We start from the raw sequence: 72,089 nt of genomic DNA on the forward strand, positions 1-72,089 counted from the left end.
GGCGACGCCTCAACGATCCATGGGCCCCAGAAGAGGGCCCCCCACAAGAGATCCCCCCAGCATCCAGCCGCAACGATGAACTGCACATGCCTTTCAAATATGGGTCAAAAACATTGAATGAAATGTGGGGGATTCAACTGGATCCAGGATTATGCAGCTATTATTGATCCAGGATAAGGGATCTGGGATCTGGGCCAGCCCCAGTAAAATATGCTGAATTTGTACTGGTGTAATTTACTCACACTGGGACACATTCAGCAACACCCACACTTTGTCTGCTTTCCCTTCTGCATAGCAGCCTGCAGCCTGCAGGCAGTAATGGGGCTTTCTTATTTATATTTCCAACTGGCCCAAAAAACCAAGGCCTAATTTCAAAGGCTATCAGCCCTTCATTCGTTCGAGTAACATCCGGGCTGGGAGCTACCTGGTGCCTATCACCTAGATGAGAATGCAATAGAGGGAAAGAAAGGCACAAAGACGCATAGCTTATTATCACAAGTACTTAAGAGAAAAGATGGTTGTTCAAACCCTGTATATAAGAGGCATCCATGCTCTGTAAGGATGTCAGATGTGACTGCCTTTAGGATTAATAACACAAATAATGGTTTAAATAGCACTTACTAATTTATCTTTTTATATCATTCTTTTACAGCACTACTCATCAGAATGTGGCATGTCAGCGATATTTACATTGCAGGCACACATTTTACAGAGATAATAATGAATGCAATTGTGTAAAACACTCTAGAAGAAATGTTACACGGTGGAGGCGTAGTTCTTAGTTATTTATTAAGACAGCATAGTCGGGAGAGTCACAAGTCAGTATTTAAAATGCAATACAGTGGTTGGGGTCTTCTGTGCTAATAATATGTTATTACTACCAAAGGAACCCTTTTTAGCAACGTTAGAATAACAGCAGATTGAGAAAGAAACAATCAGGTTGTAAACGCATGTTTTGCAATTTGCATGACGGTCATTGATGACGATAAATAGTGCACTGTGCCATATTAGAAAGATTGCAACTCATGAACTACATGTAACAAAATTATCTCTGTGTAAAAGCAGCTCAAGTCAAGTCAATACCACTTTATTCGATTAATTAAAATCATAAAAGTACACATATAAATCACATTCAATAAATACAATATTAAAACAATGGACAGAATTAAAATCATGGGAAAATCCTTATGAAGGGCATTTACTAATCTCTTAAGTATACAGGTACGGGGATATACAATAAAGACCATGGTTCGATTATACTCATGCCTCTTAATTTCTTTGATCTTACAGCTGCTACAAGATAACTAGCAATATTAAAGATATTCCATGTGTTATCCAGTAGTTGCAAATACATTAAAGCAGGTTTAACCTGTAGGAACCCCGAACCTCTTAAAAATGGGATTATAAACGTTTTCCTATTTTCAGAGTAATGTTTGCAAAAAAACATAAAGTGCGTAGTATCAAGAGTTGAGCAATTATCACAGTCACAGAATGCTGCCTTTTCGGGTATAGTCCATCCCTGAAATGTTCCCAATAAAAGGTGTATCTGATTGAACCGAAATCTAGTTAACAACCAACGGTGGTATGGTCTTGTAACTACCTTTAAGTACGGTTCAATGGATGGAGAGGTAACTAATAGGAAATGGGCTCTCACCGTGGGCTTTTGTAGTTCCTCAGCCTCTCGTTCCTGAGACCTTAGGGACAGAAAATGCTTTTTAACCCATTTTATATCTCCTTTAACAATGCCTTCAGGGGTTTCATAGATTTCTGGTCGCCCCAGCTTCGAACACATTACCTTAACATACGAAAGCCACTGTATTTCATTTGCCCCATCTAAGTTAATACAGTCTTTTAAAATACGGCGATTTAGCGTTAACGCAGGATTAAGCCAAGTTTTTAACCCGCAAATAAGAGGAGCCATGCTAATCAAATCACAAACAAACCCCATTCCTAGCTCCTGGTGAACAGCAAATGTTGGAGTGGATTGAGGAATAGATAAAAGGCAACAAAACAATTTATTTTCGGCCCTTTGCACATCTTCCACGGGTCTATATCCCCAGATTGCAGCACCGTATAATGTTAGTGCAAGACATTTTGCTTTATAAATTGCAAGTATTGCCTCAAATGGCCTTCCCCCTAAACGCTGTGTGAAGCTTAGCAGGGCTGATCCCGCTCGCACTAGGGCATTCCTTTTTGCTAACCTCTGGGGCGTCCATGTACAGCTGTCATCAAACAAAACCCCTAGGTACGTAAAGGCCTTCACTCTTTGGATCTCAACCCCTTTGGAATAAAAGGTTTTCACTTTGTTCTTGCGGGACCCCATAGACATAACATGAGATTTGGTAGTATTAACTACCAAATCCAGTGAGGTCATAAATTCCCCAAAAGAGTGCAATAGCCTCTGTAAACCTATCGGGGTACGTGCTAATAGGACGGCGTCGGCCGCGTATAGGAGAACTGGGATGGTACTGCTCCCTATACGCAGAACGTCCAAAGTAGCAATTTCCAGGGATTTCTCTAAAGCATTAATATATAATGTAAAGAGTAGAGGGGGCAGGATGCACCCTTGTCTTACCCCTCTCCCCGATTTAAAGTGCCTTGTGCAAGTTCCTTCCCGTGTCATCCTAACGGTCCCGAATAGATCCCGATGGAGATCTGCCATAAAAAATACCAAGCTGGGGTCAATCCCCATGTCCAGTAAAATGGTCCACAGCTTCGATCTGTTAACCAGATCGAAAGCTGTGGACAGGTCTATATAACCCAAGTAAATAGACCCCTTAGTGTCTACTGTATATTTATTTATTAGTAAATACAGGTTAAGGCACTGGTCCACCGTGCTTCTACCCGGTCTGAAACCATATTGGGATTCTGCTAGGATCCTTTTTTCTGTGACCCACTCAGACATCTTGGTTAAAATGACTTTTCCTAGGATTTTGACAGAGGAATCTATAGGGGAAATAGGTCTGTGGCATTTCGGGTCCCCTCGCTGTCCTTTTTTGAAGACAGGAATGATGATAGAGTAGGACCATGAGGCAGGAAACCCATGAGAAACAGTGGAATTAAAAACATTCGTTAAAATTGTAGCCCAGGGGGGGCGTGGCTGGCAGCCTAAGATGGTGGCAGCTTAGAGGGCGAGCTCCGCGGTTGAAGCGGCCTCCAGATCTATCCGAGCACTAATCCGGAGCAGAATTGCAATTTGCGGGCAGGGACCGAAGTCCGGGACCGGGCGGCACACCCGACAGCAAACAGAAGGAAAATCCGACTGCGGGAAGTCAAGATATCCGACTTGCCCGCTCTGGCCTTGGGTGGACGCAGGAGCCGGGGACCCGCCTGGCGAGACGGGGCCGACAGGAAGTGCCGCGGAATCGGTGTGGAGGGGCCGGAAGTGGGCGCCCACAGCGGAACACTAAGACCGCGAATGGTGAGCAGCTCGGAGTGACCGGAGACACATCGGTGGCCACGGGAGGAAGAGAGCCACGCATTGATTGAGGCCCGGTGAGTGAACGGGCGACTTAGGTGTCGGTCCGGACCCGTCCCGGCAGAACCCAGGGCAGCCATCTCACCTCCCGAGCATCGGAGGATCCAAGCAGCGGCTCCGCTGGGGGTCGGACTCGCGGACCCGACGTTACAGACGACAGGCAGCCAACCGGGGACCTGGCAAGTGGGACGCCAGGAGCCTAAGAGGGAATACGAGGGCGGCCATTAAAGAACTGGGAAACACGGTCACACGGCTAAGGCGGTACTCACCCGGACGGGCTGCGCCGACCACCCGGGGCGCGCATACCATCAGGCATCCAGCTGGGACTGAGAGCGGCGGGCCCACGGACAACACGAAAGAGGCTCCTGATTTTTTGCCGGTCCGCTCAGTGACGCAGCCTGCGATAGAGAGGCATCAGGGACTAAAAAGGACCGAGGGCCAGCTGGGCACGCATACCACCCAGTCTCGGAGCGAAAGACACTCCCTCAGGGACGCAGATCTGCGTCGGACCATACGATAGAGCAACCCCAACAGCTGACCTCACCGAGGGACCCGGGAGCAGGGTCGCTGTCCATAGCTCCGTTGGCCGGCCGCACCTCAAGGCCGCGGCCACGACAATTGACACACGCCGGGGCTCCATCTGGGGACATATATCTTTCGGACTGCTCTGCTCACAGAAACCGCCTGGGGGTGACTACGGTAGAAATGGCGGGCAAAGGTACGAAGGGAGGCAATGCACAGTCGCGTCTTGAGCGGTATGCGTTTGAAAAACCGACCGCCTCCCCACCAGATGCCAAAGCACAGACGAGCAAACCGACCGACCAAAAGGGGGACAAAAAAGCAACCCTTGATGACGTTATGCGAGCCCTGACGCAAGTTCAGGCTACGGTGGGATCAATCTCAACGGAAATAACCCTGATAAGAGCTGACTTCCACAAGATGTCAGAAAAAGTTTCATCAATGGAGGTGGTGACCAAATCCTTGGTAGAGGACGTCTCGGAACTCCAGATCAGCGTGGAGCGAATCTCGAACGAAAACCGGGACCTACGTGCGCAGCTGGACGAGCAGGAAGGGCGCTCAAGGCGTAACAACATCCGCATTATAGGGGTTCCGGAATCGGAGGACACAAGAGCAATGGACCTCTACGTGGAAACCCTGATTGAGCGAGAACTCAAACCCAAGGGCCTATCCGCTTTCTTCTCTGTGGAAAGAGCACACCGGATCCCAGGAGGCAGACCAAAGCAAGGCGCAGCTCCACGGCCGATCATTGCCCGTCTCTTCAATTTCAGGGACAGGGACGCGATCCTACAAGCGGCTAGAAACTCACCTCCAGTTAAGATCCAAAACTCAACGCTGGCGTTCTTTCCTGATTACACGGCGGAGGTCGCACGTCGAAGAAGGACATTCTTTGAAGTAAAAAAGGAACTGAGGGCAAGAGAACTCCCTTATGCCATGTTGTTCCCAGCCAAGTTGAGAGTGGTGGCAGACAACAAAACTTGGTTCTTCGACACGTCTGAGGCAGCGCACGACTGGTTAGAAGGATGGAGACAGGTGGACCCACCTCGCCGCTCCTCACGCCCAAATAGATACCGTGCAAATGGACCCCGTGCGGGCTCCCAAGCATCAGGGGGAGACCTGGATCCGCACTCACCACTGAGTGAGGCACACGACACTGAGAATAACGAAGAACAATGAAATCCCGGACCTAGTAGCGTAGGCCAATTGTTCTGCTGATTGGACTGGTCGTCATGGACACCGGGCGGAGGTCCTCCGCGGACATGGAGGGAGGCCGCCGACTCCGGAGAGTCCCTCACCCCGACGAGCAAGTACTTTGTTTGGGTTTCGGGTCAGGCACTCTGCTAAGTTGGGGGGGCGGGCAGTTCTGGGTCCGTCAAGCAGGGGGGCAGGGAGGGGGGATGTTGGGGATGGGGGGGGTTCGGTTCTTTTGAATTGTTTTACAGGTGAAGATTGGTACCACGAGTTACACACATTGCACAAGGCATGCGCGGGCCAGGGCCCTGCACCTCACTCCATACGAAACATGGATTTTCTCTACCACGGAAACAATGACGCACAACACACGGTCAGACATAGGGAGGGGGGACCTTGAGACGGGACATGTGGAGCCACTACAGCTTATGTCCTGGAACGTCCGAGGCCTGGGAGACAAGATCAAGCGAGGGCTGGTGTTACACAGTATAAAGAGGTTAGGCCCGGCTCTGGTCCTACTGCAAGAAACACACCTCACAGGCACAGCCACACATGCCTTAGATAGGAAGGGATACCGGATGATCGCCCACTCGGAGTTCACGAAGGGGTCCCGGGGGACGGGAATACTAATGCATCGATCCTCCAAATTTATACTCCAGTCCACGAAGGTAGACACACAGGGGCGCTTCGCAGCGGCACTGGGGCAGTGGGAGGGGAGGCGGCTGAATGTGGTCTCAGTATACATTCCACCGGCGCTGCACACGTTAGCTCTCCCAGAATTGGGTACATTTCTGTTGGAACTCCCAGAAGGGGACCTCATAATAGGGGGGGATTTCAATGCAGTGACACACAACACGCTAGATAGGGTCCCATCACGAACACAGACACCAGGGCCCTCCCGGCTGCATGATTTCCTGGAAGCACAGGGCCTGATAGACCTTTGGAGGCACATACACCCAACAGACCGTCAATACACGTATCACTCGGCGGTCCACGACAGTCTGTCACGGATCGATTATTTTCTTACCCCGGGGCAGGGGCTCCTCACTGTAGACGATGTACAGATCAGACCAAGGGGCGTCTCGGATCACTCCCCGTTGACGCTGACCCTCTCCAACCCAGAGCGGACACAAAAGCGCATATACCCGATATTCCCAGGCTACCTCAGGGTCCCAAAGGTGACCAAAGCTCTTAAAACAGCGACAAGATGTTACCTCGCAGAAAACACTGGCTCGGTCTCCTCCCCGTCGATCCTCTGGGAAGCCTATAAAACGGTACTCCGAGGTCAGGCAATATCCACTATAACGAATTACAAACACACCCAGGAAGTGGAACTGCTGGTCCTAGAGGACAGACTGGCCGAGGCAAACGAGCTACATATGGCGGACCCGACCGGGGAAGCGCTCCATACACTTCAGCTGTGTCAGAGGCGCCATGCGGATCTCCTGAGACGTAGAGTGACTGACACCATAGCAGCCACTACGAATAGGATATATGAGGTGGGGGATAAGGCAAGTAAGCTCCTAGCGTGGCTAGAAAAAAAAAGAGAGGGGCAGAGGAACATCTTACAGCTGAAGGATGGAAAAGGGGCGCTACACACCCGCCCTGCCCAGATAGTCGAAATCCTGGCCGACCATTTCCAGACGGTGTATACCTCTGAGATAGAGGTTACACGAGAGATGGCGGAAATGGCGCTTGTGGGGGTGCCCACCCGAACCCTGCTCCCGGACAATGTTGAGGACCTGGAGGCAGACCTGACGGCTGAGGAGGTACAGGCAGCTATAGCGGCACTACGTCCAGGGAAAGCTGTGGGACCTAACGGAATCCCGATTGAGTGGTATAAAACCATGTCGGAATCGCTTTCGACCCCCTTGCTAAACATGTATATAGATAGCTTGGAACGAGGGCACCTGCCGCCGGATCAGTGCATGGCCACTATTGTGGCGATCCCGAAACCTGGCAAGCCCCCTGAGGATTGCAGTTCTTATAGACCGATCTCCCTCCTCAATGCTGAAAGCAAGATCCTGGCAAAATTATTGGCCAACAGGCTGTTGCCTCACCTGAGTCACCTTATCCATCCAGACCAATCGGGATTTATGCCGCACAGAAATACGGCGCTGAATCTCAGGCGCCTGCACGGTGTTATGGCAAGGGCCCCGTTGTTAAAAACCGATGCAGCAATCCTCTCGTTGGACGCTAAGATGGCGTTCGACTTGGTGGAATGGAGGTACCTTTTTGCAGTCCTACAACATATGGGCTTCGGCCCAAACTTCATAGCATGGATCAGGCTCCTGTATAGTGCTCCCACGGCGCGAGTGACGGCTAACGGCCATCTCTCGAGAATCATTACACTGACACGGGGCACGAGACAAGGCTGCCCGCTCTCCCCGCTACTGTTTGCCCTGGTGCTTGAGCCACTGGCCACGATTATTAGGACCACGTCGCTGCTGCGTGGCATTACCTGGGGTGAAGGCTGGGAGGACAGAGTGTCCTTATACGCGGACGACATGCTAATCTACCTTGAGAACCCGGCAGAGGGAATTCCAGTGCTGTTGGCATTGTGTGAACGACAGGGCATAGCCTCAGGGTACAAGATTAACTGGATGAAGTCGGTGATCTATATGCTACATGGGCCCCCACCGTGTTTGGAGGTAGACTGCCCCTTGGTGGTGGAAACAATCTCCTTTCGATATCTAGGGATTCGGATCACCCGAGATCAGATGACTTTTCAGGATCTTAACCTCAGGCCCCTGCTCGAAAGGCTGAAGGCGGACGTACGCCACTGGCGGACACTCCCACTGACATTACTGGGCAGAGCCGCGCTTTTCAAAATGATGGCTCTACCCAGGTTCCTATATGTTTTGGAAAACACGCCGGCACTGGTCCCACCTTCCTTTTTTAAACAGATAGCGGGGCAACTGTCAGGCCTCTTGTGGGGAGATAAACCGGCGAGGGTAGCACAGGCGAAGCTGATTAGGGACTGGTACAGTGGAGGGATTGCACTCCCGAATCTGGAATTATATTACTGGGCAGCGCACCTCAAGGTGATCAACCAATGGATACATGCGCCGCAGGAGGACCCGGCATACCTAGCGGACAGACGTCAGCTCGGCACTAACACACTACTTGCCCCGCTCTACAACAAGGGCCTGACAGCGAAACTAATAGGCCCGACTAAACACACTGTAACTTTATGGCATAAAGCCCAATGTCGTCTGAAATGGGGGGGGGTGCTTACACAGCTTACACCCTTGTGGGACTCTAAGGCACTGGGCAACTTGAGACGAAGTAAAGGATTTGATCGGTGGGACACTATAGGGATCTCCGCGGTGGGGGATCTATGGACACGGGAGGGGGTGGTCCCATTCGACACCCTGAGAGAACAGTATGAGCTGAACATCACGGAGACATACCGCTACATTCAGATTAGGCACGCATTATTAGCAGTATTAACACCGGGAACTGACGTCCCGGAATCTGCCCCCTTGGAAGACCGACTACTCACTGATTACATGGAAGCCAGCGCCACCTCCCATATCGCAAGTTGATCAATAACTTGCCTGACCCCCTACAACAATTGAAAGAGAAATGGGAGGATGATGTTGGGGACCTAGATGAGACAAATTGGAATGCCGCAATGGCATCACCTAGAGAGGCGGGAATCTCAGCAAGATTCCGTCTGGTACAATTCAAGATACTACACAGAGCATACTACACGCGCACCACACTCCACAAATTCCAGAGGGCAGACCACCCATATTGCTTACGAAACTGTGGGGAGGAGGGCACATTGTTTCACACCCTGTGGTCCTGTCCGTGTATAGCAAACTACTGGAAGCGAGTGGCACGTACGGTCGCCCAGACTTTGCAACTCCCGTTCACTCCAGACCCTAGAATTTGTTTGCTGAATGTGTGGGGCCCGACAGACCTTTCGCCACAAGGGCGACTATGGGTGGTCATAGGGATGATGCTAGCAAAACGGGATATAGCACAGAAATGGGGAGTGGCAGAGACACCGACCTTGGCACAGTGGAGTAAAAATATGGACATGATCATGTTGACGGAACGGGCGATATACCAACAGAGGGGGAATCCACGTAAATGGAACAAAATATGGTTACCGTGGAATACATATAGAGGGGAGCTGTGTGACCCATTGCCGGAAGAGGAGGAGGGGGATAGCTCAGAGGAAGATGAGGATGTAGAAGGAGACCGGGCATGAGGGGGGAACAAGAAGGGATGGACACGGGCATACTGGATCTCCAAAGTCCCTTAGGCATAAGAGATTAGGCGACTATTTGTGGGGGGAGGAATGAGGGGGCAGACATGCACTGCATAGATGGTAATGTGTACAAAATACGTTTCTGAAAAACCATGGTACACACCTGGATGTTATCGTTGTTAGTTGCAATAAATGAAAATGTTGCGAGCCGAATGACAGTTGGCGGAATGTTGACGCCACTCGTCGTACTGATTGTGAGACTGAATTTGAGATTGTGATGCAACAATAAAAACAAATTTAAAAAAAAAAAAAAAATTGTAGCCCAAAGTTTGACATTTCCCTTATATAGATCGACAGGGACACCATCAGGACCTGGCACCTTGTTAATAGCGGAGTCTTTTATTGCTCTTTCCACATCCGCCTCTATAAACACTAAATTAGATTCAGGTGAAATGCCAACAGGTGGTATAAAAGGGTCGAACACCTCATTGCTCGCATATATAGTTTCAAAGTGTTTCACCCATTCTTCCTCTGGGATATTAGTTTTGAGCTTTTCATTATCCTCACCTGTTAATAGTGGACTGTTAACAATAGCCCAGAACTTAGAGCTACCATTTAAAACTATGTTTGACATCAAACTGTCCCATGCATCTGATTTAATTTCATTTTTACGCAGTTGTATACTTAATTGGTATTCCTTTCTATATCTAGCTATAAGGACGTTATCCCTCTGTAAAACCTTCAGCGATTTCATTAGATTTCGATGTGCTCTGGAGCATACCGTGTCGAACCATCTTTCCCTTGTTTACGTGTAGGTCTAGCAGTAACAGTTAGATCAATAGCAACCTGATTACAGATTGCTTCAGCTAAGATGGTTGCCCCCACCGGAGTGGTACCGTCAACACATTTCCCAATATCTTCCCTCATCTTTGCGCAAAGATTGTCTAAAAACTGCTCTGGGACAATTTTTGCCCATTTCAACCTCCTCCCTTGGTCACTAGTGATCACGCTTATTGGACCCCTGGCGTTGTTTACGGGATCAGCACGGGAAAATCCTGCATCCAACACCAGGTTGACAGGATTATGGTCACTAAATGGGGAACTAACTGCATTGTAAAAGATTACATGTCCTAGCAGGGCATTGGATAGGAAGATATAATCGAGAATCGATTCACTTTCCCTATATTTAAAAGTTACTACCCTCTCGCTTCTATCAAAGAAACTTGGCTCGTAAAGATCTGCACGTGATAAAAGGTCCTCAAGAGCCACTCCCTTCTGTGCATGTTCAAAATGTGGAGATGACGCAAAAGAAGGGCCATGAATTTCATTAATTTGGCAGTTGAAATTGCAAGGATGAATATTAAAATCTCCCAGGAGAATAATATCGATGAAAGTGGTATGTTGAGCTTTATAATTTTCAATAAACTGAGTTAAAAAACACAAGTGTTCATTGCAATACTCACTCTCCCCGGAATTATGGAAATTAATTAACAAAGTTTTCCCATTAGTCTCGGAGGTAATCTCAACTATTAGACAGTTAGGAGAGACAGAATCTAGAGTCTTTACTACCCCTTAAGACTCACTGAAAGGAGGAACAGCAATCCTCCCTTAGCTCTCCCCGAAGCGGATGGACGTGGTGGCTGGAAGTAAGATTTAAAACCATCCACCCAAATGTTTTATACTGGTCCCAAGTCTCTTGCAATGCTATAACATCATTAGCACTAATGAGTTTAAGCCAATTTTGGTCTCCCCTTTTTGACCTTAGCCCTGCAATATTCCAACTCAGTAGCCTAAAGTTGGGATCTGCCTTTATGATGGTATCTGGCTCATAGGGGTGTTGTCGTGGGGTTGTGTGAAATGTCCCTAGTCAATCGTTCTCATTTAGACGGGATAATGGGGAAAACCTATTTGCTAAAACGAGGGAGTCCTCCATCGAGGTGACCTGGCTGGGTGTTATGTGGTTTATTTAAGGGAATTGCTCCTGGACTGCCCCCCGTCACTAGGGGAACCCTTTTTATAGAGTTGGATGGCTGCCAACCTCGTCTTCCCTTTGAATACTGCGGGTAGGGTTTTGTCTCTGTGGTTCGCCAACTAGGGCAAGGATAGAAAAATCCCAAAGGGACTGCCCTAATGTTGCCTTCCTCTTTCTTCATATCCGACCCATTCCATAACATTAGGGGGTCATCAAGAGGGTTGTTGAAGTTGACAATAACACAATCCCCTTTGGCCCTCTTTTCAGTTCTCCCAAGCCAACCAACGCGGCTTACCATTATGATGTTTGGGGAAATATTACTGTCACCTGAGCAATTATGATCACACCATTTCTTTGTGACAGCGAGAAGGCCATCAGGAGATTCAGCCTCTCCCTCTTTTAGTGGGGGAACCCCAACCAAAAAAATCACCAATGGGGCTGCTTCTGTTGGAAGGTTAATGTTAGGTTGGGGTACAGTTTTGCCTCCGGGGTGATCGCCAGTTACTAAACCCCTTTGATCGTTAAGGGCCAAAATACTTGGGGTCTCAGGATTACTTACTATGCTAGAGTATGGTTCCCCACCCCCGTTAAGATCTCTCCGGTCCCTAGGTATAACAGACTTAAATATAGGAACTTTAACCAGTTGGGGAGCTTCTAGTAATAACCTGTTGCCTTGTACTACATTTTCCTTTGTACACACTACAGGATGCTTAGTTGATTGAATAAATTGTTGAGCCTGTCTAGGGGTACACTCGTGCTGACTTAAAAACGTGTTAATTCGCTCACATTTCCCTAGTAGATCAGAAACACAGGTATTCAAAGTGTCAATAATGTCCTTAGCAATATTAGATAGCGCCTGCTCCAGTCGAGTAGAGAATATTTCTTCTACCATGTCCCATACATTGAACTCTGTTAAATTAGATAAATTAGAACCAGTGTTTGATGCATTATTTTTGGTGTCTTTATCCCGTTTGTTTGTTTTCTTCGGGGGGTTCTTAAGCACGGGACTTGGTTTTTTAGGCTGCCCTTTAATGTTCAGGGACAAGCTTGGGAGATTACTTGTAGTTTGTTGTGCGCTATCCTCATGTCTAACAGGTTTTGTTACCTGTGCACCGTTTGGGCGATTAATAATTACACTGGGTTCCAGGGGAACGTGGTTTTTCTGAACATCATCTGGACAGTCGGGTTCAACATCACGCTCACTATTTGATGCCAGCCCAAGTTCTCTCTCAGCAGATTCAATTTCTGAAGACAGGACCTCCACTGCTGAAGTCAAATAAGAAATAATAGAAGCAGACTTCATTGGGACTTTCGCCTCGCCTCCCCCCTGCTCTTGGAAAGTGTGTAATTTCCACTTAGGCTTATCGTTTGTCCCAACCACAAAACTTGACAAATTCAAGTTACACGTGGAATTGGCCCAATTCTTTAGGAAACTCAAATTAAAATCCTTTTTTGAGAAACCAACGCCGGAAACAGAGCAATTCAATGATAACCCTAATGTCACTGGCCTCCGACCGAAATCCACATTTGTGCCACCCCCCTCTACCATCCCACCTGAAATCACGACATTTGAACAGGCTGTGTACAATGATGTAGAGCGACTCAACCCAACCAACCATTTCAATAACCTGTCCTGGGAAGACAGGAAGACGATACAACGCCTACAAAACATCCCCACGCTTGTCATCAAACCAGCGGACAAAGGGGGAGGCATTGTCTTACAAGACAAACAAGACTACGACACTGAATGTTGTTGATTACTGAGCGACAACAGGAATTACCGCAGACTGGAACATGACCCAACGGAAGAATTACGGACTAAGATCCACGCTCTAGTCAAAAGGGCAGCAGATGCTGAACACATTTCCAAGCAGGAGGCAGATTACCTATGCCCCCAACATACCAGGATCCCATACTTTTATACAGTACCGAAAGTACATAAGGGCGTCCACCCCCCTCCTGGTAGACCCATCGTATCGGGCATAAACTCTTTACTAGAACCACTGTCACGGTACTGTGACTTCTTCCTTAACCCCCTAGTGCAAAAAACACCCACGTATATAAAAGATACCAAACACCTGTTACAGGTCATAAACAATAAGGAGTTCAACCCAAATACACAACTACTAGTGGGATTGGACGTGGAGAGCCTGTACACGAGCCTCCCCCAAGATGCAACCCTGTCTGTACTCCAAGACATCCTCGCGGCAGCCCCTTGGCCACACCATACTTCAAGAGACTTTGTGATGGCGTGTGCAACCCTAGCCCTTAAAGAGAATTATTTTGAATACGAGGGCACCCTTTACCTACAAACAAATGGGACGTCTATGGGCAGTGTTTTCGCCCCAAGCATAGCGGGTCTGTATGTTCACCACTTTGAGGAGTCCTACATTGCCACAGATACCAATCCCTTCATCCATCATATCCTGACCTGGCGCAGGTATATAGATCTCAAAAAGTGGGTCTAGAGATGCTCTAGAACCATCCCTTCATGGGCACTCGAATAGTTGTCTCCGTTTATAAGAAGACTTCCACTCTGAAGTTCAATTCAAATGTTAAATGTTTAATTTCAGTCACATTCAATAGAGTTCATTAGTTTTCTTCGATTGCTTTCAACATTTACATGATTATTGTCGACTTATTAAGTTTCAGACATTGTCATCATGACAATGTGACTGAAATTAAACATTTAACATTTGAATTGAACTTCAGAGTGGAAGTCTTCTTATAAACGGAGACAACTATACGAGTGCCCATGAAGGGATGGTTCTAGAGCATCTCTAGACCCACTTTTTGAGTTGTATTTTGAATGTCGTTGGACTCTCGACGTTGCCTTCTGGTGCACCGACAAACTTGGCAAACAATCGAATAAATTACAATCAGAAATAAGCAGTGCATTTATCCCGTAATCAATTTATGCAGGTATATAGATGACATTCTGGTGGTCTGGCAGGGATCGCAGACTGACCTAGACAGATTCATGACCTGGCTTAACAATAAGGACCCATACCTCAAATTCACCTGCACGGCCAGCAACAACCAACTACCCTTCCTAGATCTGGACATCACAGCCAAGGACGGGACCCTGGCCACGACAACCTATTACAAACCTACTGCGAGGAACTCACTGCTTGACTTCACAAGCTTTCACCCACGTTCACTTCGAGAGAACCTGCCCTACGGACAGTTTTTACGCATACGCAGGAACTGTACCGACATTGCGGATTACAAGAGGCAATCCACGGAACTGGCCACTAAACTGGAACACCGAGGCTACCCCAAAGCCATTATCAAGAAAACACAGAAGAGAGCAAGGAACCAGAATCGCGAAGCCTTACTCGAGACTGTCGTCAAATACCAAGACAACCAACCCATCACCTGTGTTACCACCTACAACACGGCGTCCAACAAAGTCACTAAAATCATCAGAAAACATTGGAAAATAATCAACTCCGGACAAAGGAAATGGGATATTCCGAGATTCGCATACAAACGATGCAATAACCTGAAAGATCGCCTGGTCAACACCCGCCCAAGACAACCTCCGGAACAACCCACCAACACTATTCTGAACGCATGGGGCCTCCCCAAGGTCACTGGGCATTACCCCTGCAACGATTGTAGTGTATGTCACCTCACCATGCACACCAAAACCCTGGACTTGGAGCCGAACAAGGTCTGGACTCAACGGAGCCACACCAATTGTAACTCTCGCAACTTGATATACCTGGTGACTTGCACATGCGGTCTACGCTATGTCGGAATGACGACACGGAAAATCAAGACCAGAATAACAGAACACCGCAGCACTATAAGATGCAAGAAAAACATTAGCAAACTGACTAACCACTTCATTACCCACTGCCACACCCCCAATGATCTAACCTGGACGGTCATTGAGCAAGTTCCAGAAAGCACAATGGATAATGACAAACGACTACTGAACAAAGAACAACGATGGATATATCGCCTTTCAACAGCGAGTCAGGGCCTTAACGATGCCATTCCCTGGAACTCCTTGGCATATCAATGACCTACCATATTGCACAAACTGAACCAGTTACCTGTCCCCTGGTGACATACCTCCCTGAGGTAGAGCCCCCAGTTCTGAGTATAGCGAGTAACTGTTGCCCCCCTGACCGCTTGCCATGGTTAGGCATTATATTTTACCCTGTACCATGGCCACATGATGCACCATAATCGCATTCCCCTTTATGATGCACACGTACAACTTCGCCTAAATTGTAATGTTGGTCTACAAAAATCGTAATTCCGTGACTCTACGTATAGTGCATGCACACAAATTGATCAGACTGTCCCGTCTTGGTCAATAGTAAGTCACGCTCTATGACCTGCGCGACGCATGCGCGCATTTGGCACACTATCCCTCCGCGCATGGACCACATAGCCCAGTGGTCTCACGCCATTGCGCATGCGCGATCAAGACACTACCCGCGCATGCGTCCTCGAACACGCGAGCACTGCGCATGCGCTGACAGTACGCGAGGGCCCTCTCCGGTACCATGACTCGGCTATCCGAGTCTTTCTACTCTTACCTCCAACCTGCAGGTGCACATGGTTATCCAATTACCTATAGTATTTAAGACCCAGCACAAACGGCCATTACTTACCGGTATGCGAAGGAGGCACTACAGGTCCAGAGCAGGCTCTGCCCAGAAATGCTGTGAGTATGAGAAACAACCACCACTACCATGGGTAAGCGCTTTCTTTCTTCCCTACAGGTCTCCCTAATCATTGTGGTCCAACCTCTTCTATTCTTTATAGGGTCAACCCCCTGCCACCTCTCAACCTTGAGGCAAAAACTTGCTAAAACTAGCGTAAGAACGGTTTCTTGCGCCGCTGTACACATATGCACAGTTTATGTGATTTCCGTGTTTTAGCCACTTCACGCTCGATTTACATGTGCGATCCTCACTTAATGGTACCACCAATACCATTACACCCTAGCCTCCTATAGCCTACACCCCAACCGCTTTAGTGACGGCAATCGGATGTGTCTAATACCATACAACCGAGTGACTCTCTTTTTCCCTGTATGTTTTGTCTCTGTCCATACATGTTACATGTACAGGTGTTCTTGAGAAGGGAAGCCCCCCTCTCACACATAGATAAACACCTTAGGGCGTGTAGACACATAGTCTGAACCACACACCCACTAGTTTAACTGCACCCACTTTTTAATAGGTCCTGAAGAAAGCCAGCATATACATAAGGCACTGGCTGAAACATGTTGACCCACTGGATGTGGGAGGTCGTAACTCGCCTCTAACATCCAACAGCCTTATTTTTAACCGCTGACGGAGGCCCAGGTATTAAAGTTTAATTTACCCTCGGGTACTGGGACCCCCGCCTAGCCGTTTTAAACATCACTTTCATAACACTCTTCACTGCACACTCAGCAATATACCTGCTCCGCTGTAATCAGGCGTCGAAGCACACCCGGGACACGCTAGGTGTCACTGGGTGGGCCCGATGATGAAGCATGCCACCAACTAGGTTGGTGGGTGAGGGCTTTCTGAACACACTCACCAGGTGTTCTCACCCCATGACGAAACATACTTGAGTCTCTTTATTTAATTTCTAAACTATGAGCTAGTCTTATTTTGATTAAAACCATAATTTCCACTTACCCATGACTCAGAATCACGTTGTTAAGGAGGTGGCCCGACCCGGCCTCTTCTGGCCCCTGATGGCCACAGATGGCCCGCCCTTTGCCCGGACTTAGCTCGGCGTGCGTCCGCAAGCGTCCCGTGGGACAGGATTGAGGGGCTAATTAAATACGCCCACTGCGGTCAGGGCGTGGCGGTGGTGCAGCGCTCGCCCTAATGTCTCCTGGGGAGCGTAGTTCTTCCCCTGACGTGTGCCCCACTGTTGCCTGCCACAGGATCCGGTTTTGAAGCTGCAAGCGTCTCCCGCAAAGCGGGAAACGCGAGAGGTGGTCTGCAGGTGAGGTCAGGGCGTGGCAGTGGTGCGGCGCTTGCCCCAATGTCTCTCTGGGGAGCGTAGTTCTTCCCCTGACATGTGCCCCGCTGTTGCCTGCCACAGGATCCGGTTTTGAAGCTGCGAGCGTCTCCCGCTAAGCGGGAGACGCGAGAGGTGGTCTGCAGGTGAGGTCAGGGCGTGGCGGTGGTGCAGCGCTCACCCCAATGTCTCCTGTGGAGCGTAGTTCTTCCCCTGACGTGTGCCCCGCTGTTGCCTGCCACAGGATCCGGTTTTGAAGCTGCGAGCGTCTCCCGCGAAGTGGGAGACGCGAGAGGTGGTCTGCAGGTGATGTCAGGTGGTGCAGCGCTCGCTCCAATGTCTCCTGGGGAGCGTAGTTCTTTCCCTGACGAGTGCCCCGCTGTTGCCTGCCACAGGATCCGGTTTTGAAGCTGCGAGCGTCTCCCGCGAAGCGGGAGACGCGAGAGGTGGTCTGCAGTTGAGGTCAGGGCGTGGCGGTGGTGCAGCGCTCACCCCAATGTCTCCTGGGGAGCGTAGTTCTTCCCCTAACGTGTGCCCTCACTTACCTTCTTACATAAAATACAAATCTGTGCTGTGGATGTTACGTGATGAGATTTGCAGAGGCACATCAAAACCCCTTTATGCCACTTTATTAAGTCAAAACTGTGAATAGACAAAACACAGATCTCTCCAGCAAATATATTAACCACCAGTGTTATGTTACTATTACTGTTACCCCCTGAAAATTGCTGAATTCACAAAGATGTCTGCAGCAGGTGTCTTACTCCTGTAAGACATTTTAAAATGCAGCCTGTTGTGACCAATTAAGTAAGCAAGAACAGATTGACTCTCACATTATGTGCTTGTTGCCAATTGATTTGTGGCAGAGATTAAAATAAATAAATGTATAAGTTGACTGTCAGACTCTGCTTTTCGTGAGTCGGGTACCTTGTGACCACCAATTTCCCTACCACACCTTGACCCCCAGTTTACGAGTTCTTGGAATAGGTTTTTTCCAATTCTAGCACATGTCATGACATCTCTTTTAAGCGGCTGTCATCCCCCTCACCATCACACCATCAAAATCACTGTCACCCTCACCATCACGCAGTCACAACCACTGTCACACCCTCACCACCACGCAGTCACAATCACTGTCACACCCTCACCACCACGCAGTCACAATCACTGTGTGGGGACATCTCAGTCTTTTTCTTCAAAGATTGCAGAGGTCCAACAGGCTATTAACTAGGAGACCGTCCATAGTGCTCCTATCGCACCAGCTCAGCTTTCTTCCTGACACTATAGAAGCTGACATCAGAACCCCAGCGCAAGCCAGATCCCTCGCTTCTCTGGAAGCCCACCTCAGGGCCAATTCTTATGGGTTGAGTGATTCCCTTTGTGGTGGAGAATTTCCAAAGCAGGTCCGCCTGGCAAAATCCTCCTCAAAAAACTCTTGCGCTGGTGGACGTCTATGTAGTCACCTTCAGCTTCTTGGCCTCTGTGCCGCGCATGTTCAGGTAGACCCCGTGTTTCTACTAATATACTTCCCTGGCACCCGCAGAACATGATGCAGCTGAGAATGGCTCACAATGTCCCCCATATCTTATGCCACTCGTGGCATATATGATGTTACAACGCATACAATTACAACGCATGCTTTTACAACACAGGGCCCGATTCACAGAACTAACTTAAGACAAAATCCTAAGCTTACTACTTTTGGTATTCACAGAAGTTAGGATTTTGTCTTAAGTCTGACGCGTAGGATTCAGATTCGGTTTTGTATTTGGCGATAAAAATCAATTGTTGACATATGTATCAGAACATGTATTATAAACTATTGTAATTAGGTGCATATTTATGTGTAGAATTTTTATGAATTATTGTTAAAAAAAAGTGTACGAATTGTCAAAAAAAAGAAATAAACAATATAATACTTGTGAGAAAAAGAAAAAAAGACAATTAAAAAGAAGTTTTATAAATCCACATATCACTGTTTTCTTCAATCTATTGAGTAACAATGTGTGATAATATTTAGGAAATATACACATAACCCGGTGTTTAGGCCAGTTTTCACAGAAATATTAAGACCAACTTAAGACAGACTTAAGACAGACTTAAGTTAGGATTTTGTCTTAAGTATATCTTAAGTCTGTCTTAAGTTTGTCTTAAGACAAACTTAAGACAAAATCCTAACTTCTGTGAATACCAAAAGTAGTAAGTTTAGGATTTTGTCTTAAGTTAGTTCTGTGAATCGGCCCCATTGTCTTTACATCGCAACTACCATTACATCGCATGATTTTACAATGCATGGCATTACAATATATTTATAAAAACTACCATTACAACGCATACCATTACAACCCATACCATTACAACGCATAATACTTTTAGGGCAATAGTAGGGTAGGCGTTGGACAGTGTAGGGATAAAAATTACTAAGTGTTGGATAGTGTAGGGGTAAAAATTACTATTCCCATGTACTCCAAAACCCCTTGGAATGTGTTGTAATGGCATGCGTTGTAATGGTATACGCTGTAATGGCATGAGTTGTAGTGACATGCGTTGTAATGGCATGCATTGGAATGGCATGTGATGTACAGGCAGCTACGTTTTAACAGCTGCGTTGTAAAGGTAGGTCGTTGTAATGACTGTGTTGCAATGGATGTTTCCCCTCTCGTGGGGTGTTTTTTGTGCTCAGGCTCTGACAAGTCTCATGGGAAGCACAATCGCGTGTACCGATCTGGCACTCACTCAATAGTTAGCCATCCGGTGAAACCTGGATGTCTGGGAATGGTACACTACCTGAATATGGAGTTTTAAATATCGAGCTACAATTATATTATAGCCAGAATTTTGAAGCAACAATATGGTGAAAATAAGTATGTATGGGTAAGTATAGATTCACAATACTAACTTTCGCCTACTTGTACTTTGACAAAATATACATCTTCAAGGTATGCAGCTGTGGAGTTAAGAATAGTAAAACTATACTTATCAATATACTTTTAATTTCAGGGGATTTTGGGAGCTGATATTCCAGCTACCGTGCATTTGAAGTACAATATCTTTGTGTGTGAAATTCTGACATACAACCCTTGTAGCTTCCTCATCTCAGAGATGCCACAACCTGGACTGTCAGGACCGAGACTCAAGTCACAGGAGTCACATGGTTCTCAGCCACTATCATTGGCAAAGAACCACAAAGTCACAGTGTCGTTCCTTCAAACTCTAGCAAGGTTATTGTCCACATTAGTACCCACCCATGACCAACCATTAGAGGATGGCCACCTCTCATGCACTGAGCAAGTGATGGTGCCACTCTGGGTGGCAGAGCAAGACAGTGAAACCACACAGTGATGGGGCACCACTTAGATAAGTTACAGAGGCCACATATTACTGAGCAAAACTGTATTCTTATTTTATTAACGACAACACAGTAGGTTACCTATTTAAATAAATACCATGTGTAACATGGTCCATCCATGCTTCTGCAGCACTAACAACCTCTACGAGGACAGCGTGTAGCTCTAGTGCCTGATGGCAATAACTTCCCCAACATCTTCCCAGTGACGTTGGGCTGTCACTCGGCATTTATTCCTCCATTTGTTAAGTTATGAAGCACATGCAGTCTCCAGAGGGAATCATGGTGTTAAGACAGTCACAATGGTCAAGAAAGAGACAAGGCTAGCAGATCACATTAACCCCTTCGAGTCTCATGACAAGCTCAGCTCGTCATCAGCCACGGTGCTAGTGTGCTCTTGACGAGCTGAGCTCGTCATGACCTTTAAAACGCTCGCATGCTGGGATAATTCCACTGCTGTGCGAGCGTTCTAAAGAAACGGGTGTGGTCATGGCGAGCTCAGCTCGTCATGAGCACACGAGCACTGTGCTGCATGACGAGCTGAGCTCGTCATGACCTTTAAAACGCTCGCATGCTGGGATAATTCCCCTGCTGTGCGAGCGTTCTAAAGAAACGGGTGTGGTCATGGCGAGCTCAGCTCGTCATGAGCACACGAGCACTGTGCTGCATGACGAGCTGAGCTCGTCATGACCTTTAAAACGCTTGCATGCTGGGATAATTCCCCTGCTGTGCGAGCGTTCTAAAGAAATGGGTGTGGTCATGACGAGCTCAGCTCGTCATGAGCACACGTGCACTGTGCTGCATGATGAGCTGAGCTCGTCATGAGCACGGGCGCGCTGTGCGCGCCCCCCACCCCCGCCAACCAGTCCAGCAGGGGAATTTGCCCAGCTGTGAAGGGGTTAACAACTGAGGTGTGTTTTGGCTTTTCCTAGAAGAGGGTATGATCAGTAATTTATAGGAGATGCCAGGGAAACCATTCCAGAGCTTATTGCTCAGAACCCTCCATGTCCTTCCTCCACAGGGCCCTTTGTTGTGCCATGCCATGGAGAGCGTAGCAGAGGTAACTATCCTGATCCAGGCGCTTTCACAGGAATGTGATTCAAGAGGCGCTTGGACAAGAGTCTTGGGCTGGTACAATAACAGGGTCACCACACAAGGCGCATTACTTTAAAGACTGTGTCCTGCATGATCGGGAGTCAACGCAGATAGCAACGCGCCATAGAGGAGCGATCGTATTTACAAAGCCAGTAGACAAGCTGTGCCACCATTTTCTGGAGTTTCTGAAGTTTCTTAAGTTTTATCTCTGAAAGGCCAAGCTGCACAGAGGCTTTGATCACAGATATGAGAAGTCCAGCTTGTTTACGCTGAGGAAGAAAAGGTCAAATCTTCTAGACTGTATCCAGACTAAGATTTAAACCCAGTATTCTGAAGGAAGAAGGCCTCACCATACAGGAGTGTGCACAGCTGAGGTGGAGCTTGAAAGGCCCTTTTACAATCTTGGTCAAGCCCGGATACAGTTTAACCCATACTGTCACCTCTGTAGGGGCATCAGGTACCGAGGGATTCAGAAAAGGTGGCAAGAGTACTGTCTGACCGGGACACAGACAACATCGCTTAAGTTGACGAGCTCTATAGAAAGATCTACCTTTACCATTAAGAATGTCATGAAAACACAAAACCTGTAGTCGTAGAACTCCCCCACACCCCCTTTCGCATGTGAGGGTATCGTCTGAAGTCAGTTCGCTCCCCTAGCAGTGGCGGGCACACTGTGACAACGTTGTGGTTCCTATAGGCTTTGAAAACAGTCTCAAAAGCATCCCTGTAACCCCAAAGAAATTACTAAAATTGGAACAAGTGTAACTGTAATTTTTCTTGTGATTGTAATTGTATTTATATAGCTCTTAATACCACTGACGAGGTGTTGAAGCACTTTTCGGTGAGTATCTTGCCATTCCTGAACCTAAAGGATTAAAGGTGGATTAGTATAGGGACATACAAGTTGTTCATTTGAGCAGTGGACAAGTGTTTCTCTTGTTTGAATATGATAAAGGAGGGACAGAGGAGGATAGAGTATAGATAGTGTTATTTGGGAGATCATATTAGTTAGATGGGGTTTGTAAAGAAAATGAATAGTGTATCACCACACTCCTAAGCTACTTAGAAATGTCTTCAACTGATTTCTATGGTATTCCGTAAACAGCTCTCAGAGCTGGTATAGGGGTGCCAGACACCCGCAGGGGAGACTCCTGCAACTTGATCAATCTAAAACCATTACTAAGAGACCATTTCTCCTCCTACGATCAACTTGGAGACCGAAGGCCAACTGCCTGGCTACCGGGCAGTTGTGTGTGCTGCCGTGCTGGGGGCTTATTTCGTTGATGGGGACCTGCGTGTGCAAAACGAAATTCGTTTTGCTTTATTTATTTCAAATCGCACGCAGGTCCCCATCAACTAAATAAGCCCCCACCACAGAGAAATTAGCCACTAGCTCGGCAGCACACACAACTGCCCGGTAGCCAGTCCGGCCCTGCCGAAGGCATGTATTAACACGTTACTTAAGTCCCTAAAGACAAGGCCACTGACATTATGCATTTTACGGCCGCTGTATTTTCTACATTGCTGTGGATTTCCCATATTTGCTACAAAATCCATCATCTGTTGCATAATCTGGAGATTTTAGGGAAATAAAACGTATTTCCGTTTAAAAAGGACCAAAAGCTACTAAACTTGAGGCAACACATGTTGCTGTGCCGTAGCCGGTCCGTCGCAAAGGTTGTTTGGTCACATGTCTGGTGCTTTTTGCAATATTTGGGGGTGTCAAACTGGTACTTACTGGGTCTGGTGGCTTAGTGGATTTAAGTGCCCGCTGTAGGAGCCTGTGTTTGAGCTCATGGCCACAGGTTCATATCCTGGGGCCACTCAGCCTTTCATCCTTCTGAGGTCGATAAAGTGAGTACTACTGTGTTGGGTAACAATAAACATCTGTTATTCAGAGCCAAGATACAATTACATGTTATGCACTACTGAGGCGAAACCTTTGCATAGATAGTGTTAGCGTATGTAAAAAAATTACATATGACATAATATTATCACAAAATGCGCCGCATGATACCACATAATTTGTCTTTTCGTGCCGCATTATTGTGCAGGAAAGTAATAACTAACTCTCTTGCCTGGTTAAGCGTGGGACCTTGGCCATTACACCGGTCCTGACTTGTGCTTTCTTCTCTCCCCTCCCCTACAGTACCGCACGTGGCCTTTGTTTGCCCGCCATCTGTTTTTAAGAACGGCATTAAGTGCCTGGAAGCGCGCCGGCCCAGATCTGGAAGAGGCACTTTGTAATAACAGTTGTCCCTCGGCTGCTTTGGCATGTGTAGACGGCCCTGTCATAAAGCATCTCCTAGGGGGCCTTAATTCCAGATATTACGAGCCATCGCGTGGGCGGGGAGTGCACCAAAAATTACAAGCTCCCTTCCCCCGGTAATTTGATATTTTAATGCTGTCGGCTGGCAGAACGAGAGCTCTTGTTATTAATAACAGCGATCTGCCACATTTCGCTGCTTGGAATTACAGGGCTGTGCTCTGGGTTCCGCAGTGGCGCGGTTGGAGGCGCGCCAGTCCTTCGCGGCGCTTGGCTCGGCGCCACCGAGCATTACAGTTTGAGTCAGAAGCATAACAGATGCAAAACAAAAACATGAGGTCGCTAGCGAGGATTATATAAAAACGATTAAAACAAATTACCAGTGATGTTAACGGCGCGCCGCCTACATGCAGCATAATTACAAACCCATGCCGAGGTCCTTAAAGACCATAAAAGTCGACAGGGAATCTCAAGGGGGGGAGGTGAGGGGGCACGGAGACGGTGCTGCTGGTTTGCGGTTCAACGCCAGCGCCGCAGAGGGTCGGCTAGTAAAACTCGACGTGAAGCCACGGGCAGATGGCGCTCCATGGGCGTCAGGCGTTTGGAGATGGGGCGAGGGGAGCGTGCCTGCTGAAGTCTGCGCAGCCTGGCTTCCACTGTAAACAACTGAGTTCCAGAGACGTTTCTAGGCACCTGATGGGTCGGCTGGAGAGTTCCACCATTGCAGCTTGCCCATGAGGCCTCTAAAATAAAAAAAATAAACAAAAAAAAAAAATATATATATATATGTGTGTGTCCCATGAGGCGTCATATATATATATATATATATATATATATATATATATATATATATATATATATATATATATATATATATATATATATATATATATATATATATATATATATATATATATATATAAATCATCATGTGAGGAAGGAGGGGGCCCTCATGTCGAGAAATACATGAGACACCACCAAAACCCCGCCACCAAAAAAAGCTTACTGGGGTGGTTGTCAATATCTTGGGGTGCTTTCACACCCCTTAATGGACATCGGCTATTCAAAGTCTGGACAGAGAGCTGGAAATCCCCTCTTTGCATTGGTTTCCAGGCCATTTTGCCTGCCATGTGTGATCTTCAGCAGGTGACCGTGGAATGAGCTGATGATGTGTGACACACTGTGGTGCAGGCGCGCAACACCCATTGGGCTCATGGGGCTTCACCCCCCCCCCCTCCCCGTCGTGTGTGTCAGCCCGGGCTGACACGTCTTCGCGGGCTGGCGACGATCTAATTGCAGCCGCACCCGAATACTTAACAGGTCTCTAAAAGAGCATTAATTGTAAATAAGGCTTTTGTTGTGTTAACCCATTCTCACACCCATTCATACACCCATTCTTCTCTGTCTGTGGTTGGAAGAATTAGCCCCCCCCCCGAAATATTTTTCAGCCCCCCCCCCCGAAATTTGGCTCTAGTTGCCCGCCTGCTGTGGTGCCGTGAGAAGGTGTGGGTGCGGCAATGCTTAATTTGTAAAATATTAAGTGCCAGGGCCCTGACCAGGAGGCCACTGCAGCTTGCACAACTCATCACCCTTGTCATCGCTGCCAAAACATTTATTAGCCATCTCTCTTGCATGTAAATGTAACAGTTCAAATTATTCTATGTCCCCAAAGCTAAAGGAATGACTGGGGAGGAATGTATTGGCAATTTTAATGTATATTGTATTCATAAACAACCGTTGTTCTGCTCATCTCTAAATTAGATGAGCATTGCCACCATGTGGTGGACTGTTCTAAGTATGGTGGTGTTGACAATTAGGTGCCGGCGGTGAGCACCGGAAACAAATTAAGTGCCGGTGCTTACCAACAGGAAAGCCCCGGCTCAAATTAAGCACTGCCTGGTGCGGTAAGATAGGGGACACAATGAAGAAACGCATGCTCTGAAAGGGAAGGTTGGTAGTAATGATGCAAAATCCATTTCGACTCTCTGATTTATTTGCTAACGCTTGCTCTCTGTTTTTGCAAATCCCTCGCACTCTCCATCAACAGTATTCTTTTAAACATGGACACCTTCTGAGTGACTTACTCCTAGTTGCCTTTATGTCAGTCGCCACCCACGGGGCCCATTCATACCGCGGCAACTTGAACTTGCTACCTCAGTTTCCATGACCAACACATTGTCCCCAACATGGTCCATTTGCATCCTGCTGCCTCGTCACTGTTGCTCTTTTAACCCTGTTGGTAGAAGATCATGGTCAGTTGGGGATAGCACCCCCTCCCACCTTGGGGGAGTAGGGATGATGTTTCTGGGCTTTCTGGACTAATTTGCGGAGGAATGTAGAATGTTCCAGAATGCTCATAGGACATTGTGAAGTGCCCATTTAACAGCATCATCCCTCTCCGTAGCTAAGTACAATGTCTTATTCAGCGTGTGCATGAAGCGTTCAACCTCTCCATTCGCCTGTAGCCATCAAAGGTTTTTTTTGTGATGGCGGTCACCAACTCTTGCAGGTATTCATTGAAATCTTGCCAAAGTGGTCTATGATCACTCTTGAGGTGGAATCGAAGTCTGTTGGTCACACAGATCTTTTTTAGTTTAAGTTTTATTTTGTCAAAAGCTGTAGACTCGACTGTTTCAATTGCCTGGTACTTTGAGCAGTGGTTCATGAGAACAAGCAGCTGTCCATCCGGCAGAGTACAGAGACCTACACTCATCCTCTCCCAAGGTTCCGGTCTGGTCCCTTTTGTAATGACTGGGGGCTGTCGAGTTTTGTGCGATGACCACCTGATATAGAATGCATGGCATGATTGCTTAATCTGTGAGTCTCTCCCCTTGAGGAAACAAGGCGGAACCCTTGCAAATGGCTTTTGTTTTTGCATTCCCCGATGGCCTTGGTAGACTAACACACTGTTAAAGCCCTTGGGATTACAGTTTTATCTAGGGAGAGGGCTCTCGGGAAGGCTGTGCATTGTATGCTTTGGTGGTTTTGAACAGCCTTTCATGGGGTGCCTTGAAAGTTAATCAGAACAGTTGTTAGTTCTTGGCCTATTCTTGACTTCAAAATTGTATCTTGGTGGCTGGAGCATCCACTTTTTGATTTGTGGTGGGGGAATCTGCGATGTTCTTCTGAACAGAGAGGCCAACATCTTGCAGTCTGCAAGACTGCAAATTTCTCCACAAAGAGGTATAGATGCAAATGTGTGCATGTCTACCAGATGCCCAGGAAATCTCATTGGATCTGAGAGTACTGTTTCTCCATTTACATGTGCCCCCCTCTGGAAACTAAAGCAGGATTCCTGTATTCTCTTTTCTGTTCATGAAGCTGGACTGTTCCCGGTCCATTGGGTCTCGCGTCTACAATTAACTTTGTTTTCGTGTTGTATTGAAATATAGTGTGGTATCTTCCAGAATTGCCTGCTTTATGGTGTCAAATGCTACTTTGTGTTCTTGTTTCCAGGATTAAAAAGTGTTAGATTTGGTGAGGTCTTGATAGAGTTGTGATAAAGTGGCTAAGTTTGAAATGAAATGGTCACCATATTTAACCATCCCAAGGAAGATTCTGACTTGTGAGGCAGTGAGGGACGGCAGTGCCCGGTTGATGTAACCAACCTTCTACAGGACAATGCTGAGTCCCTTGTCTGAAAAGATATATCCAAAGAACATTTGATCTATTTAATCGGCCTTTCACACTAGTGTTTGTGCAATGTGAGGCCTGCTTCTTTAAGGCATTGGAGAGTGTCATGGTGCCTTATGTTGAGTTCTTTTGCATTGGAATCAAACCACATGCTTTGTATTTTTATTTTCTTTAAATTGGTTTATTTTATTTTGCTCAATATTTTTATTTTTACACATATTATTACTTTTAGTTAATCAAGTTTTTGAATTTTTTGAACCTTATGTACACAGCAAAAAAACACTAATATTTACAAACACTTTTCAACATATCAAAAAGAAAATCATTCAGACTTTCAATCATGCCTCACTCATACGAGTACAGATAAAATAACAGCTGGAATTACAATGTTCACAGCACAGCCATATGAAATTAGTTATTTTGAAATTGAAAACAAATCTATTGTACAATCCTTTAATTTATTCAGTCTTTTTTATGGCTATTAACTGCTTGCTGTGAACATAAGGTTCAAAAAATTCAAAAAATTGATTAACTAAAAGTAATAATATGTATAAAAAGAAATATTGAGCAAAATAAACCAATTTAAAGAAAATAAAAATACAAAGCATATGGTTTGATTCCAATGCTTTTGGACAAAAAAAGTCTTGTTGTCTAATTAAGTAGCGGCACTAGCATCCTCTGTTGTTTATTAGTAGCTTGTGGCTAAGCTGTGCTGTTGGGAGCCCAGACCCAGTGGTGTTGCTTTTATGTTGAGTTCAGCCAGGATCTAAGCATAAAGGAGGATGTCAGCACTTACATTTATGACACCTGTCAACCCATTTAGTGCCTAGCATATTACATTTTGAAAGACTTTGACAGTGGAGTTGATTCCAAAACTCAGACTCGTGTACCATCTCAACCCACTGAACCCAATGTGAGTTGGAAGCATGCTAATGTATCAACTCTTCTTACCTAGTATGAGCTGGTGGCATCCTGCACGGAGGTCCAACTTTGAGAACCATCTCCCTCTTTTTAAGCCAGCAAGTATGTGTTGGACTTTGGCCCTTAGGGCAGGTTCACCCCGAGACTTTTTGCTTGAAATGGTGACCTGGAGATGGTGATTTTTGGATTCTGCGCACTTTCACTGTGTCCCAGTGGAAAGTGCGTGCGCACTCTGAGTGCATGTGCTGAGCTAGGCCTGCCCGCCCATAGGAATGCATGGGGAATGTATGTGTCCCTGGTAGTTCCTGATGCGTGGGGTGTACAGGCTTGAGTCTGGTATGTGTGAACTCGTGTGAGTGAATGCTGCGCAACGGTGTATGCAGCATGTATGTGTCTAGTAGCGAAGCGCCATTTCTAGACATGGCTGTACGTGTGCTGTGAGGGTGCTGGCGTGTGATTGGCTGGAGCTGGCTGGCATGCCAGGCTCCAGGAAGTCTGGATGGGTCTGCCCGGTGGTGAGTGGGAGATTAGCATGAGTGATGTGTGGGAGGAGTGTACCTGTGTCCTGGATGGGCTGGGTTTTCCCCACACAATGCTGGCTCCGCCCCCCTGTGGTGTGTCTAATGACCCAAGCTCTGCCAGTGAATAGAGAGGGTGGTTGAGGTAAACAGAGTACTCAAGAACCAGCTGCGACTGGTTCCGCCCCCACCCTGCACCTTCAAACAAAGGAAAATACTGTATAAAAATGGGGCTGTGTCCCCACTGAAGTTGTTCTGCTTTTGGATCCTGCCAGAGGGGGCTGTTGCTGCTGCTGGGGCCAGGAGGACCGCCACTTGGGGTGTCTCCCTGCCTGGAGACCCAGTGTGCTGGCTCTGGCCCAGCCTTGCCCCCCTGCCTGCCTCCAGCCCTTGCTGGAGCCTTGTCCTGTCCTCCAGTGCTGGGGAGCACTGAGGACTCCTTGCCTGCAGCCTGAGAGCGCTGCTCTCTGCCCTTCAGCGCTGAGAGCGCTGAAATCGCCTGCCTAGCGCTTGGAAGTGCTGGATTTTGGCCCTAGCGCTGTGAGCGCTGTGTTTTCATCCTGTGGCGCTGGAGAGCGCCTACCCTTTGTTCTAGCGCCTTGAGAACACAGCCGGTGCCCACCCGGCATCTGATCGCCCTGTGTGGCGGTTTGACGGCGCGGGTGCCACCCCGCTCATTGCCGCTTTGTTTGCCCGTTTTTATTGGATTCACGAGGGAGCCCACTACTCGGATCCTGGGAAGCCGCCTGCCTGCCTAAGAAGCGAGCCGCCGCGCTGCCCGCGGCGACCCGGAAGTGGTAAGCGGCCCGGCCAATCCCAGCGCGGCCCAGGAAAGGCCGACCGGAAGTCCCGCCTCCTCAGCCGAGCCGGGGAGGGAGAAGCTGCCGGCCGGGTCCCCGAGGCTCCCCGAGTGGAGAGGAGAGCCCCGGGACGAGGGGAAAGGAGCCCCGCGGCGAGAGGAGCCGCCCTGCAGCCCAGAGCCGGTGAGTGTGGCCAGAAGCGAAGGGAGGGGCGCCGGGACACGTTGTCGGTGTCCCCCCCCCCCCCTGCCCCCCTCAGCAGCGCGACCTCGCGCCCTTGTGTTTAGAGCCAGAGAGGCTCTTAGGGGGCATTTCTCGTCCTGAGTCCCCAGAGGGGGGACTCCAAGCGCCCCCACGTGTTCGAGGGTCCCCCGTGAGGGGCCCTGACGCCCGCATCATTGTTGAGGAGCCCAGAGAGGCTCCTGGGGGCCATTTTGTTCGTTGAGCCCAGAGAGGCTCTGAGGGTGCCATTCCCTCGTGTAGGAGCCCAGAGAGGCTCCAGCCCTTTTGCGTGACGAGCCTGAGAGAGGCTCCAGCCTGCATTTGATTTACGAGCCTGAGAGGCTCCAGGCGCTATTTGTTGAGGAGCCCAGAGAGGCTCTGGGGCAGTGGTTCTGGAAAGAAGTCCCTGAGCGAGGCTCAGGGCTCCATTTCTTGTCCTGAAGCCCAGTGAGGCCCCACAGTGCCACAGCGGTGGTTCTTGAGCTAGAGAGGCTCCAACGTTGCCCAAACTTTCCCTGCACCAGTTGCCCAGCACTTTGTGGGCAACTGCGTCGTTTAGGCCCTGACATTGGGACACAGGGACTGTCACAGGTGGTGACTGATCTAAGGTTTGCGCAATGTTATTGTTACACCTCTGAATGTTAATGCATCATGTGTTTTGTCTTTACACCCCTACAGGCAGTGTGACACGTAGGTGGTTGTTTTTCTCCCTAGTACAGGTGGTGCTAGTGAGGTCCTGTTACCAGTGATTACTGGTTGTGTGCTAATTTTGTGCTATATTCTATGTACTAAGTGCTATTTCTGAAAGTGCTACTTCTGATTCCTGACAGTGGTCCAGGTGGCCCTGTCTTGTAAATAATCCCTTGTAAATTCTGCCCGTGCCTCTGGCACATTGTAAAGTGTGTGTTTTATCTAATGTGTTTTGGTGTAATACAAAGGCTATTTTTATATAACCTTGTGTGGAGTTTCCTTTGTGGTGGGCCCTGGGAGTTGTTGCTGGGGTGCGTGCGCAAATACTTAACTTACATCGCCTCCAAGTTTAGCCTTGCTGCTCGCGCCACGTTACCTAGAGGGTGAGTAGGGGTTATCTTGGCGTGTAACTCCCTTGCCCTGACTTGGGTGTGGTGGTCTCTGACTGACTTTGGCGAAAGCCCTGGCCAGCCGGGGATCCCATTTCCAACATTGGTGGCAGCGGTGAGGATAAGGATTTGTGTTTGCCTTGTACCTTAGTAGCGGCTGGCTGCACCACAAAACTCTGCATTTTAGATGACCACATTTTAAGGGGATTGTTTTTTTGGAAGTTTCATATTTTCTTCTCCTGAAGGTATCATTGTGCAATTGTGTCCAGTGCATTTGTTCCCCTGCCCCGCGCCCAGAGTCTGGTACCTGTGTCACTTGTGGTCAGGTTGAGAAGTCAGGGGTGGTAGAAACTGCCTTACTAGTCCGAGGGGGGGGTTGTGTGTGGATGAATGGTGTGTGGCACTAGGCAAGTGAGTGTGAGTTCTCTGGGGTAGAGAGCTTGCTGAATACCTTGTGAATTGTGTACTCCTGTGTTAGCTCAGACCCCTAGGTTCCCTGTGTGATCTCTTCACTAGAACGTCCGCCAGAATGGTGCCTGCTTTTGATGTCTGTGATCTGTTTAGATACAGTATGGGAGAGTTGGTAAGGTTCTGTGAAGAGAGAGACATAGGGGTGGATGAGTTAGACACTCAGTCCGAACTTAGGAGCAGCCTGATCCTATGGCAAAAGTGTCAGTGGGACCTTGAGCGCAGTGAGGAAAGGGCCCGGGCTTCACACCAGGAGGGTGGTGGGTCTGTGGGGAGCCCTGAAGATTCAGAAGAGGAGGAAGAAAATGATAGCACAGGGACGCCAGCAGATAGTGAGGACCCCATAGATAGGGAGTCCCTTGCTGGGTCCAGCATAGGAGGCAGCGCCTCATCCCTTTCCCTGTCCCCAGAGGAGCTGGAAGATAGGAGGAGAGAAAGGGAGCACCAGCTGGCTTTAGAGAGGCTCAGGTTGGAGCATGCCCAGGCTATGGCACAGCTGGGCATTAGAAAGCAACAGCTAGAGACCGAGAGGGTCTTAGCGCAGGAAAGGATAGAGGAGGCTGAGAGGGCCGCCACCAGAGGCAAAGTAGCTCTGGAGGGTAGACTATCCCCTGCGCGCAGTGTTGAGTTTCTGGATCACCCAGGGAGGGTTGGGTCCAGTGGTGGCAGCTATTTAAATCTCAGTCTAGAAAGTCCCAGTTCCCAGAGTATGGTTCCTGTTTCCCCAGAGGAGGAGAATAGGTTGAGGTTTAGGAACCTTAGGAAACCGTCTCATCAGTCTTGGGAAGACTTTGAGGATGACTGTTGTGAAGCCCTGTGTGATTGGGTACGGGAGCCCACGAAATGTGATTGGGACCTATTGTTCGATATGCTTCTCAGAGAGCAGTTGCTCAGTTGTTGTTCACCAGGGTTGCGCCAACACCTGTTAGGGTGTGGATTGTCTGAACCATGTGAGCTGGCAGAGGAAGCAGACCGCTGGGAAGGGACCAGAGGTTCTGTAGAGTCATTGGTGAGTGACTCCAAAAGTAGTGGGTCAGGGATCTTCCAGCCCAGCGTGGTGGAAGAGGCTCAGTGTAGCCCAGCTAGGTCCCTGGTTAGTGAGAAGGGGGTAGGGGCTGACTGCCTGGCTCAGTGGAGCAGGAGTCAGTGGGTGGCTGAGAGCCCCCAGAGGCCCGAAGCCCTGTCTCAGAACCTGGGTGGTTTCTTGAGGGAACACCAGGTTGGGGACCTAGGCTGTCCTGTTAGTCCACTTGAGGAGGATCTCCTAGTGAGTAGAGGACCTGGAGTGTCTGTAACCAGAGCTCCTGTGGTTCTAGAGTCTGGCAGTACCGCTCCGGTAGGGAGGGTACAGGAGTCCAGAGTGAGGAGTGATTGGGGGAGTTCCCCAGTGGAAGGACCAGTGGGTCAGGGACTACCCAGTTGGGCTAGGTTCCCGTGTAGTGACCATGGTAACAACACTTCTGGTCTGGGGGATCGTCACGCACTGTCAGGTGGACAGAGGGCGGGAGATCTGCGCCAGACAGACAGTCACACAACAGATGTGACATTTGTTAGCCTCAGGGGGATGGAGTGTAAGTCCCCAGAAATCCTGGAGTGCCAGGCAATTGTTCCACCGAAGGTTTTAGACCAGAGGTTGGAAGGCCAGGTTCAGGGTCAGCCTGACCTGAAGGGTAGGACGACTGTAACCAGTGTCCTGACCGGTTCTTCTTCCAGAGGAACTTCTCCAGGTGGGAGAGGGCAGACCTCTGGAAGGGGGTGCAGAGGGTGGGAGAGCCCACCTCTGACCCCGGTGCAACCTGAGTGGATAAGTCCTGGGTTGGAATGGCGTTCTAGGGGTACCCCTCGCAGGTGGAGGAGGAACCCTAGAAGAAGAGGTAAGGGGAGGAGAGCCTTCCCTGAGACTCCTGGTCCGCCTGAGGTTGTAGGCCTTAGGCTGGAGAACCAGTGGCAGTCTAGTCCTGTCTTGCAGACAGGAAGAGTGGAGAATGGCTCCTATGTGCCAGGGGTTACTACCCCCCGCTCTGCGAATTGGCATGGACCAGTGGCACCTGGGTGGCCCAGGGCCTGGTCCTGGCCGCGGACAACTTGGGAGTACCAGTGGGGTAGCCCAGTTGGTCCAGACAGTGTGTTTAGAAGGAATCCCCTGGGTTCACCATGGCGTAGAACAGGAGGGTGTCCCTGCAGTTGTGGGCCCGCGTCCGTGTTCTATCGCCCCAAGCAGGGAAGTCCATCACGGTGGTGATTGGTCTCCCCTGCGTTTTGGCTGGAAGGGGGTTATGTTGGACTTTGGCCCTTAGGGCAGGTTCACCCCGAGACTTTTTGCTTGAAATGGTGACCTGGAGATGGTGATTTTTGGATTCTGCGCACTTTCACTGTGTCCCAGTGGAAAGTGCGTGCGCACTCTGAGTGCATGTGCTGAGCTAGGCCTGCCCGCCCATAGGAATGCATGGGGAATGTATGTGTCCCTGGTAGTTCCTGATGCGTGGGGTGTACAGGCTTGAGTCTGGTATGTGTGAACTCGTGTGAGTGAATGCTGCGCAACGGTGTATGCAGCATGTATGTGTCTAGTAGCGAAGCGCCATTTCTAGACATGGCTGTACGTGTGCTGTGAGGGTGCTGGCGTGTGATTGGCTGGAGCTGGCTGGCATGCCAGGCTCCAGGAAGTCTGGATGGGTCTGCCCGGTGGTGAGTGGGAGATTAGCATGAGTGATGTGTGGGAGGAGTGTACCTGTGTCCTGGATGGGCTGGGTTTTCCCCACACAATGCTGGCTCCGCCCCCCTGTGGTGTGTCTAATGACCCAAGCTCTGCCAGTGAATAGAGAGGGTGGTTGAGGTAAACAGAGTACTCAAGAACCAGCTGCGACTGGTTCCGCCCCCACCCTGCACCTTCAAACAAAGGAAAATACTGTATAAAAATGGGTCTGTGTCCCCACTGAAGTTGTTCTGCTTTTGGATCCTGCCAGAGGGGGCTGTTGCTGCTGCTGGGGCCAGGAGGACCGCCACTTGGGGTGTCTCCCTGCCTGGAGACCCAGTGTGCTGGCTCTGGCCCAGCCTTGCCCCCCTGCCTGCCTCCAGCCCTTGCTGGAGCCTTGTCCTGTCCTCCAGTGCTGGGGAGCACTGAGGACTCCTTGCCTGCAGCCTGAGAGCGCTGCTCTCTGCCCTTCAGCGCTGAGAGCGCTGAAATCGCCTGCCTAGCGCTTGGAAGTGCTGGATTTTGGCCCTAGCGCTGTGAGCGCTGTGTTTTCATCCTGTGGCGCTGGAGAGCGCCTACCCTTCGTTCTAGCGCCTTGAGAACACAGCCGGTGCCCACCCGGCATCTGATCGCCCTGTGTGGCGGTTTGACGGCGCGGGTGCCACCCCGCTCATTGCCGCTTTGTTTGCCCGTTTTTATTGGATTCACGAGGGAGCCCACTACTCGGATCCTGGGAAGCCGCCTGCCTGCCTAAGAAGCGAGCCGCCGCGCTGCCCGCGGCGACCCGGAAGTGGTAAGCGGCCCGGCCAATCCCAGCGCGGCCCAGGAAAGGCCGACCGGAAGTCCCGCCTCCTCAGCCGAGCCGGGGAGGGAGAAGCTGCCGGCCGGGTCCCCGAGGCTCCCCGAGTGGAGAGGAGAGCCCCGGGACGAGGGGAAAGGAGCCCCGCGGCGAGAGGAGCCGCCCTGCAGCCCAGAGCCAGTGAGTGTGGCCAGAAGCGAAGGGAGGGGCGCCGGGACACGTTGTCGGTGTCCCCCCCCCCTGCCCCCCTCAGCAGCGCGACCTCGCGCCCTTGTGTTTAGAGCCAGAGAGGCTCTTAGGGGGCATTTCTCGTCCTGAGTCCCCAGAGGGGGGACTCCAAGCGCCCCCACGTGTTCGAGGGTCCCCCGTGAGGGGCCCTGACGCCCGCATCATTGTTGAGGAGCCCAGAGAGGCTCCTGGGGGCCATTTTGTTCGTTGAGCCCAGAGAGGCTCTGAGGGTGCCATTCCCTCGTGTAGGAGCCCAGAGAGGCTCCAGCCCTTTTGCGTGACGAGCCTGAGAGAGGCTCCAGCCTGCATTTGATTTACGAGCCTGAGAGGCTCCAGGCGCTATTTGTTGAGGAGCCCAGAGAGGCTCTGGGGCAGTGGTTCTGGAAAGAAGTCCCTGAGCGAGGCTCAGGGCTCCATTTCTTGTCCTGAAGCCCAGTGAGGCCCCACAGTGCCACAGCGGTGGTTCTTGAGCTAGAGAGGCTCCAACGTTGCCCAAACTTTCCCTGCACCAGTTGCCCAGCACTTTGTGGGCAACTGCGTCGTTTAGGCCCTGACATTGGGACACAGGGACTGTCACAGGTGGTGACTGATCTAAGGTTTGCGCAATGTTATTGTTACACCTCTGAATGTTAATGCATCATGTGTTTTGTCTTTACACCCCTACAGGCAGTGTGACACGTAGGTGGTTGTTTTTCTCCCTAGTACAGGTGGTGCTAGTGAGGTCCTGTTACCAGTGATTACTGGTTGTGTGCTAATTTTGTGCTATATTCTATGTACTAAGTGCTATTTCTGAAAGTGCTACTTCTGATTCCTGACAGTGGTCCAGGTGGCCCTGTCTTGTAAATAATCCCTTGTAAATTCTGCCCGTGCCTCTGGCACATTGTAAAGTGTGTGTTTTATCTAATGTGTTTTGGTGTAATACAAAGGCTATTTTTATATAACCTTGTGTGGAGTTTCCTTTGTGGTGGGCCCTGGGAGTTGTTGCTGGGGTGCGTGCGCAAATACTTAACTTACATCGCCTCCAAGTTTAGCCTTGCTGCTCGCGCCACGTTACCTAGAGGGTGAGTAGGGGTTATCTTGGCGTGTAACTCCCTTGCCCTGACTTGGGTGTGGTGGTCTCTGACTGACTTTGGCGAAAGCCCTGGCCAGCCGGGGATCCCATTTCCAACAGTATGTCATCAATTGTCAGTGGTATCTGTCATTTGCTGAGGATTGCTGTGTTCGGGAGTCTTGTGTCAATACATATCCAAATGGCCCTTGCATTGTTTGTGTTTCATAGCTACTACCATAGGTGAAACCCACAGTGTGGGCCCAACACTTTCTCAATTACACCCATGCAATCAAGTGGCTCTAATGCAAACTCAACTTTTCTTCTCGGGAGAAAAGAGAATATCAGAGAGTGGCAGGTTTGATGGATTTGCACAACTCAAAATGCATTTTTTAAATTTAAATATCCATTTTGGATTGGGAATAAAAAAATTGCGCCAGCATAATTTCATAGACGCCCATGTTCATGTTGGCACATATGCACGCTTATGTCATCAGGCATGTATGTGCCCACTAAATGAGGGCCGCATCATAGTCCCTTTTGTTATTTCTTTTGGCCCATGCTGCACAGCATCGACATGAAATAACCGAAAGATGACACCTTTTCCAATCTTGTTCAAAATGTCAGCAAACTTGCTTTGAAGCAGTCTGTTCTAAAGGCAGTTCTCAGAAAGGAAGTGGCTTGTCCTGATCTTCTGACTTCACAATTGATTTTTTTAAACTTTCTTTTTAGGTATCGCCTAGCGATGCAGCACATGCGCGTCTCGCCTTGGCGAGATCTATTGTTGTCGACATAATTGCCGAAGTGGGACAGGACATGTGCACGCATACAGAGGACAGGGGTTGTGCACGCGTATGGCGGTGTTAGCACAACTCGGAGGACAGGAGATGTGCACGCGTATGGTGCACTGCGTGATCACACCTCCTGCTCGCTCGCTGGCTCCCTTCCGCTCCTTGGTATAGCTGTAAATGTAACTGGGCGCCCACCACCCCCGTCAGCATAACAATTTAGCCAATGAAGGCCTCCATCAGCTTTGCCCGCCCCTAAATGTCACCAATGTACCGCACTGCCCCTCAACCAAATGGTAGCCATTGTTAGAAATGCCTTTGAAACTCTCCGGCAGCGGAATCCCCAGCATCCACTCCCAGCAGCATTGGCAGCTAGCAGCCCAGCCGTGGATTCCCAACATTGCAATCTGCCTGGCCCAGCTCCACCCATCCAGCAGCAGTCCTGCACGTTACGGCCCGCACCGACTGCTTAAATTGTCCTTCATCAACTGTAGCAGGACTCGTTTAACAACGCTATTGATGCGGTGGGCTCCACCTCCACCACCTGACTGATATAGCAGCCCAGGTCCCTCTGAGCTAATAAGTTACTGTTCCCAAACCTCAATGGATAGGTGTCGGCAGGATGAAATGCGGAGTTGCAGTTTGAACCTCTGGCTGCAGGTAACAGTTAGATTTCAACAGAGATTGATCAATTCACAATGTTTCCTCAAATACTATGTTGACGTTGAAGTCGATAGACTCGATTTTCTGCAGAACATTTGAATGTTGTGCTGTTTTTTGGGTTTTTTTAAAGCGTTTTTTAAACAACAATGGTGGTCTACCATAATGATTTCTGTATCTTTAACCATAGTAGGAGTTATTGCAATTGAAGAACAAGTTACTAATAATATGTGTTTCCTTCCATGTCTTATTAAACGGGATCAAATTCGGTTGTGTATTTATTTACATTTTCTTTATATTTTACTGTGGTTGTTTTTAAGTCAGAAATAAGTAGCATTTAAATATAAATGCATATAAACCAAATTAACCCCTGATTGCTAATCTCCCGCCCCACATGGGGAATAGGGCGGGAAAGGGCATCAGGGAGGGGCTCGCATGAGTGTGTATATTGATCACACTGTTAGAGTGTACGATCAATATCTTTAACCACAATGGCGGGGGGGGCTCCAGATGAGCACACGGCCCTGGCTATAATGTAAATGTAAATGTATACTTGTAAAGCGCACTGTTACTCCATCTCGGAGTGTCCTGGCGCTGTATACCGCTGGGGAACCCGTCCTGGCTTTCCCTGTGAGATGGTCCCTCCTGGCCACACCCAAGGTGAAGCCAGGCATCCCTGGCGCTGATAGGGCCTTTGTGGAGATTAAGCAAGCTATTGCCCAGAGATGCAGAGTGGGACCCATGGTTAGCTTAGGCACCTAGGCGAGAATTATCGAGTCCGCGGACATTGACCCAAGACCCTGCCGCGTCGGGAATTGAACCCTGGTCCCGGGCCGACCTCTGCTTCAGGGTCTGCTGCTTCTAACCAGTGAGCCAAACTTCTCCACAAGGGCTATAAGAGCAACACAGGCCCAGCTGGTACCACGCTAAACTCAAAGGGCGAGTCTAGGAAAAGGGGCTTTAAATGCCCCTCTCCCCCAGCCCTCCACCTTCTCCAAACTAGCGACCAACAAACTTTCAGGAGTCTCACCCTCAATTTGCGTTTATATGGATCGCTGCTGTGTCTGTCTCCATGGACACTGTACCCAATATAATAGATTGTAATGGTTGTTAAGTTGAAAATAGCCTTATCCAATCAGAGCAGTTGTTGGGATAGCAGTTTAGCACATGCCGTAGAACTGAAAACGAATTGATCCAATGAGGTTCAGGGGGTTTGTTCCACTGCAGACAGTGCACGCCAAACTGTCTCAGGAACAACATTTGCAATGCAATAGGTCTCGCATTTACACAAGTTAAAGCTCTTTCCATTGTAAATGACAATGTCTTTTCTTTTTGTTTTAAAATCCAAAACCAAAATAAAAGCCATAGCCATTTACAATGCCAATAGCTCATACTTGCGTAACTGCGAGACCTATTACATTGCAAATGCTTGTTTTAAATATGCCTTCAGTGTGAAAAATATTTTATCCAAACCAGAACAGTTTTAGTGCATGATATAGAGTGCTGCATTCTGCTGTAATGAAGTGCTTCACGTCCTATTTTACAGATGTGCTAAAAACACAAACACGTGTAATGCAGCCAAATTAAAGTTCATTCAATAGTAAAACTGCTGCTTCTTTCTTTGTAACTCCTTCCATGCTCATGACGAGCTCAGCTCGTCATGGGGCACGGTGCTCGTGTGCTCATGACGAGCTCAGCTCGGCATGAGCCGTGGAACGCTCACACGCGGGGATAATTCCCCTGCTGTGCTGAGCGTTCCACACAAACGGGTGTGGCCTTGACGAGCTCAGCTCGTCATGAGCACAGGAGCACTGTGCCTCATGACGAGCTGAGCTCGTCATGAGCATAGGGGAACTGTGCGTGAGCCCCCCACCCTCCAGCACAGCAGGGGAATTACTCCCACTGCGAAGGGGCTAAGAAAGAAACAACTCAATTCCTACCACAGAAAGCATTACCTGATGTTGCTACGAATGGGATAATTCCTCTCAAATGATTTGACCCCTAAATGGAAATTTACATGGCCATCTAAGGAATGCCGCCTCTGTTGTCAAGGGGAGGAGTCACTATTACATTTACTATGTACATGCCCTTTTTTACTGAAAACACGCTAATCCATTCTTCGGGAGATTTTAAGGAATGAACAGATAAGAACATGTAGAGCTGCAGTCATCAGGTGTCTTGTAGGGCTATCGATTCCTCTCTCCTGTAGTGCCATAAAATTCTGGAAAATAGCAGCAAAGAAACTGGGAAAAATTGATTTAAGCCAAGCAGCTGCCAAATAACCTGCTGGATGACTTTTTTTTAAATGTATTGTTCTATTTGTCATCTTCTTGACTGTGGTCAAGACTCTAGGGCCTTTTTTCTCTCTTATGTTTAAACCCCCCCCCCAAAAAAATGCTAATTTAATGTTTTGCGTTTTATGATGGTTTGCCATCCTTTTACATTTTTTAACGAATCCATAAAAGTATTTTTGACTTGATTAGACTCAATCCTGGATAGAAAGACTGCCTGAATTGTTTCTGCACATTCCTGGTGTGTTTTATGAGTCGCGCGCACATCACAAGACATTCCGTGGCACTGCCTCGCTCTGGAAGCCATCGGCAAACACGGAACACTTCATCACCGTAAACCCAGCTAACAATTTCCTGATGCTGAGCGCGTCCCCCAAGCCTGGCCCCCTTTTGGTTTTATGAGTCTGAATTGAGGTGGGAATATCGGCTTTTAATCTCACCCACTATATATCTACTCCTGCATCAACAAGGAACATGTATATATACGGTTCTTTACTCCGCCTCTAGTTACTTCAAACTCGAAGGTATAGTTGTAGGCGATGTAGTGGGTGGAATAACTCTATAGGACGATATTTTCACTGTACAAGTGATTTAGCGACAATGGTGCAAACCGCAGTATCTTCAGGGTTTTAAGTGGGCTGGGTCTCACTCTCACCGGGCCTGAGCACCGGCAGTTTATTAAAGGGGACCTCGAAACCGGTCTCTATCAGGTGCTGTTTTGTGCCCTGGCACAGGTGGTCCATTTTTTTCCAGACTGCAGTGACAGCAGGCACATCATTGTGCGCGTGCTCACACTGCTCACTTCTCACAAGTGGAGAAGTTAGTTACCGCATGATATCATGCCTGAGAAGCGTTGTAGGGGAAGGGAAATCCTTTAAAGAGAGTCATTTCCCTTCTCTCTTTGAAACTCAGGAGCAGCAACATTGTCGTGGTGTCACCAGGGCTTTAAGTCAAACCTTATTCAATATTATATACAAGCCATATTTGCTGCTTATTTATCTTATGCAACTAACAACCATCGACAAAGCCAATAGTCGTGACTTTTGTAGGTATGATGTTACTTGTTGTATCATATATCTGGATGCAATGACAGAAACAGCAAAATACAAGTCGTGCGGCACACTATGCTAAGCACAGATTGTTAGGTTAAGTGTTTTTAAGCCACACCCTTACTTACATTGTCTACGCCCCTTTGAGAGACCCCCCGGTTTTTTCATCCCACTTAAAGCCATTAGTGTATCTCTGCTCCAAAAAAGGAGGGAGGGGTCCATGCCAATCTGTGCAAGGTTTTCAGAGAGGGCACAGGTTTCTCCCTGGGAGAGAAGCAGAGTCGAAGGAGCCGCCTTGCGGTACTGCCTCCTGTATACATACATGTGAGTATGGCGGGTATGGTGACTCAGTGGACTAATGCAATCCAATCGGGAAGGCGGAATTACCACATTTTCTGTATTTCCAGATTCAGTCGGAAACACTGTTTCATGCTGAATTAGTAATCACACCGTGTGGTTGAACCCATACTGCCACGTCCAGTGAGTGGGCAGATAGTGTGGTGCAGTCTGGATAAATCAACACCTATGGTCTGTCTCTTTGCACGTCCTGTATGATAAGGTGACAGAACTGCAATGTGTGATATAAAAAATTCTTGGCGCAGTGCTCGGCTTCCGACAAGATGGCCGGCCTCCTGTGAGCTCCATTGCACCCCCTCCTCAGGATCTAATGTAGTGTCCTCGCCAGCCTAGGTTCCCACCACGGACTAATCCATGTAGCTTAGCATTACAAGTCTTTATTCATCTGCAAACTCAACATTCTAAAACAGCCTTCATTGCATTCCACTCTAACACTTACATCACAGTTCTACGGAGTCCATCCGGAGCCAAAAGGGTTCTGTTGGTGCTAGCTCGCAAGACACTAAACTATCGGGGGACATAGCTGCTTCCTTAATACATGGGTGGCCAACGCGGCAAGGTAGCGACTTCCCCCCACTCACCAGTAGCCTTTGAACGCTACTACATTGCGGCCAGGGGTGACAGATTCCCCCTCCAGTTGGAAGATATGGAGATGCACATAGTAACAACTACCCTCTCACCTCATCCCCCCCAGAAGACCGGTCGGAGTGACAAGCCTGTTTCTAGAATGAAACCTCCGCAAGCATTGAACCTTGGGTATTAAATGGAGGTATTTTTCCAAAATCAGAGGCAACCGCCCCCTGGTTGGTTATTACGCCTCAGACCTGCTAATGGAAAGTGTGATGTGCCGGGCACTGACCCGCATCTCTGAGGCTGCTAAGATATTCTGTCCCGACCGTTTTCTTTCGAGGTGAGCATGCTACCCAACATTGCAGGCCGAGGCCCCTGGTGCCTTTCTGAGTACCAGTGAATTGTCAGAGCTCTGTCCTACATGCCTGAAAGGCACTCCCTACATTTTGTAAGGCACTTCACCATGATTTGCTTACAGTTGGTGCACTGCTGGTGTCAGCTTACTACAGTTAGACTACTCTTTGAGGCCTTTTCTATACTTGTATGTTGATGGTGATTCTCATCATCATGCTGCCCTGTCACCATGATCACTCTTGCTAAGTGAGCAGATTTGCAATCTCTGTACTGTGGCATCGAACCACTCTTCCAACGTGATGCCTGCACTGCATAGCAGGAGTGATGAGGTAGCATTGCAACCAGTCTTCCAGGTACGTTTTCTGTTGATCGTTGCAGTGATGATACCTTGCAGGTGACTATTTGCACATTCTCTCCACTTGACCAGTCTTTATTATTTTCTTTACCTGACATGTTGCACCCCAAACTTCCATGTCAACTCTTGTCAAGGAGCCAAGCACTCTTCATGCACAGATCCTGTCCCATAGCTGGATGCCACAATAGAGACAAAACTGAAAGAACTTACAGCCATAGGTCTATCCAGGTCAGCATTTTGCACAGCAATCAATGGTCTCACTACTTCAATCCGGTCTATTTGAACATATTTATCTTCCTTCATCTCATCCAGGCAGGATACTTTAGAGTTCGAAATAGTTGAGGTGGAAAGTCAATTGGATGTGATTCCAGAATGGGGCCTGGATGTTGGCTTTTGAAACAAAGGTGATTGATTTGGAGGATAGAGGTTGATGTGTCAACATCCAAATGCATGGCATACTCAAGAAAACTGAAGTGGAAGACATGCTGGGGTTTCTGACTAGGGGCCATATGTATCAAAAAAGAGTTTTGCGATTCTCAAATTGCGATTTTCAACGAATCTCAATTAGAGAATCTCAAAATGCAATGTATGTAGGATTTGCAAAAAATGTTGGGAATCCTACATATTCCTTATTTGCGAATCACAAATTGAGATTCACAAATAAGGAATACCTTCCCATTCATTCCTATCGGCTAGAAGGCCCATAGGAATGAATGGGAAGACATTCTCAATTTGTGATTACCAATTAGAGAATCGCAAATTGAGAATGCAATTTCAAGGTTGCAAGGGTGCCAAAAGGACACCTTGTTGCACCCCTGAAATATGCATGTGTGAACATTTTGCGCACATACATGTCCTAAGGGCATGTATGTGTGACATATTGGACTTTTAAAAAATCCAAAAAGTGCTTTGTTAAAGAAAACCGCAAATTACCACCAACTTCAAGTTGGTGGTAATTTGCGATTCCTTAAGACCAAATAGCAAATTTCTGGTGCTTCAGAATTGCATTTAAGGAATCACAATTTGCAATTCCTTAATTGCATTCTCAAAATAGAGAATCAAAAATTTAGCAATTCTCTGATTTGTAATGGCCTTTTGGGATGATACATCCCAAAAGGCTTTTTCCAATTAGCAAACGAGCCAATTCCGAGAATCTGCCCGTTTGCAAACAGGAAAAAGGCTTGATACATATGGCCCCAAATTCCTGTCACTTCTCATGGGCATAGGTTTCTTAGAAACCTTGGAATTTCAGACAGCTCATCGCATTCACTCCCATATGCCGGCATCAACAATCATGCTTCGGCTGATAATTGCGTTTTTTCTGTACCATCGATACACCAAACGTTGCATGTTGCAAAACTCCACATGGATCCCATCAACATTGAAGGCACCCCAATTCAAATTTAACAGCAAAAGATAATGGTTCCTGGTGCTTAGATCTTGCCTACATAAACTGGAGATCAGGTTTGGTCTCTTGGACTCCATCACAATGCTCATACTCATCATGACAAGACACTGAAATACAATGAATCGGAGGAGTTAGAGTGCAACATGGATTTTCACGACTGAGGGCCACATTGATGCCAGCAGGGTGGCTGTCAGGATTTAGGGGGTTGAGGAGTGGCGATAAGGTAGGTATATGTGGAAGCAAACCATGTACATCTAGTAGTCCAATTGCAAAATCTGAAACCCTAAGTTCCGAGATTAATACCGGATTTCCCCTTGACCAAAATGTGTGATCCTAGACAATTGTTTTATTTCACTTTCCCTTCTTTTCCTTCATTAACACATATAAGATGATCTCTAAACACATGATTTCAGGGTGTGTGCTGAACAACATCTTCTCCTGTGTTTGATTAAATAAACTATAATGTTGTTCTTATAATAAGAATCCAGGCCACCCAACGAGTGCACATAACTAACTTGCCTCTTAGTTCACAATTGCCACTGTTGTCAGGGTGGGGGAGGAAAGAATGAATATATCTAAATTCACGTTTGAAAACTATCACCATAAAAAAAATACTTCTCAATGTACAGATGTACTAAGAGGAAACAGTTCTGCATGTTAATGAAATACACTTTCTGAACTTTAAAGAGACTTTATCATATTTTTACACTTTTGCTGCAAGAGGTTTTCAAAAATGAAAGTGTTCCTAAAGTTAACTGGTGCAAGACACCCTAGTTACTTCCTTTTATTTTTAACCTCAATTAACCTTTAAATAAATGCCTGCCTGTTTATTGAACATCTTGTTGATGTTAGTGCTGAGTCAAGTAGCCAGAAGCCCAGTGCTGCTGTTCACCTGGAAGTGGGGGGGAGGGGGGGAGGGTGGGTTCGGGGGGACATGTAAAGGTCAGGAGACCCAGGGCTGTACTTTCAGTAGCACTGATGTGTGGGGATCATCCTACCTCAGCCTGGCCTGAGTCTCCCTGCACTCCTTTTTGGGAGAATTAGGGCTGATTTCGATTTTGGTGTATGGGTTACTCCGTAATGGATATCTCATCTGCTGAAATATGAATATGATTATGAATCCCCCCCCCCCCCCCGGGAGTGGTAATAGCACCAAAGAGTGGTAACATTGTCAATCAATAGGAACTAGGAATGATAATGGGGCAAATAAATGTTAAACGTCCCGGTAAATAAGAATCACTTTGGTTTGTGGTAATGACACCAGAATGCGGTAATGGAAGTAGCTAATGTGCTGGAGAGCGGTATCCACATTGATAATGGTAATCATACCAAATAGCAGTCATGGTAGCAGAGAATGTTAAAAGGTGCCGGAGAGTGGTAATCACATCAGACAGTGGTAATCACACCAGAGAGGGATGTAATGTAATGTATACTTGTAAAGCACACTGTTGCCAGCTGGCGTCCTGGCACTGTATACCGCTGGGGGACCCGTCCTGGCTTTCCCTGTGGGATGGTCCCTACTGGGAATCCCCAAGGTGGAGCCAGGCATCCCCGGCGTTGATGGGCCGTTGTGGAGATTAGGCAAGCTAATGCCCAGAGTTGCTGAGTGGGACCCCTGGTTAGAGTAGGCACCGAGGCGAGAATTATCGAGTCCGCGGACACCCTGGTCCACGACCCTGCCTCGTCGGGAATCGAACCCTGGTCCCGGGCCGACTTCTGTTTCTGGGTCTGCCGCCTCTAACCAGTGAGCCACACCACTCCACTATGATGATGATGGTACCAGAGAAGGTTAAAACATGCCAGAGAGTGGTAGTCACATCAGACAGCGGTAATCATACTAGAGAGGGATGATGGTACCAGTGAATGTTAAAACATAACAGAGAGTGTTAATCACATCAGGCAGCGTTAATCGCACCAGAGTGATGATGGTACAAGAGAATGTTAAAAAGTACCAGGGGGGTGGTGTCACACCAGGCAGCAGTAATTGCACCAGTGATAATGGAACCAGAGAATTAAAAAAAATTCCAGAGAGTGGTAATAACACCAGACAGCGGTATTTACACCAGAAAGTGATGATGGTACCAGAGAATGTTAAAACATGCTGGAGAGTAGTAATCACATCAGACAGCAGTATTCACACCAGATGTAAATGTAAATGTACAGGAATTTATATAGCGCAAATCACCAAGCGGTTTCTAAGCGCTTGCTTAGGGAACCCGTCCTGGTATTCCCCTGTGAGATAACCCCGGCAGGGTATCCGCAAGGTGAAAGCCAGGCATCCCGCCGCGAGGGGCCGTTGTGGAGATTAAGCAAGCTATTGCCCAGAGTCGCAGAGTGTGAACCCATGAATCGAGTAGGCACCGGAGCGAGAATTGTCGAGTCCATGGACATTTTAGGACTCAAGACCCCACCGAGCCGGGAATTGAACCCTGGTCCCGGGTTGACCTCTGCTTCCAGGTCTGCCTCCTCTAACCAGTGAGCCACACTTCTCCAGAGAGTGATGATGGTACCGAAGAATGCTAAAACGTGCTGGAGAGTGGAAATCATATCACAGAGGTAATTGCACCAGAGAGTGATAATGGTACCAGAGAATGTTAAAATGTGCCAGAGAGTGGTAATCACATCAGGCAGAGGTTATCGCACCAGAGAGAGATAATGGTAGCAGAGAATGTTAAATGTGCCGGAGAGTCGTAATCACACCAATCAACTGTAATCACACCGGGGAGTGATGATGGTATCAGAGAATGTTAAAATGTGCCAGAGTGGTAATCACACCAGGCAGCGGTAATCGCATCAGAGAGTGATGGTGGTACCAGAGAATGTTAAAACATGCCAGAGAGTGGTAATGACACCAGGCAGAGGTAATCACACCAGAGAGTGATGATGGTACCAGGCAATGGTAAAATGTGCCGGAGAGTGGTAATCACACCAGACAACGGTAATTGCACCAGAGAGGGAAGATGGTACCATAGAATGTTAAAATGTGCCTGAGAGTGGTTATCACGCCAGGCAACGGTAATCGCACCAGAGAGGGAAGATGGTACCATAGAATGTTAAAATGTGCCTGAGAGTGGTTATCACGCCAGGCAATGGTAATCGCACCAGAGAGGGAAGATGGTACCAGAGAATGTTAAAACATGCCAGAGAGTGGTAATCACAGCAGGTACCGGTAATCACACCAGAGAGGGAAGATGGTACCAGAGAATGTTAAACCGTGCCAGAGAATGGTAATCACAGCAGGTACCAGTAATCACACCAGAGAGGGAAGATGGTACCAGAGAATGTTAAAATGGGACGGAGAGTGGTGATCACGCCAGGCAAAAGTAATCGTACCAGAGAGGGAAGAAGGTACCAGAGAATGTAAAAATGTGCCGGAGAGTGGTAATCACACCAGGGAGTGATGACGGTACCAAAGACCAGTAGCAGCATGGAAGAGCACGGAAGTGAAAGCGCTATAGAAGGAACCCCTCTAATGGTCTCTTCCCTGGCGCTCTCCATCCACCCCCCCTCTCTCTGGACTAGTCTGGGAGGCCGACCTTGGCAGGGAGACCGCAGCTGCTGGAGAGACAGCCACAGCACACGTCGCAAATCAAACTCATCCTCTTCCAGGCAGCAAGGAATGGAAACACTTGCTTGAAATGGGCTGCCAGCATGAGGCTGAGCCAGACAGATGCCACAAAGCCTTCCTGTCTGCACGAGCCAATGGCAGCCGCCCAAGCTCCTTCGCTGTCTCGCCCCAGGGGTACCACTTCCAGATATGCTTTGATGCACGGCTGGGACCAGTTCTCAGGGTCGTGGACTCAGGGGTACCACTTCCAGACATTCCTTGATGCATCATGGCTAGGACCAGGATTCAGGATTCTGGACTTAGGGCAGTACCTCAGGGGTACCACTTCCAGACATTCCTTTATGCACAGCTGGGACAGGGTTTCAGGATCAAAGCTCCAGGGGTACCCCTTCTAGACATTCTTTGATGAACGGCTGGGAGAAGGTCTCAGGGTCCTGGACTCGGGTACCACTTCCAGACATCCATCTATGCACGGCTGGGAGAAGGTCTCAGGGTCTTTGGCTCAGGGGTACCACTTCCAGACATTCCTTGATGTACGGCTGGGACCAGGATTCAAGGTTCTGGACTTAAGGTACTACCTCAGGGGTAGCCCATCCAGGCATGCCTTAATGCATGGCTGGGATAGAGTCTCAGAGTCCTGGACTCAGGGGTACCACTTCTAGACATGCCTTGATGTATGTGCTTGGAGAAGGTATCAGTGACCTGGTTCAGGGTACTACCTCTGGAGTACCACTCCTAGACATCCCTTGATTTACGGTTGGGAGAAGTTTTCAGTGCCTTGGACGCAGGGTACTGTTTCTTGGGTACCACTTCTAGACATTCTTCGATGCACAGCTGGATTAAGGTCTCAGTGCCCTGGGCTCATGATACTGTCTCAGGGGTACCACTCCTAGACATTCCTTGATGCACGGCTTGGAGAAAGTATCAGTGTCCAGGATTGAAGGAATGAAAGATGTCGCAGCCTGGATGAGTAACAGCTGCCTAAAACTGAACTCAGAGAAGACAGAGGTCCTCGTCCTCAGACTCTCCTCCACTACGTGGGACAGCTCCTGGTGGTCCCCTGCCCTCGGACTCCCACACACCCGACGGACCACGCCCAGAACCTTGGCATCATCCTAGACTCCTCCCACACCTTGACCCACCAGATCAACGTCGTCACCTCCACCTGTTTCAACTCCCTCCGCATCCTCCGCAAGACGTTCAAGTGCATTCCCCCCGAATGCAGAAAGACCATCACCCACGCACTCTTAACTAGCAGATTGGACTAAGGCAATGCCCTCTATGCCGGAATCAGCAAAACCCTGCTACACAAGCTCCAAACCATACAGAACACCGCAGCCAGACTCGTCCTCGGAACCCCACGACACGAGCACATGACCCAGCACCTACGAGACCTCCACTGGCTCCCCATCGAGAAGAGAGTGACCTTCAAGCTACTCACCCACGCCTACAAATCCCTCCACAACATCAGACCCAAATACCTCAACAAAAGAGTCTCCTTCCACATACCCAAAAGAAACCTCTGCTCCACCGACCTCGCCCTGGCCGAGAACCCACGCATCTGCAGATCCAGAGCAGGCGGAAGAGCCTTCTCCTACATCACAACCTAGACCTGGAATGAGCTCCCCGTCATCATCAGATGCTCCCCCACTCTGCACACCTTCAGGAGGCACCTCAAGACCTGGCTTTTCAACTGATCCGAAGCAGCACCACCCCCCGCAGCGCCTTGAGACCCAATCGCGTATCTAGGGGGGGCGAGGGGGGCGGTCCGCCCCAGGCGGCACTATTTTGGGGGCGGCCTGTTGCGGTGGCCTTTATCATTTATTTGGGGCACTCCTACTGTCAGTCATTACGGAGGAGTGCCCCAAATAAATTATAAAGGCTACCACAACAGGCCGCCACTCTGCTGTGCGGCCCCGTGTGACGTGCTAAAGCACCAACTTTTAAAGGCTGCCTGCAGTGTGCACGCACCACCACCTAGCATACTGGTGGTGGTGCGCAGCGCGATGTACCTCGTTTGTGGCCCTGGGTCCCCTCCCAGGGCCGTCAATCTTGTAGCGCGCAAAAGCGCTACCAATGACGGCCCTGGGAATGTTTGGCCAGCCCTCGCGCTGAATTTGCAATGACAAGGGCGTCATTCTGCCCCCACCTGCCCGCGTGTTACTACCGGTAATTGTACTACCGAGGTGAGAGCTGAAGAGGTAACAAACCCGCCCGCAGCTCCCACCGCACCGCCCTCTCCCCAGCCCACAGGGCCGCGACGCCTCCCACATCAAGTACGAAGTAAGTTATTTTCATTAGAGCACTTCTGGCATGATAAACTATATTTTCATTGCTTTGAGTCGAGCCCTGCATGCTCCATGTTAATAGCGGGCGGCATCGCATGCTGGACGACACCGGGGTCGGTGTACTAATTGATTGTAATTATTTATTTTACTGCTCAGTACAGTGTCTTCACTCTTAAAGTAATACCGCCTCCGGCCTGACTAACTGTTTTTTACTTGCGGATGAAATGGCCATTACTTACATTCATCTACCTTCTTAATTTATGGGGAAACAGATTTAAAAACGGAGGGTGGAGACAAGCAGGGCCAATTCAAGAACAATGCAATTGTAGAATTACTAGGCCCCCCGTCTCCACAGTTATGTTTTATACTATTAATTACATCTGTACAGTTTCGTTTTTTCGTTAGACATTCTTACTTCACCCATTTACAATCTGTGGTATATGGAGAAGAGGCAATTTGCCCACAATCGCACCATTCACATGTAAAAAAAGTACACATTTGCAAAGTATGTCTGTATGGCTGGCATTATATAAGTCTGTGAGCACATTATGCACCGCTCTGCCATCCCCCTTTATCTGTGTTCGAGTCTCGGTAACGATGCCAAAAATCCTGTGATCCTGGGCAAATCCCTTAATCTCCCCTTACCTCACAAAAATGAATATAACTGGTGCTATGTAAAGCGCTCTGATACCTGATTCGGTTCGGGTCAAGTTCGCGCTATATAAAACTTTGGAAAAACAAGCATTTGCAATGCAATAGGTCTCGCATTAGGAAAGTTTGAGCTATTAGTATTGTAAATGACAAATTTTTTATTTATGTGTTGGTTTTGAGAATAGCGAAATGAATAGCTTTGTCATTTATAATGCCAATAGTTTTAACTTCCGCAAATGTGACATCTTTAGCATTTGTAATGCAATATGTGTTGTATTTACATGACTTAGATGTATTGATATTACAAAGAACAATGGCTTTTATTTTTTACAAAAATTAATAGTTAAATAAAAGTTATTGTAATTTATAATGGCACTAGCTTAAATTTTGGTAAATAACTTTTGGGAAGATTATGTTCTTGGATTTTCGTCACAATAAAATACAATGAACAGAAGTGAAATATTTTTTTTTTTTTTTTTTTTTTTTTTTTTTTTAAAAACCTTTATTTGAGTATGTAATAAAATACAAGGATGGGCCTACAACCACACGGGCCAGCCGCTAAAGAGGAGAAAATACACAATATACACTTCCGTAGCGGTAACGATCAATCGTCAATGCAATACTCCATGTAATATACAGAACAAAAACAGATTTAGTTTTATAAAAAAGGAACAGACACACAAAAAAGGCGAAAGTGTATTACTGAAGGTCAGCCCAAAGGACGGGGGGGACAGAAACAAAAATGGAATAAAAGCTATAAGCTCCAAAGAGCCCGGATGGGGGGGAGGGACGGGGCACGAAGGAGAAAAGAAGGGGGGGGGGAGCCGGAGAACCAGCACAACCCCTATATGCAAGGTTCCAAGAACGCTCGCCTAAGGAGACCGGGAAAGCTCAATGTCATACACAAGGGGAGGAGTACAGATGGCACCACGATATTCATTCCATTGACCCCACACCCTAGTCCATGCCCTGGGTCTGCCCCTAGCAACGTAGACAGTCTTCTCACGGAACATAGACCAATCCATATTGTCTTCCCATTTCGATAGTTCAGGGGGCTTGGAGGCCCCCCAAAGTTGAGCAATATCTCGCTTCGCAACCATATAACCCAGGGTGGCCCACCTAGTCTGGGCCACCGAGCAGTCAGTGGGCTCCCAAACATTCAAAAGACAACGACGAGGTTCCGGACACAAGGACACCCCTGTCACCACAGCCATAACCTCAAGCACAGCCGTCCAGTAAGCAACCACCATCGGGCATTCCCAAAGAATATGTAGGAAAGTCGCACTCAAACCACATCCACGCTTACACAACCCATCGGAAGAAAAACCCATCACAAGCAAACGAGGCCCCGTAACATACACCCGATGAAGGATCTTCAATTGGACCAAACGGAGACGAGCCGGGATAGCCACCTCTTTAGGAGAAGAGAGGGCCGACTGCCAATCCTCGTCATCAAGCTCCAAACCATCACGGACCCACGCCTCCCGAAGTCGGACCAACAGATCAGTCCGATTATTAATCAGTTTCTTATAAATCAGGGAGATAGTGCTGTCAGGAAGATGTCCGTCAAGGACACGGTCTTCAAGGGGGGAAGAATCAGGCGGAATCTCACCAGGAGCAAATACAGCGGTCAAAGCGTGCCTAACCTGTAGGTATCGAAAGAATTCCCGACCACTCAAGCCATATTCAGCCTGGAGGGCCTGAAATGTTCGCACAGAGCCCTTGGAATACACATCTCCCACTTTAGAAATTCCAATCATGTCCCAGCGATCGAAACCCTTGGTAGACCAAAGACCGCCCAGACGTTCGGAAGCATAAAGCGGCGTGGCTAACGTCAAGCGATCCTCCCAGCCCAGGCTCCGAGTCGCGGCCCGCCACACCGCCAAAGCAATCGACGTAGGACCCACAAGATGGCGCCCAGCAGGGCGAGAGTAAAGCACTCTGTTAAAGTCACCTCCCGGAAGCTGAAGTCTATCCATCTCAAACGCCGGATTACTACCCGGCGAGAACATGATGTGGTTGATAGCGGACAAGTGTGAGGCCCAATAATACCTCTTAATGTCGGGGAGTGCAATGCCACCGTCATACCAAGGAATGGAAAGCTTAGCAAGAGCAATACGCGGGCGTCCATCCCAGACAAGTTGTCTCTGAAGGGCCTCAATCTCCCGAAAATAGGACTGAGGGACAGGATCATAATAATTCTGGAGAGCGTAAAGAAACCGCGGTAACGACATCATCTTAAACAGGGCTGCCCGACCAAGGGGAGACAAGGGAAGCCTGCGCCAACGAGCAACGTCCAAACGCAGTCGAAGCAACGGGGGAAGGAGATTACGATCAAAGCGAAGAGACGAGTCCAGGGTAACAAAAACTCCCAAGTATTTGAAACCATCCCGGGCCACCTGAAGAGGGAGCCTGCTCGGTAATGGAGGCAAGACACCAGACAAAACATACACACAGGACTTGGTCCAATTGATTACTAGGCCCGAGTTAGCACCAAAGGACACAAGAACGTCAAATAAAACAGATAAAGACTTACGAGGGGAGGTAAGATACAAGAGGATATCGTCCGCATAGAGCGAGACTCGGTCCTCGAAGTCCGGGGCCCAGCGGATCCCTTTAAGGGACGGTTCCCAGCGGAGCCAGGCCGCCAACGGCTCAAGGGCAAGCGCAAACAGTAGCGGGGACAAGGGGCAACCCTGGCGGGTGCCCCTGCCCAGGGGGAAGGGGGCAGACACCCTACCATTCACAACAACCTGCGCCAAAGGTTCCGCATACAATAACTTGATCCAGCTAATAAACTCGCACCCGAAACCGAATTTCTCAAGAGTCGCCCATAAATAAGGCCACTCCACAGTATCAAAGGCCATGGAGGCATCCAAGGACGCCAAAATGGCCGGTTCAGTCAGTAGCCCCGCCCTCGCTATCACGCCGTGAAGACGACGTAGATTCAAAGCAGTGTTGCGATGCGGGATAAAACCAGAAGTGAAATATTAACATTTTTTTGGTGACATTTCTAATAAAGCGTGAAACATTGAGCTAACATATTTGAACCAGTTGTTGCGTACCAGACTTCAACATCAGCCAATCGCGCTGACAAAGAGGTTTAATGCGCACGATTCCAACGATTGCAAGTTGTGTACGATCGAATTTTGAGCAATATGTTCCTGTGACATGCAGCAAGTTTTCCCTGTTGCAAAACACGAAAATGGATGCCTATATAATGCGATATGTAATATTGCTCCGAGCTCAAAACGGGATTTTTGGCCCAATCATAAAGAGAGCGTCGGGGTTCAATTTTTGGAAGCCTGATTCTTTTGGGGGGAAAAATGAACTTCACCCGTAGATGTATTGTTATTTTTGGGTATAAAACTAAAATGTTGGGATTATTTATGTGTGTAAACTGAAACCATACATACATACACACTTCACCACCGCCCACGTCCTGTAAACTGGGCCCCAACTCGAAATCTATACTCTAAAATTAATTTACTCGCCAATAGTCTCACGGGCATATTTGCTCTGTGACCGCGGCGGCTGGGACACGCTAGTAGCCAGAAGGAGACGTGCTCGCGACAGGCTGGGGAGCGCGCGCACAGGTTCCAGGCAGCGACGGAGGCCTGGCGCGCACCGCCTCCCTGTGCCGTGGGTCTCGTCCCCTTTTCCTCTTCCCAGTGTGCGCACCGCGGGGGCCTGTTTCCTACGCTGGGGGCCTGCAACCGCCGCTTCCTGCGATGTTGGCGGAGGCTGGCGGGGATGCGCCCCCGGTCTGGGGGAAGCTGCCGGTTTTGCAGCCACTCTCGGTCCTTCCCCTGAAGCCGGGCCCGCCTTCCCACCACTGCCTCCTCCACCCGGAGCCTCCGGAGCTGCAGAGGAGCCTGACTCTAGACGGGCCGGAGTACGAGGAGGAAGAGGTGGTGATTCCGCTGACCGCTCCGGCGCCTAACTAGTAAGTACCGAGATGGCAGATCTCACGATGCATGGGGCGGGGGTGTGTGTCTGTGTGTGCGTGCAGGGGGGGTAGGGGGCGGCGGCGTGTGTATGCGTGCTTGTCTGTGCGTGTCTGTATGTGTGTGTGTGGTGGGGGGGCGGCAGCGTGTGTACGTGTGCCTGTGTGGTGTGTGTGCAGGGGTGTGGGGGCTGGCTGTGTGCGCACGGGAATATGAGGCACGAGATGGGCACGGCGCTGTGCGCGCCCACGAGGTCAAATCTGCGCTCGTGCCCCTCTCGTGTCTACATTCCCAGAAACGGGCAGCAATAGGTCTCGAGCAGACTCTGCTCGACCTAAAAACGGGCAGCAATAGGTCTCGAGCAGACTCTGCTCGACCTAAAAAGGAGACAAAAAAAACAAGCATTGGAAATGCAATTGGTCTCGCATTAGAAAAGTTGGAGCTATTGGTCTTGTAAATGACAAATATTTTATTCATGTGTTGGTTTTTAAAATAGCTAAATTGATAGCTTTGTCATTTACAATGCCAATAGTTATAACGTTTGCGAATGTGACACCTATAGCATTTGTAATGCAACATGTTTTGTATTTACGTGACTTAGATGGCAGCTTGCAGACCAACAGAGTGATTTAAAGTTCACCCCGTCCTTCCTTTAAAGCACCAGCCGATGTTTCTTTCTTAATACTTATGTTTTAGTGAGTACGATTTCTGAAGAAGAGCCTGCTTTCTTCCTTAAAATTTGTTCACACAGATGTACTGGTGTGTATGATTTTTTTGCCTGCAGGGTAGCTCAGTGAGCTGAACACCTCGCTGCTGCAACAGGCAGTGACCTGGAGTCAGGAGTTCAAGTTCCAACAACATGAAATAATTCCTCAGCCAGTACCATTAAAATTGATAAAAGTAACATTTGCTGTTTACAGATCATACAATTGCAGAAATGCGGTATGCCGTATTAACATAAAATATATTGTTTTTTTAATTTAACTCTAAAGTGAAGGTCGCTGGTGAAAGGGATCGATTATCTATTGCAGGCCCATTTACAAAACAGGCTCTTTTCAACCGGTGTCAAATTGTTGTGCGAATGCACAAGGTTGGACGAAGGGAGTGTGATCAATGGTGCACAGCAAGCGTGCAGAAGTTCCAGAGACAAGAGAGATTTCCAGGATTACCTCCGAAAAGTACACAAGTTCCATTCCGATTATTTACATGGAATTTATTTTATGTGGCTATCCGGAAGGTCTGGCATGGATTCTTGCTCTTGATTCTCGTAGGTCGCCTCTGGCTTAAAAAGACAAAAAAACATCCTGATATGGAATGAATACACAAGAAACCTCTGGGTTGGGATTTCCTTAACCGAGCTTCACGCTCTGTTGTTTGATCGAGAAATAAACTAAAAGGGAAATTGCACCATGTATCCATCGGCACAGCGCTTCATAGCCTCTTTGGGGGTAAGAAGCGCTGGCATGCCTTCTTTCCTGCATACAACCAATTCAACCTGCCAGTGTTTTAAAAGTATGTCCTTTCAGATGCGTGCGTTTGACCTTTGGTGGCAATGTTACGGTATGTTATTATTCTAAAACTTTATGCATTGATTTTAAACCCACTTCCGTTTCACTTCCTTGAATGACATTGTGACGTGTGATATATCGCTCCCCCCACACACAGAGCACTCTTCCCTCACCCCTCTGATCTGGCCGAAAGCAGTCAGGCTCTAGATTCAATGTGTTCGATCCGGCCATGAACAGAGACGTTTTTACTCCGGGTGTTAAAGGAAGTCACGAAAATCTGAACACACAATCTTGTCCGTTGGCACCTATGCTGAAAAAGTAGGACTGTCCTTTGTGGCAAATCCATCTTTGAACGAGTACCCCGCAAAATCAAACTGATCTGACTGCACAAAACCGCACAGCTGGGCTCTAAATATCGTGAAATAAAGCAAACGTGTTCGACCAACCATTCAGCAACAGAAACCCTACTATCAGGGCTGATGCTACATTAAGACAACTGCGGGCAGCAGCCTTCCAGTGCCGCCACACACGGCCAAAAGAGTGCATTTGGTTGCAAAACATGGTCTAACAAGCAGCACCCAAACACCTCTGAAGGGAACCATTGTCGTCACTCACCCGTGTCCGTGACCGAAAGAGCTAGCGGAAGTCAGGCAGCCTTCGTTGGGACGTGGACGGGGCCTGCAAAGCAACAGGAAGGAACTGCCGGGAGAACGTCCTGGAACCCTGCACGCTGAATGCTGGCTGCCGAGGGACACGCGGAAAGAGCCCGGTGAGTGGAGGGGGAGGGTGGGGGTGTACGCGGGTGTGGCTGTGTGTGTTCGAGTGTGTCTGTGCGTGTGTCTGTCTGTGTGCGCATGGGTCTGTTTAAGGGGGGGGTGCGTGTGTGTATGCAGTGTGTGTGTGCCTGTGTATGCGTGTGGCTGTGTATGTGCGCATGCGTGAGTGTGGTTGTGTGTGTGTACTTGCGCACGGGAATATGAGGCACGAGATGGGCACGGCGCCGTGCGCGCCCACGAGATGAAATCTGCGCTCGTGCCCCTCTTGTGTCTGCATTCCCAGATACGGGCAGCAATAGGTCTCGAGGAGACTCTGCTCGACCTAAAAAGGCAGAATGAGTCCAGGCTACATGAGTGACTGATCAGAACACAGGGTGCGCACCACTGCCCATACAGGGCCAACTATGGAGGAAGCAGCAAAATATAACTTTCTAGAGGAGCAGAAATGATTGCCCTGCCTTGTGAAAATGTGCAACTATGTCACACTTCAGAATAGCTACCTATTTGCGCTTAAGCAGGGTGGAAAGATGTATTGCGCACATCATATCACCTACGCTTTGCGTATGACTGGATAGTCGCTGGCACTTCAAATTCAGAAGGTACTGTTTTTTTCTAAATCAGTGGACACCCAAAAAATACATGTCACCGGTAAACGTTTATCTTTTTCATAGCTATGCCACGCTGTGGCATAGGCACTTATTGACCCTCTGAAAACCTTCATCACTTTCAACTGAAGTCTGGAGATTATTATTTCAGGAGGCCCTTCTAAAATCTAGACTGAGGACTGCTGGCCCTCTTCTTGGCATAATATGCCCATGCATGTGGCCAGAGTAAGCAATCTTGATTTTTGCTGAAAATCGACTATTGATGCTCTCCTGGATCCATTGTGTTACTTTCATGTTTTCTTCTATCTAAATCTTTGAGAATCATACCACCTTTTCTTCCCCAAGAAAATCGGAGGATGGTGCTCCTCTCTGTTGTATTTACTTGCACCAATTATGTTAGCTCTTTACATAGTAGGAGTGGTGTGGCTCACTGGTTAGAGGCAGAAGACTCGGAAGCAGAGGACGGCCCGGGACCAAGGTTCAATTCCCGACGTGACAGGGTCGTGGAGCAGGGTCAGCGGACTCGATAATTCTCGCCTCGGTGCCTACTCTAACCAGGGATCACACTCTGCAACTCTGGGCATTAGCTTGCCTCATCTCTACAACGGCCCCATCAGCGCGGGGGATGCCTGGTTTCACCTTGGAGATAACCAGTAGGGACCATCTCACAGGGATAGCCAGGACGGGTTCCCCAGCGGTCTACAGCGCCACGACGCCTCAGGGCAGGAGTGCGCTTTACAAGACACATACATTTATATCTGCCATTCCTAAACACAATTTGTATAGGGTCCAACTGCTGGTGTTCGATACATGACCTCCTCAAATCTGCTTAGGTTTCCGATATTGTAGCCAAAAGACAATAGTGACACAGTGACAGTTCTAACATAATATTGTTCAAATCTCTACGCATCTGTCACAGAGTCCATTGTAAAACTGGTCCTGGAACTCTTGACCTAAGGGTTTGTCGCCATACACCTACTAAAGCTCTTCGGTCTGCCACCTTTGCAGTACATGTAAATAGGCTCACAATTAGTTCTAAGCTGTTATCCCCCCAATCTGTAGAGCTGCCTGCCCCTCCCTCCAAGATCACATCCAACTACTTCGCCTTCTGTATGAAACTAAAGGGTTGAATATATCGAACAGGCCGCTTGGCTTATGTGGTTTGTTTTCTCTTTTGATTCCTCCCAGTATTTCTTCATGGCACTGTTGGGTATTTTGCTGCACTATGGATATTTAATATAATTCATATACAAAATCTGCAACTGCAGCAAATGTGCAGACAATAAACTACACAACCCCCTATCTTGTTCTGGCCTTTAGTCTCTACTAGTTCCTGTTTCTTATCCCCCCACCCCCGAATAAGCCCGAAATTTGGCAGTGAGATGAGATTCAAAATTCGAGTCGAGACTTACCTCACACAATCACAGGACTGTGGATGACATGGGTGGCAATCTGAGGGATAGCCCCGGGCGCCACAAGATCTAGCTACGCCTGTGTTGAGACCCTCATGGGTGAGTAGCACGCTCAATAAATCCCCTGATTGATTGATTGATTGATTGAGTGTACTATCTCAGGGGTACGGCTTCTAGACATTCCTTGATGCACAGCTGGGAAAAGGTCTCAGTGCCCTGGACTCAGGGTACTGCCCCAGGGGTATCACTCCTAGACATGCCTTGATGCACAGTTTGGAGAAAGTATCAGCGTCGAGGATACTATCTCAGGGGTACCACATCTAGACCTTCTAGACAGCTGGGAGAAGGTCTTGGTGCCCTGGGCTTAGGGTACTGCCTCAGGGGTACCACTTCTAGACATGCCTGAATGCAAAGCTAGGTACTAACCTCAGGGACCTGGACTCAGGAGTACCCCTTCCAGACATTACTTGTTGCACAGCTCAGTGCCCAGGGTACTGCCTCAGGGGTACCACTTTCAGACATGCCTAGATGCATGGCTGGGAGAAGGTCTCAGTGCCCAGGGTACCACTTCTAGACATGCCTGAATGCAAAGCTAGGTACTAACCTCAGGGACCTGGACTCAGGAGTACCCCTTCCAGACATTACTTGTTGCACAGCTCAGTGCCCAGGGTACTGTCTCAGGGGTACCACTTTCAGACATACCTAGATGCATGGCTGGGAGAAGGTCTCAGTGCCCAGGGTACCACTTCTAGACATTCCTGGATGCCTGCCTAGGTTCCTGTCTGAGAGCCCAATACTCAGGGTATGGCATCACACCCCAGATGTGTCCTGCTGCATGCTTGGGTTAAGGTCTCAGGGCCCCGGACTCACCAATACTGCCTAAGGAGTATCACACCCCAGACATTCCTTGATGCAAAGCTGGGTTCAGGGTTCAGGGACCCAGACTCAGCGGTACCACTGGGGGGGTACCATGCCAAAGACATTCCATGCTGTATGGCTGGGTTAAGGGCTCAAGACCCAAAACTAAGGGCTCCCTCCTCATGGGTGTCACACACCACTTACAATTCTTGCTGCAGGACTGGGGGAGGGTCTCAGGGCCCCGGACTCATGGGTGCTGCCTCAGGTGCACTCCATATCAGATATTCATTACAGCAGGGCTGGGTTACCGTCTCAGGCCCCAGATGTAGGAATCTCGCCTCCACACCCCAGGCATTGCTTGATGTAAGGTTGAGCTCAGGTTTCAGGGGTCCAGGCTCAGGCATTGCTTGATGTAAGGTGGGGTTCAGGTTTCAGGGGTACCACACCCCAGGCATTACTTGATGTAAGGTTGGGTTCAGGTTTCAGGGGTCCAGTCTCAGGGGTACCACCTCAGGGGTTCAGGTTTCAGGGGTCCGGACTCAGGGGTACCACACCCCAGGCATTGCTTGATGTAAGGTTGGGTTCAGGTTTCAGGGGTCCAGTCTCAGGGGTACCACCACAGGGGTTCAGGTTTCAGGGGTACGACACCCCAGGCATTGCTTGATGTAAGGTTGGGCTCAGGTTTCAGGGGTCCAGGCTCAGGGGTACCACACTCCAGGCATTGCTTGATGTAAGGTTGGGTTCATGTTTCAGGGGTCCTGACTCAGGGGTACCACCTCAGGGGTTCAGGTTTCAGGGGTCCAGGCTCAGGGGTACCACACCCCAGGCATTGCTTGATGTAAGGTTGGGCTCAGGTTTCAGGGGTTTAGTCTCAGGGGTACCACCTCAGGGGTTCAGGTTTCAGGGGTCCAGGCTCAGGGGTACCACACTCCAGGCATTGCTTGATGTAAGGTTGGGTTCATGTTTCAGGGGTCCTGACTCAGGGGTACCACCTCAGGGGTTCAGGTTTCAGGGGTCCAGTCTCAGGGGTACCACACCCCAGGCATTGCTTGATGTAAGGTTGGGTTCAGGTTTTAGGGGTCCGGACTCAGGGCTACCACACCCCAGGCATTGCTTGATGCAAGGTTGGGTTCAGGTTTCAGGGGTCCAGTCTCAGGTGTACGACACCCCAGGCATTGCTTGATGTAAGGTTGGGTTCATGTTTCAGGGGTCCGGACTCAGGGGTACCACCTCAGGGGTTCAGGTTTCAGGGGTCCAGGCTCAGGGGTACCACACCCCAGGCATGGCTTGATGTAAGGTTGGGTTCAGGTTTTAGGGGTCCAGTCTCAGGGGTACCACACCCCAGGCATTGATTGATGTCAGGTTGGGTTCATGTTTCAGGGGTCCGGACTCAGGGGTACCACCTCAGGGGTTCAGGTTTCAGGGGTCCAGGCTCAGGGGTACCACACCCCAGGCATTGCTTGATGTAAGGTTGGGCTCAGGTTTCAGGGGTCCAGTCTCAGGGGTACCACACCCCAGGTATTGCTTGATGTAAGGTTGGGTTCAGGTTTCAGGGGTCCGGACTCAGGGGTACCACACCCCAGGCATGGCTTGATGTAAGGTTGGGTACAGGTTTCAGGGGTCCGGACTCAGGGGTACCACCTCAGGAGTTCAGGTTTCTGGTGTCCAGGTTTCAGGGGTCCAGTCTCAGGGGTACCACACCCCAGGTATTGCTTGATGTAAGGTTGGGTTCAGGTTTCAGGGGTCCGGACTCAGGGGTACCACACCCCAGGCATGGCTTGATGTAAGGTTGGGCTCAGGTTTCAGGGGTTTAGTCTCAGGGGTACCACCTCAGGGGTTCAGGTTTCAGGGGTCCAGGCTCAGGGGTACCACACCCCGGGCATTGATTGATGTCAGGTTGGGTTCATGTTTCAGGGGTCCGGACTCAGGGGTACCACCTCAGGGGTTCAGGTTTCAGGGGTCCAGGCTCAGGGGTACCACACCCCAGGCATTGCTTGATGTAAGGTTGGGTTCAGGTTTCAGGGGTCCGGACTCAGGGGTACCACCTCAGGGGTTCAGGTTTCAGGGGTCCAGGCTCAGGGGTACCACACCCCAGGCATGGCTTGATGTAAGGTTGGGTTCAGGTTTTAGGGGTCCAGTCTCAGGGGTACCACACCCCAGGCATGGCTTGATGTAAGGTTGGGTTCAGGTTTTAGGGGTCCAGTCTCAGGGGTACCACACCCCAGGTATTGCTTGATGTAAGGTTGGGTTCAGGTTTCAGGGGTCCGGACTCAGGGGTACCACCTCAGGGGTTCAGGTTTCTGGTGTCCAGTCTCAGGGGTACCACACCCCAGGCATGGCTTGATGTAAGGTTGGGTTCATGTTTCAGGGGCCTGGTCTCAGGGGTACCACCTCAGGGGTTCAGGTTTCAGGGGTCCAGGCTCAGGGGTACCACACCCCAGGCATTGATTGATGTAAGGTTGGGTTCATGTTTCAGGGGCCTGGTCTCAGGGGTACCACTTCAGGGGTTCAGGTTTCAGGGGTCCAGGCTCAGGGGTACCACACCTCAGGCATTGCTTGATGTAAGGTTGGGTTCATGTTTCAGGGGTCTGGACTCAGGGGTACCACACTCCAGGCATTGCTTGATGTAAGGTTGGGTTCATGTTTCAGGGGCCTGGTCTCAGGGGTACCACCTCAGGGGTTCAGGTTTCAGCGGTCCAGGCTCAGGTGTACCACACCCCAGGCATGGCTTGATGTAAGGTTGGGTTCAGGTTTTAGGGGTCCAGTCTCAGGGGTACCACACCCCAGGCATGGCTTGATGTAAGGTTGGGTTCAGGTTTTAGGGGTCCAGTCTCAGGGGTACGACACCCCAGGTATTGCTTGATGTAAGGTTGGGTTCAGGTTTCAGGGGTCCGGACTCAGGGGTACCACCTCAGGGGTTCAGGTTTCTGGTGTCCAGTCTCAGGGGTACCACACCCCAGGCATGGCTTGATGTAAGGTTGGGTTCATGTTTCAGGGGTTCAGTCTCAGGGGTACCACCTCAGGGGTTCAGGTTTCAGGGGTCCAGGCTCAGGGGTACCACGCCCCAGGCATTGATTGATGTAAGGTTGGGTTCATGTTTCAGGGGCCTGGTCTCAGGGGTACCACCTCAGGGGTTCAGGTTTCAGGGGTCCAGGCTCAGGGGTACCACACCTCAGGCATTGCTTGATGTAAGGTTGGGTTCATGTTTCAGGGGTTCAGTCTCAGGGTTACCACCTCAGGGGTTCAGGTTTCAGGGGTCCAGGCTCAGGGGTACCACACCCCAGGCATTGCTTGATGTAAGGTTGGGTTCAGGTTTTAGGGGTCCGGACTCAGGGGTACCACCTCAGGGGTTCAGGTTTCAGGGGTCCAGGCTCAGGGGTACCACACCCCAGGCATTGCTTGATGTAAGGTTGGGCTCAGGTTTCAGGGGTTCAGTCTCAGGGGTACCACCTCAGGGGTTCAGGTTTCAGGGGTCCAGGCTCAGGGGTACCACACCCCAGGCATGGCTTGATGTAAGGTTGGGTTCATGTTTCACGGGTCCGGTCTCAGGGGTACCACCTCAGGGGTTCAGGTTTCAGGGGTCCAGGCTCAGGGGTACCACACTCCAGGCATTGCTTGATGTAAGGTGGGGTTCAGGTCTCAGGGGTGCAGACTCAGGGGTGCAGACTCAGGGGTACCTGCTGAGGTGTACCACAGCCCAGGCACTGCTTGATGTAAGGTCAGGTTGACGTTTTAGGGGTGCAGACTCAGGGGTACCGCCTGAGGGGTACCACAGCCCAGACATTCATTGAAGAAGGACATACACACCTATGGTAGCTGTGGAAAGGACTGCTTCACATACAATGGCCACCGTGAGGGTGTGTGTACATTTCACCCAGGGCTTTAAATGGGCCGGTGCACGTCGTACTAAGCACCGGAACTTCTCAGTTTCCTCTCTTTCAATACTTGCACTTTTTCTTGAAAATAGAGAGTACCGAAAGCTGGAACAGGGTCATGTACAGGGATTGTGGGAGGGGATCACAGCGTATGGGCTGTCAGGGCAGAGCCTGTCTGTGCTTCTCTCTGACAGCTGAATCCCGGAGCTGGGCCTGGACTGAGCTACCGCCGAAATATGCATCAGAAGCTCGTTTGCATAGTGACAGGGCTGCTCACTGATTAGGGCATTGTAGGCTTTGCATCAATCACACTACCAGACAAGGACCAATCAAACCCTAGGCTGGTAATCACACTGTATGCATGGTGTGAGGTGTGCTGCTTACAATGTCATTCGGCAGGTCGCCTATTCTCATACTCAGTGCTTTAAATAGGCAAGTACTGTCCGGTACTGAGGGGCATATTATCAACAACTAGCGATATTTATCGCTAAATGAGCTTAGCGAAAAAAAAATTATCGCCGCGCATCCCCGGATTTTATCGCAGAGATAACATGCTATTAGCAACGTTTATCTCCAAAGCGATAAAATATCCGGCGATAGCGACAAAATGCCAGCGATATTCAGGCATTATCGCTACTAGGGACTTAACTTGAATATCCACCTCCCATTGGATATACAGGTTAAGAAGTGGTCTGAGCAGGCATTAGGTTTTGGCGATATTCGCGCTTAGCGCAAATTTTTTTATCACTTTGCCTGCCTTGCTAATAGGCGATAGCTGTGTTAGCGACTGCTTTCAGTCGCTAACAGGTTGGGTACCTCCACTCTGCATGTCATTAGCGATAATTATCGCTGACATGCAAAGCGGGCGCCAAACCGGTCGCTATCGCCTACAAGCTGTCACTAACTGCTGTTAGCGACAGTTTGCTAATAGGGCAATAAAATTATTGCCGCTTTTTGGCTGAAAATGGCCGCAAAAGCGGCGATAATCTCATATCGCCCGCCTTGATAATATGCCCCTGAGTGCCTTCACTTCCTTAATTTGGAAGGGAGAGTACCTGCACTTCCCACCACTGCTGCAATACATTTAATGAGAGAGTGCCGGCACTTCTCAGCAGCAAACAGGCACTCTGAATAGTGAGTACCTGCACTTCGTTTTTCTATGTAAAGCACTGCTCATACGTCATGTTAGTTTACGGAGTGTGTCCTGTGTTCTGAATTCTGTGTGCATGTTTGTTTGTCTGCTTGTGTGTGTGTGCCAGTGAGAACGTGTGTGCTCCTGGTTTTTGCCTCGTTTACACCCCTGAGAAAAAGACGACACAGGCCAAGATGTTTAGCCCCGCCTCAAATAACCGAAGCACACCACTCCAGGGAAGGCACACACAGGAGCGAATGTGGCATAGCGGCTGGAGCGGTTGACCTTGATGCTGGGTAACCGGTTTCAAGTCTCTGCAGGGACACTCAACACCCTGTGATTCTGGACAAATCACTTAATCTCCCTATGCCTAACAAAAAATGAATGTGTCCGTCTGTAACGCAACTGGTGCTCATGTAAAGTGCTCTGATACCTTTGGGTCAAGGTTGTGCTATAGAAAGCTTCCACAAAAAAAAATGAGTCCTGCTGGTAGCATATGGCCGCCATCTGCAGGATCTTGACACTGACAGCCACTGTCTTCAGGGCCATTGTGAAAAGACCAGGGGCCCTGGTTCTTAAAGCATTGAGAGGTAGGTTTGGAGAGGCAAGGAATTTAGAAAGGGAGGAGAAGCAGAAGAGTCCCTCCAAATCCATGAACATTGCAGTCTAAGGCCCGGCATGACACCTGACTCGTCACCACGAGCACCACAACAGCAAGGTGCGAGACCAGAGCAGGAAACAACCTTTACAACGCAGTCAATACATCGCACTACATTTACAACGCAGTCATTACATCGCAACATCCTTTACAGCGCATGTCACTACAACGCATCCATTACATTGCATGTAGCTACAATGCATGACACTGCAACGCATGTCACTACAACGCAAGCATTACATCGCATGTCATTACAATGCATACCATTACAACGCATGGTACCCCTACACTATCCAACACTTACCCTACTGTTGCACCCTCTGGAGTTAGAATAGTAATTTTTACCCCTACACTATCCAACACTTACCCTACTGTTGTACCCCCTGGAGTTAGAATATTCATTTTTACCCCTACACTATCCAACATTTACCTTAAATGCAATGTAATGGTATGCGTTGTAAAGTTATAATGCGATGTAATGGAATGCGTTGTAAATGTAGTTTAAAACAATTTTTTGTAGTGGTATGCTATGTAAATGTATGCCTTGTAAAGGATGTTGCGATGTAAAAACTGTGTTGTAAAGGCATGCATTGTAAATGTATGCGTTGTAACGTCATGCATTCGACCAGAGCTCACGCAGAACCCTGAATGTCTCATTACGTAGCCTGCCACTGATTCTCTGTCGCCAGTGATGCACTCCTTGAAAATCTAATCCCATTTAATGACCTCTTCCTCTCCCTGCTCTAAACCCCACCCCTACCATCACGCCCACTCAATTGGGTGAGTACCCTGTCTCAATTAAAGCACTGATTTCACCATTATAAGTTAAGTAAAGAATGGTGCTACCAGAAACCCTGCTACCTAAGAGTGTCGTCTGGGGCGGCTCCTCCTCTAAAGCAGAGGAGCATCACCCCACTGAGCAGGTCCAAAAGGAAAAAATGTAATGATACTAACTCATTGGTGCTACCCAGGTAAGTGATTGTTTTCATTTTATTTTCATTCACTCCCCCCGCCCTCCTGGACCTCCCCCCCCCGCCACCGTCATTCAATAGCAGCCACTTTATCACCAGAATACACACAAAATAAGCAATTAAGGCAACAGAGCACTCAGTCACATTGTATTTAAATAAAGCCCAAACATCTCTGTTGTCAAGCAAAGAAACAAGTGAAAATCTCTATACAGCCAAGACGTGTTTTGTCCGACTGGTCTTTCTCAAGGGTAACGCAGACAGCATCCAACCGCTAGCATGTATTATTGAATACAAAAGCTACATCCAAGATGGCTCCGCATTTGCCTAGTGCCATAGGAATGAACACCTCTATTCCGGGTGCTCTTAGATCTGGTTTTACCCCTTCTGGTAGGTTTGAATAGGTGCCCTGTTTTTTTTTTGTGATCAAGTTTGTTGCCCATACGGAATCTCAGCGCCCCTGCTGCAGTGTGACTGAGTGTGAATCTCAGTGCCTCTGCTACAGTGTGACTGAGTGCTCCGTTGCTATATTTGCTATTTGTTGAAGCAGAGTTGGGTTAAGCAGTGGCAGCCGTCACTAACAAAGGGTGGTAAGCGGGTGGGGGGAGCATGGTGGGGTGGGAGAGCGAGCTCGGGTGAGCACAGGACAGGTTAATAATCATTTAAGAAGCTTACCTGATGCCACCGGCTGCCTCCCGCCTTGTGTCGCTCTTGCTGGCCTCTTCCTGGGTCCCAGCAGCCCCTGGGACAGACTCCCAGCAAATGCCTGTGCTGCAGAGCAGCACAGGGATTGGTCTGAGCGGACTGAAAAGACCCCCTGCTCAGGCCAGGGAGTCTCAGAGGGTTTCTCAAGGGCAGCTGCTGAATGCAGCCAGGATAGAGAAACCTAAGTGCGCATGTGTGTTTTGGTCGGCCTGAGACGGCCGGTCAACCACACATGAGCACTTAGGGAGTTTACAAGCACCACACCTCCACCCTCCCGTGCCCCAACCTTCCATGCACAAGCTGGCTCAGTACCAGCAAACGAAAAATAAACCGATACTCGAGCATCGTTTTCTTTTTCGTTTGCTGGCTCTGCGCCAGGCAGTGGGCCGACGCTACTCGCCATTGTGGAGGAGCCGCCACTGTAGTTAAGGTCTCAGCGTCGCAGTCTTCACCCCTCCAAATACATTATTTGGTCACACCTGTTCAGTCAGTTTAGAAGTTTTTGCCATGGCCTTTTCAGATTTTTAAGTTATATTTTTGTTTCATTTTGCCCCACAAGTATGGCCAGCACGTAACAATGAGCCCCGAGGAAACGGCATCTCCTTAACCCCTGTAAAGGCAAACAACAATTAATTGGGAAGAATCCAGAAATCAGATTTTATTTGCTTAAAAACGAACCTTCAATCGATCTGTTTGCACCGTTGAGCACAGGCCCCAGTCGCTCAATAATTCTGCAGAGCCGATTGTTGACACGCTGATATTAATTGTGCAGTGTAAATGACACCACATCCGGGGATCATAATAAGCTTCCGGCCAATGTGAGTAATTCCAATGCCACGTTCACTTCCGGGCCCTTACCTGAGGGAGTGTGTGAGACGAGGTCCTGCTCAGTTGTGTTCAGGGCCCGTGTGTCAATCAATCCTCCTACTTAACTTGGTCACTGCCCTGCGCCAATCAAGGGCCCAATATCTATGCCTCTGCAATGGCTGCATGTTGGAGTAGCAACCATTTAGGACGAACTGTGGGCTACCTGGGGGCGGGGTGGTAGGGTAAGGAAATTTCTACTGGCTGCCAGGAGCACTCACTGCATGCTAAGAAACATTCATGGCAATATTTACAAAAAATTCCGTCTTGGATGTATCACTTTTTTTGCGCAGTCTCGACACTAAGGTGCTTATTAGGATTGCCGACGGACTTTAGTCCGCCTGCCATCTTCGCGGTGCTGGGACCAGCCGCCATACGTGCAGCAGTCCTGCACGGCTAATTGGGATGCAGCCGCCACCCAGGCAGTCGCATTCCCCATATTTGACATTGTTGCAGGGGTGAACACCCTAAAATATCGATTCAGAAATATCGACTGCCCAGAATATCGAATAAAAAATGTAGAATGGACAGAATATCGAATGACCAAAATATAGTTGGTTAGAATATCGAAATTAGGGTAAGAAATATCGATTCCTATAATATCGAATGTTATGTATGCTAGTATATGTGTTAAAAATACATATCATATTTGTAATGTATGTTGAATTTTTTTTCAATAATGAATGTTATGTTATTGAATTTTTGCGTAATGTAATTCCGTAGAGGGTTGTGGGTTTATAGGGGAATAGGGTGGGAAGTAATTTAATTATAGTAAATTAAATATAATTTTTTATGAATTAATAATTATTTTTAATTTAATTTTGCGTTATAGTTCTGAAGCGGTTGTGGGTTATAGGGGAATAGGTTGGAAAGTAATTTTATTGTAATTAAGTAAATATGTATTTATAATTAATTAATTGTTAGTTAATTATCAATTGGTAATTAATTTGTATTAATTTTTTATTTGATTACTTTTTTGGTATTGAAAATTAATTTGTTGTTAATTAATTATTAATAGGTAATTAATTTTGAATGAATACCATTTATTGGTATTCATGATTAATCCATTATTAAATATTTTGGGATTGCTAATTAATTTTAATTAATTTTAAATTGGTATTGATAATTAATTTATTCTTATTTAAATATTAAATCATTACTTTCCCTACTGCTGCACTCTCTGGAGTGGGAATAGTAAATTTTACCTTCCGCTATCCAACGCTTTCCCTTCTGTTGCACTCTCCGGAGTGGAAATAGTAAATTTTACCCTCCCGCTATCCAACGCTTTCCCTATTGTTGCACTCTCTGGAGTGGGAATAGTAATTTTTACCCTCCCGCTATCCAACGCTTTCCCTACTGTTGCACTCACTGGAGTGGGAATTGTAATTTTTACCCCTACGCTATCCAACGCTTTCCCTACTGTTGCACTCTCTGGAGTGGGAATAGTAATTTTTACCCTTCCGCTATAAAATGCTTACCCTACTGTTGCACTCTCTGGAGTGGGAATAGTAATTTTTACCCCTACGCTATCCAACGCTTTCCCTACTGTTGCACTCTCTGGAGTGGGAATAGTAATTTTTACCCCTATGCTATCCAACGCTTTCACTACTGTTGCTCTCATTATTAATTAACATAAAAATTATTACTTTAGTTATTTTAATTAGTATATATAATTTTTTTATATTTAAATAATATCTTTATTTATATATGTCAATATATTTTTAATAAAGTTCTAAATATTTTATAATTAAGATTAATAATTATTTTATAACATTATTAAGTAAATATATATATAAAAAATGTTTTTACATTTCATTTATTAATTTTAAATTTTAAGCTTTTTTACATTATTGTAACTATGTTTTATTTAATTGTGTTTATTATTTAATTACTTTCATAGTATTTTTAATACATTTAAAAAATTCGTTATTTTAGTGAACTATATTTTAACATTCTATATTTTGCAATCGATATTTTAGTACTTACCTATTTGTAGATAGGCATTCTATATTCTGTCCATCGATATTTCAGAGTCGATATTTTGGTAAGTCGATATTCGGTCCCTCAATATTTAGATACTGATCCTGTTGCAGGTGCTGATGTAAGCAGCACCCGCCGCAATGCCAGAGTGCCTTGCTGTGCATTGCGATGCACAACGTGGCAGGCACTGCATGGTGCCTGCCACCTTGTGCATGTCAATGTAGGGGGGTACCATAGGTAACCCCCAAGTGCAGCCACCATATTGAGACCCAAGTCCGCACTTTGCGTCAGCCGTGATACCCCACGCCATCATAATATGGCAGGGGTAAATCGTGTTGAAATGCCGGGCGGATCCGGCGGTGGCGATCCACCCGCCATCCTAATGACCCTCAAAGTCTATTTTGGCATTTACAAAGCTACGCAAAGCCTGATTTGCATGACTTTGTAAAGAAGGTGTACTATGGGTGGAGCATGGGCCTTCTCAAGCATCCACCCATGGATAATGACGTAAAACCCAGATATCCTAAAGTCTGCAAATCTGGGTTTGCACCAAAATGATGCGCTTACCAGAGGCTGAGGGTAACAGGAAGAAATAAGCCTATTTCTCCTCGTTACCCTTTTTGCATGAGTACTGCCCTCTGCACCACGGTGCAAGGGTGCCTCCATTAGCACTAGTCAGCCATAAGTGCGCCAGCACAGGGAGAGAGCTGAACAGCACCATATCCTTGTAAACCTGGCACAGTTCAGGTCTGTCAAGTTCACGCAACGCATCGCAATAACTTGTCTTGCTGCGTTGCATTGCATGAACTGTTAGTAAATCTGGGGCATTCAACTTTCAGGTTCTAAAAGGATAATTCCTCATCATTAAACATAAACAGTCCTCACAAACTCAGGCACACTCAGGGTTACCAACACCAATGCCACTACCCTGCTTATATCGGCTATTAGTAGGTCGAGCAACTGAAATAGGGTTACCCAAAAGACTTGTACGCAACCAGAGCAAATAATTATACTTGGGACCAGTGGTTCCATCAGATATCTTTCAAACAATAATCAAGGACTAGTTCTGGATAGCCCTCCCCATGTGTCATGAGCAAGAATGTAGCAATCACAGAAATAAAGAAAATCAAAAACATGGAATTTAGATTTAAACATCAGCAAAGCTAAAATTAGATTCCCCAAAATATATTTTTGTAGCAAATATGTACAAGTGTATTGTGCACTGGGCTTGTGCTTATCAATCAAAGGCGAATCAAAGGTGAAGCAAACACGTACATGCAAAATGAAAACAAAACAAAACAAGTGACAATGGAATCAATTAAAATCAGCAGGCCAAAGTAGGCAATCGGAAATAGAAATTGACCGATTCTGTCCCTAATCTATTTGCATATGTCAACGTTTCAATCCATTTATATGTATTTGGGCCATCATCAGGAGCATGAGACACTGTACTTTGAACACCTAGAACAAAAATGTAATCGCTCAATGATACTGATTCGCAGCAAATGTATTTCTGCTAACAATGGAGTAGCCAAATAACGTAGGGTCTGGTGGAGAGTTTGGCTGCAGGGTGCTCTGTTACAGAAGTGATAGATATCCCGCCTGCCTTATAAGTGCGTTAGGATATTATCCACTTGTAATAATGCAGAAGGGATGTTTGTCATGTTTGTGATGGAGTACCCAGCTGCTAAACTCTGAATCGGGCCCTCACTCTTGGGTGAAGGACAGTGGCGGCAGAGCGGTTCTAATTCTATTGGACCTCTCTGCTGCGTTTGACACTGTCCCGCACTCTCTCCTTCTGACTCGATTGGCTGAGATAGGTGTGGTGGGTTCAGCACTGGAATGGGTGAGATCTTTTCTGTCCGACAGGTCCCAGCAGGTTTGGCTCCCGCCATTTTCCTCCTCGGCCAAGCCTCTTACAACCGGGGTACCCCAGGGGTCTACATTGAGCCCCCTGCTTTTTAATGTTTATCTTACCCCGCT

This window comes from Lissotriton helveticus, chromosome 11 (genome assembly GCF_964261635.1).
Source record: "Lissotriton helveticus chromosome 11, aLisHel1.1, whole genome shotgun sequence".
Classification (NCBI taxonomy): domain Eukaryota; kingdom Metazoa; phylum Chordata; class Amphibia; order Caudata; family Salamandridae; genus Lissotriton; species Lissotriton helveticus.